Genomic DNA, 72,089 nt, shown 5'->3' with positions numbered 1-72,089 from the left:
TGAAGTGACTTTTGGAGTAAGACATAAAATTACATATTTGAAATTTTAGTTATGTAATTATTGTGATTAAACTTTGTTGACCTATATGAAACCACTGTGAAGAAAATCTATAAAACCATTATGTTTCCTTTGAAATCAACCGTACATAAACATCGGTATATAAAAAGAAACATTCAATTCCTCTTTATTTTATATATATATATATATATAAAAAGACATAACCAATTATTTTTTTTAACTAACATGCACTAAATTTGTCTTAAGATATTGTTATCAATATTATCATCACAATAAACGAAAAATCATATATGTATCATAGATCTGAGCCTAACAAATTTACGTTGTCTATTTAAGACAAATCTACTCATCCCAGTGCTTGCGTTTTAAGAGCTAATTATTTTCCAAGATAGAACATAACACATTTCTTCTAAGAGTAGCACCCTGTGTAGAAGATCAACGAACGAAACTTTGTGGATCTACAGAACATCAAGATTGTGGACAATGGAGAAAAATTCTTTTTGAAGAAGACAAAAGATTATATATAAAAGATATTCTCTTCAACGAAATAAAAAATGACCTTATTTATAGACTTATTCATCATCATTCGAAAAGTCATGTCTTTTTCTATAATTTAATTATTAGTACTTTTCATGAAATGATACATTCACTCATTTCATGAAGAGACACAAATAATTAACAATGTATTCCAACCACAAATAGTTTTTATATACATAAATGAGGTGACACGAGCTCTATTTTTTAAAATAATTTTGCATCTAACGCAATTTCTCTCATTTTTATGGATTTTGGAGGTAAGATATAGTGCATAACATTGAAGCTCAGTCATTTGACTTTTTCTTATACTCTGAATGCTTAAAAATGAAATTCTTCCCTGTATTATTAGTATTTTTTTTACCTCAAATGTCTCATATTATAAAACAAAAAGTGATTTAAATTTATTAATTTGGTTGAAATGGTAGCTTTATATATTTTATTAAATCATGAGTTGTTATATTATAAGTTATTGGTATTCAAATTTTAATAAATTAATGTCCATGCTCACCAATTAACTTTAATTTTTTAAGAAGTTTAAAGATATTGGAGCAAACATGACTGAATTATTGATAAAATAATTGATAATTCTTCAAATTGAACAATTAAAGCATAAATAATTCATATTAATTATAATAACCAAAATAATAGGATGTTTTAGAATTGCAACATAGATTTTTCAAGTCAACACTAATTAAGTAAATATTTAACTGCTAATCATGGGAAGACTTTTGTTCAATTACTTTTTATATTGATTTTTTAAAAAACTAATTAGGCACTTTATCCAATACACTACACACTAATAATATAATTAGAGAAAAATAAATTAATAAAGAATCCTATGTTACAAAATTGTCCTTTTTTTCTTGTATAATAATATAATATCAAAACCTTATTAACAAAACTTCGGATTTAAACAATTAGATATTAATATTAGGTTGAATATAAAATAGTATTAATTAATTTATAAACACATTTTATGGTAAATAATTGTATAAAAATATAACATTTACAAATATAGCAAAATAAATCATCATCCATCTACGATAAACCGTGAAACTATTATCTATATTTATCTAATAAACATAAATAGCACTTTTATCTTTTGTTATATTTGTAAATATTTTCAATGGTTATGTTAGTTAAATTCATGCATGTTACTAAAAAGAATGTTTCAAATATAACAAAATCAATCACAATATTTATAAAGTATAGTATAAATTTAAAATATATTAATAGTAGACATTAAAATATAAGATTTTAAAAGTTTGTTATATTTTATAAATGTTCTAACGTATCTAAAGGTTTAGTAACTGAAATCGGTATAAATGGAGCAAATTGGAAGTTAATGGTGCGATTATAATTCATAGGTTGGTACAATTTTCTCCAAATTTTATTTGGAAAGCTTTTTAAAAAAAGTATAGTTTTGAATGGTGGAAGTTATGTTAAGAAGAAATAATTAAGAAATTGCAACGATGAAAGAAGCAGAAGGTAGAGGGTTGGGTCTTGGAAGCCATGTTTGATAAGAAATTTGGAGTGCAATAATCCTACCATCTCCATTTTCGAGCGACCTAACTTTCATTTTACCATAATTTTCAATGATTGGCATTAACTGTGACGACTCAAAGAAAGTATATCTTTCCCAAACTGTTATTACTCAAAAAATCATATGAACAAAAGGCCAAAAGGGGATTCATCACTCAACACCCTCTAAAGAGTATATTATTTATATATATAAACGCCCAGAACAGCAGAACTACCAAATTCTATGTAATACAATAAATGCATTAAACAACGACTCTTAGAAAGTTCCAAATTCCAAATTCGTGTTGGGATTCAACTCGAAAAAAATAAGTTGAAAGAGGATCTCTCGACGCTACATTTGACATCTCTCGATGCCTTATTTAAGCATAAGGAGATGTCAAGGATCTTTCAACTCTACATTTCGTGCGTCGGGAGATCCTCTATTTTTTCAAAAAAATACTACAACCTAGAAGAAACCCAGAATTGAAAATAAATGGAAAATTAAAAGAAAATGGATAGAAAAATAGCAAAAGTTAGAGGAAACCCAAAAACAGTAACACACATGTTTAATATTTTTTCTCAACCTCAAACCATATATATATATATATAAATAAAGACTTACCAGCGAGGGGTGGGCGAAGGCGACGGTAGAAGGGCAGTAGTGGACGATGACACGGAGAAAAACATACAAGAGAAGGCCTTGAAAATCACAAAGCATATGTATTTAGTATTTTTTTTCTCAAATTTAAACCAAAACAAAGAAAAAAAATTAAAAAAACAAACACTAACTGGCGAGAGATGGATGACAGCTCACAAGCGTCGATCGTAAGCAACGGGCGGTGTACGACTAGCGGCGGTGGACCTTCTTCTTCCTCTTTTGGCCTTCAAACCCTTCATTCGTCTCCCTCATTTTCGATCTCCCTTTTCCTCATTTCTGACTAACACAGATCTGAAAATGGTATTTAAAGGGGAATGTCCGACGCATGATTAAACACGTCGAAAATATGTTGGGCATTCCCAACGTCATTATGCATGGTGTCAAGAGAAGTTAAATATAAATATATTTTTAAAAAATATAAAAAATTTCTGATGTCATGCATAACGATGTCGGAAAAAGTTAAATATAAATATATTTAAAAAATTATAAACTTTTCCCGACGCCATGCATAATAGCGTTGGGAGAGAAGTTAAATATATTTTTTAAAAAATTATAAACTTCTCCCGACGCTATGTATAACGGTGTTGGAAGATGTTTTGTATTTTTTTTTATTAAATTACTTTATACCAACGTCGGGATTGCCAACCTTTCTCTTATAACTAATTTAAGTTTTTAGGGAATACTTGTTTATATCATTTTCATGCTCATCTTTTGTGTCTCATTTTTACTATTCACGTCAGACAAATATTACAACATTTTGGTTTAAATCCTATTTTGATCCTTAAACTTTGTATTTTGTCCTCTTTCGGAACATATACTTTAACTGAAATCTCTCCAAACTTTATTCCATTTCTCTCCAAAACTTAAACCTCTCACATGATCTCTTCCAAACTCTCAACTTTTATTTATTACTTCGAATCACAAAATATGTCAAACCCTTAAAAAATGCATATGAATTGAGAAAAGTGGGGTATAAGCTAGGATGACAATGCGCCATAATCACGAGCAAAGTTTAGACACCAAAATATGAATTAAACTAAGTATTAAAGAAATAAAAATAAAATTTTGCAATATAGTTTCAATTTTATTCAGACTCATACAAAATTTCTCAAATCCCAATCAATCTTAGGTTGAGAATCGATATAATTTAGAAAAGGAAAATACTTATTAAAAAACTTCTAACATTCATCCATATTTGTAAGAAATTAATACATAAATTATCTTTTATTATATAATATATAAGGACACTTGCATAAATGACAAAACAAGTTATAATAATTAAATCCATAACACACATATTTTATTATTTGTGAAAATGACAAAATCAAAGTCCAACCAACACATCTGTAAAATTTCACAAATGCTTCATTACTAATATACATTTGATACACATTGTACACGTCTGATACATTTGATACACCTAATACCTCTTGATACACATGATACATTTGATGGATATACTTGATCACCTATACTCCTTAATACACTCGATACTTTTTTATACACAACTGAAATACTTTGATATACATAATACTCTTCGTTTCACTTGATTATTCTTGATACACTTGATACCCCTTAGACCTTGATACACTTGATTAGTTTGATAGACTTAAAACTTCATTTATAAGTTTGATACATTTGATACATTGCTAATAAACTTGTTATTCTTCATTGGCACATTCAACAAATTTGATACGTTTGATGTACATGATATGTTTGATACGCCTGATGCATACATTTAGTATTCTTCAGTTATACATTTGATTGATTAAATATATTTGATATGCTTGAAGTTCTACTTATACACTTGATATACTATTATGATATATATACATTTGCTAATATATATACATTTGCAAACTTTACTGATATGCATTAACAATGGAGGCTCTTGCAAAAATAGCAAAAAGCAAAAATAGCAAAAAAAAAAATATATATGATAATAGGGCAAATGTTAGTACATTTTCTAACCTTATGATTACCGTCTAATAGTTGTATTTTGTCATATTGCGAATATGACAAAATTAGTTATATTATTCATACACTTAATAATATTATAATTAAGTACATAAAATTTTACACATCGAGTAGGAAAAAACCACAAATGAAGGTGAAGGTAAATGACTCTATTGTATTATCTATATTCTAAAATCATGATTAAGACCTAAAATCAACATTAAGACATGAAAAATAAATTATTTTTATAATTAAGGTCTTAAAAAGTTAAGAATAAATAAATAATAATAAAAGTGAGAGAATAAATAAATAAATAAATAATTGGAAAAGAGAAAAAAATAAAGAAAAATAAATTGAAGATTAGTTTGAGAAGATAAATGAGTTATTAAGAATAACAACAAATTTGAAGAGTAATTTTATAAGTGAATTTTGCTCCAAAATTCCAAAACGGTGGATTATATTTGCTATATTCTCAAAACAATTTTTCTAATATATATTATAAGTTAATGTCCTAATAAAAATAAACTTAATTTAATTTGATCATTATTGTTATTTATGATTTTGAGGATTAGCTGAAAAGTTAATTATTAGAAGGGCAGCGCAGTTTTTTCATTTTATATAAACATCAAACTCACACATTACAAACGCATTCGGAAATTCACTAACCCCATCAAAAAAAAAAAAGAAAAAAAAAAACCAAAGAAAAAACCCATCTCTTAACCGGCGTCAGCCACTACGTCGTCGACTTCATATCTACAACGCCATTTCCGGCCAGAATGAATCCGACCCGATGGGCGCAGAAAAGGTAAAAAGGAAAAAAGAAACGGATTCTGAGTGTACTCATCGAAACTAAAAATCCATTTCTCAATGCTCGAAAATGGAGAAAGGCCCCAGGGGTACAGGGACCTGATCGAGAAAGTATTTGGAATTAATGGCGGCAGCGGAAGAATCGGGAGATGGCGGTGAAGGAACAGAGAATTTGTCGATCTTGAAGGAGGAAGAGGAAACTAAGGCTTCTCTTTGGTCTTCTTCGTTAATGGTGTCTAAAACTCTGGGGCTTCTTCGCCTCATGACAGAGACGAATTGAGGTGGGCAAGCTTCGCTGATAAACCTGGCCAATCGAGAAGTGGCTGCCATCTTTATGAAATTTAGGGTTTCGAATGTTGAATGAAGAGGATTACGAAGAAGGCGATACGATATCTGTTTTTGTGGAAGAGGATTTTTGGTTGTGGAGATGAAAGCACGACGATGGCATTTTATAGAGAGAGCGCATGGCTATGGTGCTTCCACGTCTTCTTTCTCAACGGTCAGGATTGATTAAGGATCTCGCAAAAGCTATTGCTTTTATTGGGTTTTATTTTAAATAAAATGCAAAACTAACAAATGTGGGAAATATTGAAATAGCCTCAATTTAAATTGGTAAAATTAAAAAGGGGAAGTGTTGTAAATAGTAAAAATATGGAATACATCTACAAAATATAACCATTTTTGTCGAAATAGATATCCATCAACTTCTATTAGTCGATTAAAGTCACTTATATATTAATAGTAGTCTATTAGTGAATTACCTGAAATTATAAATTTGATTCTTATAAATTAAAAAAAATCAGAAATTAGAATTTAGTTACTATATTTTTAGTATCTTCAAAAATAGGTGTAATAACACGATATTAAAATTTTAAAATTTAAAATTTAGTCTTTTATGTTTTAATAAAATTTTATATGAAAATAGTTAGAGTCACTAATTGTGAGTCACTAATTGTCATTTTGAAGTCCACGTACTGAATTGTCCTCATCGTTCAAAATCAATTTCAACGATATGAAAATTGCATCGAAAAAAGAAAAAGTAAAAATCAAACGAGGACTTAACAACTAACAAACTCATCATCATAATTAAAGTTTCAACTAATCATGAAAATAAAAGTTTCCATTATAAGCTTAATGCACTTCTTGATTATTAATAAAAAAGACATGATATTGAAGTTAAATCGTCGTAAACAACTAAGCAAAAATGATACCCGTTCGATACACAACCTCTACCATAGCATCAACCACATTTTTAGATTTGCTAGCTATGACAAAATTTTAACTATAACAAAATTTGTATATATACCTCGTGTATTTATCTACTCAAGTAAGAGTATATTTAACAAAATTTTAAAATATTTTATTCATTTAATTTTTACAATAATTGAAGGGAAAGTAGACTTACGTGTAATGTAATATTGTTTACTCCACAAGTTTTTGTAGTTATTTTCATTATTTCTGGGTAATTTTCATGTAAATTCTAATGTTTCTTGTTTTTTTCTTTGTTCCATTTTTTTTATATTGATTTTGATTTTCTTTTTGTTCTCACTCCATAAATATATATAGATTTCATCTAGTAGTTGGATTAAGATTTGGGTTCTTTTTTTATAAAAAAATATAACAAAACGACGAAATATTTACACCATATAGAACAATTTCGAAAACGAGAAAATCTTGTACACCTACGATAAAAAAATACCCCACCCATGCCGCCTAACATATTTGGTAAACAAACGGTCGTTTAGATTTGAATATTTTTTCTTACACCGATTATAAAGTTAGGGCAAAATCTAAACATTTTTTTAAAGGTACACAATCATTTAGATTTAATATTTTAAAATTTGGGTAGCCAAATCTCAACCATATTTTTCAAATAATTTTTAGTACACAATTGTTTATATTTGGTACAACATGGTTTAGATTTGATTGTTTAATTTTGACAACTCAAATCTAAACGATGTTTTTAAAGATTCTTTAGTACACGATCATTTAGATTGAACTAATTTTTTTATATGCGATCATTTATATTTGTTGGAGATTTTAAGAGTCTTACATTTGAAAAACCAAAAAAACTCACACTACATATAATATAGATGGGCTACTCCTCTCTTGCTCATACTATCAAATTTAATAAGGTTTGACTATCAAATATTCCAACGGTTTTTCTTCACGATCCTAAATTAGTTTATTATATTTATAAAAATTAACCATATTTCTTTTTAAACTTTTTAATAGAAAAACATATATAATATTATATAATAGTTAGTTGAGTTAAATTCATATTAGTTTCTTTTCCGAGAGTTCTTTCCAACGTCAACAAACTTCAATCAACTCTCGAGTTACAATACATAAACAAAATAGGGTTTGAGCCATCATATATATATATATATATGGCATTAAATGAGACAAATTATGATGCTTTAATGAAGGAAGAAAAGTATTGAGAATAAATTTAGGTTATAAAGTATTATTAGATTATATTAGGATATGCATGGGTGGGCTGAAATTGCTTAGTTAGTCCAAGTCAAAGTAGAGACTAGAAAACTCCTTTTGAGTTTTAACCCCATGTGCCGCCCCTACCATCTTTGCTTTTAGTATTAATTGCATCTAAAATGACACTGCCCAATGTGTGTTTTGACCTACAAACAAAAATCCCCTTTTCAATTTTTGCTTTTTCTTTCTCTCATCCAATTTTCCACTCTACTTCTGCACAGTTTCTCTTTCTATCTAAGGACCTTTCATAAGTGACGAATAATTAACTAATCCATTGAACCAACAGCCATTATATTGATAATAAGTGTCTTATCTACTAAACTACGTTTAAATTTACTTGTGTATTAATTCAAAACATACACCTACTTGTTGGTCGGAGCAATAAAATCGTACATAGATTTTTCTTTAAAAAAAGAAAAATTTGAAAAATCAAAAAGTACAAGGACAAAGGGAGAGGGCCCATTAGAGTTACATGAATAATAGATAATCCACGTGAATGATTGCATTAGAGCAACCCTCCAACACACATCTTTTTGTCATATAAATCTCTACAATCTTTTTGCCCTTCAATCCAGGGCATTAACCTTTCAACATCCCTTCTTCCAAACAAACACTTTTCCTTATAAGTGCAAATTCTAATTAATGCAAACTTTTACACTCTTTACGTTTTTTTAGATTCTTCTCTTTGTTTCTTTCATGATTGACGGCCAATCTTGTCTAAAACGCGTTAGAAAATACTAACATGATTCGTGAAAGATCAAACATTGAATTAAACCAAGTTGGTGTGCAAATGGTACATGTTGGATTGGATTTAAGTTGGTTTGTATTTAAATGAGTTAGAATCTAATTAATGGATGCACATATGCATGCAGTGTGCATATTGTTGTTCTTGTCTATTGCTGAAAAGGTAAATCATAATTGATACAGTTGGATAAATTGTTATTATTCAAGCAATTGATATATTATATTCTATTATGAATATGATGCTATCTATCACTCATCAAAACGTCATGTATGTGATTAAAAAATTAGGCAATCATGTATGTGATTAAAAAATTAGGCAAATTGCTATTGTTGAAGCAATAACTGATATTTTGAAATGATATTACTGCCCACTTCTTAGTAGCATGCATATATAATTATTGATGATTAAAGACAACGAACATAACTTAATGAATAAGATATATCAAGTACCATTTCAAAAGGTGTTGATGGTTTAAAATTTTTCACTTCAATGTACAATTACTAGACTTTAGAAAATTAGTTATTTTAATACACTCTAGTTATTGCATCATTAACATTTTATTGAATAAGGCTTCTTGAGTAGGCCACAAACCCTAAAAACAATGCACATTATTATTCTTAAAGATGCAACCAATTAAAGTCTTATACAAAGGTTTCATATCATTGAAAAAATATGTAGAGGTTCATTGTTCCCCTACAAGAATAGATATTGAAAGTACATCAGCTATGGAATGATGAATAAATTAGTTGTGAGCCTCAACAATATATAGTCAAAGCACGAAGATCTATGTTTGAGCTTAATTGGTTGACGTTGTGCTCCGAAAGAAGATTTGACATATGGCGGTTAAGTCAAATGAGATGAATGATAGATGATATTGTTTGAGAGAAGTTTCTCAATAGTACTTTTTATTGGAGGAAATGATTGTTAAGAGAATTTGACCAAAGAATCGATCATAGATATATGTGTAAGTCAAAATTTAAAATCACGAGAATTTATGTGTAGTGTAGAGAATATATATCATACCAATACAAAGAGGCTTATAGTGCAACAAGCTGTAGAGGTATTGACGATTTCAACTTTCAAACTCGGGAGAAATATTGCATACTAATTATCATCAAGCTACACTTTCAACATGCAAACCCATAGTTTAAAATGGAGGTCGTATAATACTATTGCTTTTTCTTTTAATTTTTTAAGATATGTTCGTGCCCATATTTAGATAGGGAAAAAACACTTCTAACCTTTATACGTGGCATCAACAACGGTAAGTTTGTTTAAAGGGGAGAAGAATGTGACACATATTAAAAGAAACTAAAAAAATAAAAAATTATACGTTGACGTGGTGCACATTTTGATATTTAAGTTAGAGAGTGAAAACATTATAGAAGCTAGAAGAGTTTGAGAATGAGATTATTCAAATTATCTCATACGAAACAATACTGATGTATTCTTAGAGGTGGTTTATTTTTATTTTAAGTCGATTATATAGCATTCGGTCTAGTATTAGCATCATCCACAAGAATAATATAGATTGTTGGTGGAGGTTAATACAATAACTATTGCAAGGGAAAATACGAAAGCTCTATTATCATGATATTGCTTTCAATGTCTTAAAAAACTTTAGCAAATTAATTCACATTATTCTTTATTCCATACGGTCAAAACTTGGACGTCAGGGAGGGAAAAAATTCCACCATCCTGACTGAAAATTCTTCATCAATATATTGATTATTCTTAGAAAAAATTACGAACGTACAAATTCTCTAACATATACAAGAAGCTAGAAAGCACACTTAATTACCTTGCTCACCAAGTACATATTATTTAAAACGATAGGTCATTCACAAGACACATTTGAATCTCTAATCAATACAAATGGAAATGTTTGAAACCCGTGGAGGAACAAAGACAGAGAGGACAATTGGAGAGAAAATGCACATTGCTATTGGCCCCTCCTCTCATATACACACAAAAAAGAAAAAAAGGTATAATATTTCTCCTGAAGAGTAACATATGAATGGAAATTGAGTGATGAAGTTTGAAATGAAAGATAAAAGAGAATGAAATAGAGAGGAAAGAAATAATTATTAGAGGAAGAAAACATGGGTTGTTTTGTTGGGTATGCGTCATTGAGAACAATGGGTGTGACGGCCAAAGCGTTACGTCTGTCAACACATCAACCACTTATAAAAGTTCATATTGTAAATTTATCCCTAACATCAACATCCCATTTGCCGTATTAACTATGCCATTCTAATTAATGCTTAAAGTTTTTCCATCCAATTCAATCCCCTCTTTTATCCACTTTCTATTTTCTTCTTTTTTTCTCCTTAATTTGTTTCTATTATCTTTTAAATGATAATATATATATATATATATATATATATATATATGTTAAATAATAAAAATGCTGTGCATGAGAGTCTTTGTTGTGTCGGTAAGCCCTCCAAGTGGCACAATTCTACACTCTTCTAATATTTGTTTTCTATAGAAAAAATTACTAAAATTTATTTGAAAATTTTCTAAATGTTGTTTTGGATAGTTTGTCAAATAGTTTTAATTCTTTTGTAAGAGAATGAAATTGATTTGATCTTGTTAGATTCTTTTTCTTTTAATAAAAATTTTACCTTAGCCTAACCGACCACTTTCAATGAAATTCATCAAAAATTCAAACTTAATTTAGTGCTATCATATTAACGATTTTAAAAATGTTTGTCACTCAAATGTGAGGTTTTTTTTTTTAAAATTGTCGATCTTTGTTTATTGGTTATTATTTTTTTGTCTACCAATCATCGTCTTTTATCCGCTCCGATTGTTATCCTCTCTATCCATCAATTAGAGGTGCAAGAAAAAAAATTGAAAAAAACCACTAAAATCGATAAAATCGATTTTTCTAATTGTTGAATTGGAACTAGTAAATTTTGAGAATTTCAATTTAAAAATTAAAGAAACAAAAACCAAATATTTATTAAAAAACACGTGCATATGCATATAAAATCTTGCATGTCTTTAGTTTATTAAAAAAAGTTTAAAATAGAGTGATTTTTTAGCATGTAATTACCAATAAATCGTTATTTATTGTTGTGTCCATAAAATATATAAAATAGTATTCAGTACAAAGGTGAATGGAAGCTACAAATTTCGCAATTATTCACTCAATACTCAATTGTATGTCAAATGACTCATACATAGTTTAACTATATAATTAAATACTAGGAAACTTAATTAGATCGACACTAATTAGTAGTTATTATGACATTTCTCGAAGTCGAAGGTTGGATCTTCCATTCTATTACTACGTAACAACACACATTTTAACTTATACTAGCTAGTTTAATACATCTATTTATGGAGTAATTATTTGGTAATGTTTTTATTTATATTATTTGAAATTGAATGAAAATGTGATGTGAAATACTAAAAGAATTTAAAGTATTTTGGGGAAAATGCCAAAACCGTAAAATTGGCAATAGGGCTCCCAAATATTCCTGCCATAACCTTCCTTTTCCGTACAACAAAGACAGCTGAGTTTTTCTAAATTTTGATCATTACAATCTTAATTAAGAGAGTGCTCAAATTCTTTCAATTCTTTCATAAAATATTTCTAAATCTCTAGATTATTGAATAAAATCACATTTATATTTATTTATAACATTCCAAGTTTGAATTTGGATGGATGGTAATTAGTAGGTTATTTGTGATTCTCTTAACGTATTTTGGTTTCAAGAAAATTTAACATGAACGAACTATTAGATTATAGAGTTGTTGAAAGTCCAAGCTATTGTTGGAATGTTCAAGAGTTTGATTTCTATCAATTAAATTGCCATTGAGTCCAATGTGGAAAATATGGTGGTTTTGATATACTATTTAGAGGATGTTAATTATCGTGGAAAAGATGTGATTGACGAGATTAAAAAATTGGCAAGTCTATTGAACCCGTCACACATTTGATCTATATATTGTCACAGGGATGGAAATGATGTTGTAGTTGGTTTTGAAAACTCTTTTGTGTTGAATTCAATATTCCATTTTGGAAGATAATGAGAACATATGGGATTATAGGTTTTCCTTCCCTTGAGTGGTTAATGTATTAGATGAGGATTTATTTGTTCTGATTTTGAAAGGATTTTGAACATTTAACCTGAAAAGCAAGTTGTTATTTAGTCTATATCCACCAATATATGGAAAACTTAGCCATAGTTACAATCTCAAACGTCAATGACTTTTATCTCTTACTCTTTACTATTGAACTGACCCTACTATAAATTTGGTTTTACTTGACACATGCAAATTTTGATTTCTTGATGCTCATGGAAAATGATCATTAAAAAAAAATGTTTTTTTTGGGTACAATGTTTATCTTGACGGACATTTACGTCAAGAAAAGTCTCCTCATTTTGTTAAAGAAATACGAAAAAAACATTAAAAAAAAGTGAATTCTTGATTTTCTTGATGGGAAAAGTTCTCGTAGTTTTGTTATGATCCACAAACGCCAACAAAACTATTTTTCGATGGACAATAAATATTAAGGATAATATATTAGTTATCTGTTAAGTTAGTTAGGTTTTTTTATGGACGAGGCCCATCAATGAGTGAATTTTCTTGATTTGCAATGACTATCATAAAAAAAGTTAATATAATTGTTTTGGATATGTTAAGGAGTTTAAAGTTTTCTTGATGGGTATATGGTTTTTTTATGGACAAAGACCAAAAAAATGATATCTTGATCAACATTGCCTATCAAACTTTTTTTTTTATATAATTTTGGGTTTAGGATAAGATCATGGGCAAGACCCATAAAAAAATTGCTATCTTGATGGAATTGCCCATAAAAGAAAAAAAAACTATTTTCCACAAAGCATGAAATTCGGACCCTCGTTAACGGGTTTGAAAAACATAATATTCATCAATAATATTCTTAAATCATTACTATTTTTTTTTTCAATTATTACTTTCTATTCATCAATAATACAATATTACTATTTAAAAAGTTAGATTGAAATAAGTGACTTATCAAAATTAAATTAGTTATTATGTTCAACTTTAATGAGTTGAATTGAAGGTTTGTAATTTATGGTTTTAAAAATTTATAAAAGTTGATCAACATTAGTTTAGCTCAACTAGCACATGTATGTACCTGTGAGACAAAAGGTCAAATTCGAAAAGAAAAAAGAATAAGAAAACGATAGGCATGGACAAGACTTTTTATTTTAATTAATTATTTTTTTATTTTGTTTTTATTTATTGTTCAATATTGTTCTTGGTTCTCTCGTTTTGCAAGAAACAAAATGTAGAATAAATTATCAAAATTAAGAAATTACAATTTATAATAAACCGAGTATGATATATATGCTCAAAATGTACAAATAATATGTTCAAAACGTTTAAAAACAATTACATTAAAGTAAAAAAACAAAGCCTACACCTATCTTCTAGATATCCAGTAGTTGCGAACGCCATATAAAAATTGCAAAACCTACAAATAACATAAAAGTACAGTTAAGAATATCTTAGATGTAAAATCAAACAAATTAAATGTTGAAAAGTACTTACCCCAAGTGTTCACAGCCATCTATGTTGCTGACTAATATCCTCGATCATTCTTCCTCATCTCTTCCATTTTTCGCATTGTTTCTTCCATTTGTCTATCCTTAGTTTTTATTCTTTAATCATGCAATTAGCATTTTCAAGGTTGTTCTTTAGTTGGCTAACTTCCGCAATGTGTGATTGGTGGTTGTAAGAGGAGGAAGAAGCGAAAACAGAAGTCTTCTTGGACTTGAGTTTGGGGCCCCAACCAAAACCTTTTGAGTAGCTCGGTCGTCTACCGAAAACAGTCTCGCACATCTCGTCCTCAGATAGTGGTTGAGAACCCTCTGGAATGAGCTAGGACTGAAGTTCCAATATTTGATTCTGCACAATATACAAGTTGGGGCTAGGAGAGATCATCATAATTCAAATAAAAAGTTTGTGAACTTACAGTGTGTTTTCTGCTATCGATGAAACGAACTCGCCAGTCCTACTGGCGTGCATCTCTCAAAATAAGTACTTGACACGGTTTATTGGACGATCATGATCTTCAATGAGCTCGACTTATCACTGAAGAAACGACTTGGATCTGCTCCTGTGGTTGTAAGGCTGCTTTGCTCTAGCAGCCTTACAAGCACTTGATTGCTCCTACAATCAGACAAAGTGTAAAACATTATATCCAAACAAAAATTAAATGAATTACTGTTAATTGATTATAAGGTAGACGATATAAATCATCTGAAACTGTTAAGTTCATGTAATGGTCACAAAGAAAGTGTCAATCTAGCATGCGATTGGCCAATCTGTGTGATGGGCTTCCATGTGCTTCTTCAAGGTCGTTGTACATCTTGAAGTGTCGATGGTTGTCTCCCCTGAATTTTTTCCACACACAGAGCATTCGATGCTTAACAAACCGGTTAAGTGCTGGATCTTGGAGATCGAACACGAACTATTGCTACAAAAAAAATGTACTTGAGAATTGTTCTTCTACATATGTAGGTTCAACATATATATATATGTGTGTGTTGAAAAATTTACAAACTTACCCCTAGGCCGCCCTTGACGAACTCTTGTGGTACATCAGCCCACTTCAGGGCCTGAAGCGAAAATGTGTCTCATGACAACACATCGATTGTGCCGCTGAAACAAGGGGCATGTAGCGAGATAGGTTTGTCCCCTCTTGGGGGATTGAAATGGGGGATCCTCCCATTCTACTGTATGTACCTCTTCAATTTAATATTTTCGGAGTGTTGTCGCCTCCTCGAAACAGGAGTGAAGAGGGTTGAGACGACTCTACAAAAAAGCACACTATTAAATCGGACAGTAACCATGACTACAAGTGTTTAATGTAATCATCGTAACCAAAAAATTTAGGGACGAAAATTCTAAACAATCGAGTATAGCTCACAACTTGCTTGGTTTAGTAACTGATCCTGAAATACGACGTTTGTTTTATCTTCTTCTAAATCTACCCTACTGATAAACGACATTTCATTCTTCAAACATTCCTCCATCTCTTCTTCGTGTTTAATGCCAGCTTGTAAATCATGCATGATACTCAAAATGAGTTACTAGTTCCTTTATCAAAGTGATTATTACTTCTACTTGTTCCTTCATCAAGTCTTTGCATACATTTGTGCAAGTTCACGAACTCTCCATGATACACTCAGTCTATATATGAGGAGGCTATTTCAGTGGTTAATATAGATGTCGCTCCACACCTTCTAATGAGTCCCAATTTGAATTCACAAATCTCTTGCATTGACACCTTATTTGTTCGTAATTATTGACGTGATATTTTTCAACCTCTAAAAATTGAGAAACTCTTTCTCTGTAATCAATTGAAAACCTCTCCAAAGCGTAATAAAACATCTCCAAAGCTTGTTACATTTGAGAACCCCTTCCAAAACAATGTACTTACCTCTCCTTAGGTGTGAGCTTCCATTATTTTTATGAATAAGCTCTCCCAAACTTAGAATACGAGATTCTCTCACTGCACACATATTTGGGTTCCTCCAAGTGGGAGGTGGCTTCAACTTCACTCACATTGATCTACAATATTCATAGACACACACTTATTATCTACTAGTACAGGAAAACGTGCCTACAAATTTACAATACACACTTTAACAAATAAGGAAAAAACCAAATTGTACATTAAACGAAACAGAATGGTTGACGTACTATAAGACACGTTCTTCAAGTTTTAGTTGTAATAAAATCAGTAACTAGAGTAACACTTATAAAATAGTAAAGTTTAAAAATGTGATTATTAAACGAGAGAGAGAAAGATAAAAGAAAGATCCTAATTTCGAAGGGATCAGACTCTATATATATAACTCCAAAGTAGTGTTAGCCAAAAACTCATAGGTAGCCCAAAATAAGAAAAGCCATAGGATGAGTTTAAGGCTCATATATCCCATCGCACAGGAAATGGCCAACAACAACACCACCACCCTAACTCCTTCCTCCCAACCATCCACACCGCTAACCCGATTTTCAGCGATTGCGCCGCCGCGCTTCAGCTGCGCTTCGAGACCCCATATTCAAATTACTCTGTACACCATTTATGAAGAAGAAACTGAGGTCAAAATTTGCCAGGCTCCTTCTTCCTCTTTCTCCTCGGCTCTCTCTTGCTTTCGTCCACTTCGATCAGTGAAATGTTCTTGATTGAAGCTTTTTATTGTTCATACCCATCTCTCTGTTTCTTTGCCTTTAATCTTACTTTTAACACTACTCTGTTCCTTCTAATTTTGTTAAGTTCAATTTCTTCGCCATCGTTGTGATGATTCTCCCTCCTCTGGTTTTGTTATTGGATCACAATATGGTTTTTGGAAGCTAATTTCAAATTGTTACTTGTTTTTATTTTCTTCTTTCTACGTTGCTTTCTTTTTTATTTGACAAGTTAGGGTATCTTTTTACATAAAGTACAAATGTTTATGCATATATATATATATATATACATGTACATGTGTGCATGTATATATGTATTTATAATCTAGCCTTAAAAGTTATTTAAAGTGGTAAGATTATCATTGCAAAAATGATAACATATAGGGTAGGGGAATCCAGCCTCTAAATCGATCTCTATCTTCAACTCTACAAATTTATATTGATTTTTACTATAAATATTCAAACTCTTCAACCAAATTTGGACCATAAACTGAATGTTATTAACTTTTTCTATCGGTTCAAACTATACTAAATCATCCACTTACAGTTGTATCAAAAAGCATTGTTTGAACCTTAAACTCACCCATTTCTATATAATAAAATCTTAGTTAATGCACGAATTATCTATATTACTATTTGAATAAAAAACTTTTTTGGATAAATCCCAAATTGTTACGTTATTTACCAAATTAATGAAGAAAATACCAATAATTAAATTTGAAACTAATTAAAAATTGATATGTGTCCCAAATTGAGAGTGAAGATATAAATTGGCTAATTCTGATGATGTCACATGTTTTCGTTATGACTATTCGATCAAATTAATTATTTTAGTTCAATTAAATATTATTTACTTGAATTAATGTTCAATTGAGACAAAAAGTAAGTTTAATTTAGGGATTTTTTTAAAAATATAACAAACCGATAAAATATTTATATGGTATAAAGCAATTCTGAAAAGAAAAAAAGGTCATTGGCCCACAACGAAAAATATACAAAAAATGTCACGATCAATATGTGATTAATCGATCACATTCGCACAAGTAATCTTCTTCTAAATGATTGTGTACTGCAGACATGATACACGATTCTGTAGTTCATTTCTTAATGTTGAGAAAAAAGACTTTAAATTTAACGATCGTGTTGACCATGCTAAACGATTGTGTTGATCATGAAAAATGATCGTGTTGATTATGGTAATCGATTGTGTAGTCCAATGTAAGTAATCGTTAAAAATGTTCAATTTTAACGATCATGTAGATGATGCTAAATGAACGTGTTAACTATGGTAAGTAATCGTGTTTAGATCATATCAACACAATCGTGTAGTTCTTTTTAAACAATGAAAACTGACTTCAAATTTAAACGATTGTGTTGACAATGATAAACGATCATCTAGATCCGGTCAAAATGATATTTAAACGGTCTTGATATTCTCAAATATGAGGAAGGTGAAGTAGCTTAAAAGAATCTTGTCAAAAATGATGAATATAAAATAGGAGATTTAAACAGAAGAATAAATCGTTTAAAGATATAAGAAAGAAAATCTAGAAGAAGAGATGAAGAAATCTGAAAGAGAAAATGAATCATTTGCAAAGAAGAAGATGAAAGAGAAGCGATGAATCATTCAAAAGGGGAAATATGGAAATTATGAAAATATATTACCAGCTTCATGGGCTTTTGTTTTTTATAACACGGATCGTAAATATTTTTTGGGTTTTGTTACATTTATGTAAATTATTCTTTAATTTAGTCCAAATACTAAATATGACTAAAATTCACATGATTCAACCCATGGGTTTGGTCCATTGACCAACTAAACCCAAACTTATAAAACTTGCCAGATAATTCTATAAATAGAGGAGTTCTCTTAATTTGTGGGAAACATAAAGATTTTACTCTAAAAGATCTAGAGAGAATTCTCCTATGAATCAAAAGATTTGCTAACTCCAGAAGCTGACCACCCCTAAAGATTGAAGTTCCTTTGAAGTTACAAAGATACAAACTATCTTCTAAGACTCCAACTTCAAGAATAATACGTGCTTCACTTTAAGAACATCACGTGCTCTGTTTCCTTAAATCAAGTGTAAACATCCAACTGAAAGAGAATATAATTAGAGGATCAAATACGAGAGGTCAAACTGCATCACATCATAATCAACATCAACACAAGTTTAACTCCATGAAACATGTTTATTCGAAAACCTCGTGTGAACAATAACTTTGAAATAATTTTAAATATAATTAAAATGAACCAAAATATAACAAAATTTTATATTTATCGATGATAATCATTGAACGAATTTAAATTTTGCTAGCTTATAAGTTTGTTCAAAACTCCCCAATTAAAAAAAAAAATGATGTCATTTTTATTTGGAATAATCTTTATACAGCACACATCCTTATCATTAAATGCATACATGAGGGTATATTAAATGAATCGTTGTTAAGATTGTTTCAAATTACAAAAACTAATTAAAGGCTCAAAGTTAGCGGTGTAATTTGATAAAATTGAAAGTAACGATGAATAAACTTTGTAAGGGCAAATTCCACACCCTAAATATAAATAATACACACACTATGGATATATTATTTCCAATTGTTTGTGTAAATACAAGATTTGTTTTTGTATAATCCTCAACTTTTTCTCCCCATACTTGGTTTCATTTCGAGTTTCAATTTGCTTTAACCTCAGCTCATCTAATTCCTCATACATGACCTGCAATTAAAAACCATAATTAAACTCAACAATAATAATAAATTTCCCTTTTCACAGAATTCAAATCCAAACTTTCTTTTTTCTTTTTACATTAACTTTCTGTTGGATATCCTTTTTGGTTCCCAAAGAGCTCCAAAGCTTTCCACCAACAGCAGCATTGGCCACAGCCTTCTCTTTCACCATTTCAAGCCTTTTCATCTCTTTATTAATCCCTTCAAAATCTGTTGTGTATAAATACAAATGGGAATTCTCAATTTCCTCATTCTTCTTCTTAATCTGTAATTTTGATTGTACCAAGAAAATTATAATTAATACTATTAAACCATTTGAAAAGAAAAATTAGGACAAAATGTTTGAAGGCATTGATGATTTTAAATGATCTGTACAGGAACATCAAGTTCTTCAACTGTTGTTGATCTAATTTCCTTCTTCCTGCTTGAACTGATCTCCCTTAATAACTTCTTCTCACTGGCTATATTTTTGCTTCCATGTTGCATTAGGAACTTCAATTTCTGTTTATAACATTAGTATAAGTTAGTATTAATTCTAGTTCACAATATATTAGTATATTAGTATATTAGTTCTAAACCCTAAACCCTGGTAGAGCTCTGAAAGTTTTGCTGAAGTAGGGTGCCTCGCCAGCAGATTGCCGAGGCGGTCAACGAAACGTAGTCATAGCCTAGTTCCAAGCATGGCGGAAGTGAGATGGAGGACTAGTGAAACCATGTTAGTAGTTTTAGATTAGGTTAAAATATCATTTGAATTCTTAAACTTTATAGAGTTTGTTCAATTTTAGTCGGAATACTTTCCAATGTCTAAGTCTCTAAATTTTAAATCTAGTTCTTAGTTTGTTTTTTTATGTATTATTAAATCTGAAAATTGTGTTACAAAATAAATATATTAGAGAAATTAATTCAATTAAGTTACCTTGTTATCAAATTCTCCAACTGATAAGCATGAAGTTGATTTGGGTTTGATGACCCTATAGGCATTATTTGCAAAAGAGAGTTTGTCTAGAGATGGATGAAGCTTATTTAATTCTTCCACCTTCAATTTCACTTCCCTTTTGATTGTTTCTTCTTGGAATTTTAAATTGCTTACGCTCCATTTCATTTCCTTTTCTTTCAACTGCACAAATTAGGAAAAAAATAAAATAAAATACATCTGTTTGAATTGTTTTTTTTTTAATATTCTCTCGACGTTCATTTTGGTTCCTATTATAAAAATAACTAAAATAATAGATGTTTGATGTACCTAAAGTGAACAGAAGATAGAAGTATACAAAATAAAGTCGGAATTAATTAGTGGTAGAATGTTGTGTAGTAGTCCAAAATGATATGGGAAGCAAAGGATAATGTTGAAGATAAAGTTAATTACATGTGTAACAAAATGAGAAAGAGAAGGTGAAAGAGAAGAGAAAATTACAGTTAAAAAGCATATATATATATATACCATTTTTTCAGAAAGGATGTGGGAAATCCGATCATAATAATAAGCCTGATTTTCTGCCATATATAATGTTTTCAACTTAGCTTCAACTTGAACTTGAACTTGAACTTGAACAACAACTCAATTGTCCCTTAGCAATATGTATACGTCGTTAATGGCGGATTTTGCAGAAGAACTAGAATGCCAAGAACTTCAAGAAATTATTATTATGTATATCAAATGAAATCAAAATATATGTATCCTAAAAGAAAATAGGGTCAACTTTGGGGTAATAATTGATTATGATGCCATGCAGACGTCTCTACTGAGAAAGAGTTATTAAGGTTTGATCTTTCAATGAAAATTCAGCATTTCAAACTAAAATATATTCAAACAAAGCTAAGCGTAGGCCGCTTCCCTTGAAAGTCAGACTTAGAATTACACTCAACTTTTCCCTTTCTTCTTTTTTTTCATTTTTTCTTGAAAAGATAACACTCCTCAACTTTTAATTCCATGATGTGTCATTATACTTTAATGGTTGAATAATATACTTCTTTTCATAAAAAAGGTTTGAAATAAACTTTGAAGAGTGTTTGTCAAACCTATCCATTTTTTTAAAATAACTTATTTTAAAATTAAATACTTAACAACTTCAAATCAAAATACCATGAACTAAAGTTATTTTTAGAAAAAGATACAAAATGAGTCTGTATGTGCATCCCGACATCCTCATTAGATGGGTATATCCTTTAGTACAACTATCATCTTTTGTCAAATAATATTCAATAATAGTAGAAATAGTGAAAAATATAGCATTTAGATTTAAAATAATTAAATATATAACAATCTTTTAAAAATATAATAAAATCTATCCAAGTTTATCAATGATAAAACAGATTGCAAATATTATTCTATCTCATAAGAGCAACATGGTCTATCACTAATAAACTTTGCTACATGATCATCATTGATAAACTTTAACAAATTTTGTTATATTTACAATTTTTTAAAAGGTTGTTATATATACTTAATTATTATTTCTAAAATTGTTATAATTATAATTATCGCACGAAAGTATATACAAGATGAGGTCAAAAAAAGAGGCTAAGAAAAGTAGGAAAAAAAAAAAACAAAGACCATCAAAATAAGAAAGAACTAATGTTGATAGCAATGGTGGAAATTAATCTTTGAGAAGGGGTGTCTACTGTTCAATATCCAATGAGTTTGCAAATGTCTGATAGCTTATTTATTGCTGAATATTCTGCTATTTCTTTCTAGCTAAACAGTTCTCATTAAAGCCACTGAGATATTGAAGATGATGATATTCCTCCCGTTTGTTTGCTAGAGAGCAAATGTTCTGACATAAAGAGTTCATGTTGTTGGTATTGCAATGTCATTCTGTCTGTTGCCCCATAAAATCTTTTAATGGTGCAGTAAAGGAACAGTTGTTCCATTTCGTCATTGTGTACATCTTATAAAACGGGCACCAGTTTGAATTGAGGTAAGAGTTCGGAAGATTCCTTCATAGAATATCCATAGTGTCTAAAACCCACAACAAAATCAAACGTTCAATTAGCGCTGGAACTCCAATATTATTTTCTAGCCCTAATTAACTTTAGTTCCTCTAGAAAAATTATCGTTCTAGCTATGTGAATCAAGTCCTCGTGAAAAACTCCAATATTACTTTCCCTAGTTAAAAGTAGACAGATATAATTAATTGCTTTTCCTTTTGATGATGGAGGTCCCGACCGCCCCATATGGAAGCACAATGACAACAACTCTTTTCCCATCTCCTCTGATAAGACGTCTGTCTCTCCATGGTCAATCCGAATGATGAAACCCAGGTTTGAGGCCCATATATACAACAACTTATGGAAGTAAAAAATTCTGCAAATTCTTCATTTGGACTCTTATGCAAGAGTGCATCAACAACATTACAAACTAGAAAGTAATCATGTGAGCAGAGAGGTTTGATTCTTTTTTTGTTTTCTTGTTGAGATTCAATTTCAAAATCTTCTAGTAAATTTTATCATTTTTCATACATAAAAAAAGAGAGCTTATACAGTATATTTAATAGGAAAACGCCCATAGAAATTGATAGAGAAAGAAGTAAAAATTAAGTAATAACTTGTTTAATATATATATATATATATATGTATGTATATGTAGGTATATATGTGAAAAAAGTTATAAAATTACTTGAAAACATATATGAATTATAGGAATGGATGATAGAAAAATTTATTGGTAGAAAGCTTAAAATAGAACAAGAAAAGGAAAGTAAACTAAAATCAAAATCTAACAAGTCAAATTATTTCCAGGGGCAACGTTGAGTTGATTACAATATTGATTATAAAACTGAATTCGTCGTTGAACAGTGGCGGTGTTAGCGCCGTCGCATTCGAGGGCACCATTGATGGCACGAATGGTGGCGCCGAAGCCCTGGTTGATGACCGGCCTCACGAAGTTCATCCAATACCACAAGGCCGTCTTGAATGACACCACCGGGTTGGTGGCAACAATTTCCGGGTTGTTGAGGCCATCAAATCCGATGTTCTCCCCTGCAGGGCCATAGTTGAAGTTCCAAGATAGTTGAATTGGTCCTCTACCGAAATACCCTTTGCTTGGGTTGCATGGATACTGAGTGTTTTCCTCATCGCAATAGTCTCTTGTTGCTCCATCTATTTCTTCTATGAAGCATAAATCTGTTGTACAATATAAATCAAGTTACCAACTTTATGCAATATACCGGTATCTAATTACTTTGTCTTTAACCAATTCGACATTTTTATAAATTAAAATTTTCGATTTATTTTGAATTTGAATGGGTAGGATTTTATTAAAAATTTTGATTCCATTTTCTTTTAATTTTTTTAACAATAAAACAAAAACAAAAGAGAAGTAGTTCTGATAAACTTAATATTAAAAAAACTAACCAATTTTTTTAAAATTCAAGAAGTTAATAGTTATGAACATATACGAAAAACAACAACAACAACCAAAAAAGAAGAGAAAAGAATTTGGAAAAACTTACGTCCAGTCTCGTGAGTAACATGAGCAAAGAAGGCAGCGATTTCTCTTTTAGAATCCTCAACCGATCCAATTCTTCCAAATCTATCAAACGACTGGAGAGCTTCTAAGAAAGTAGCTCTGCTGTAGAATCCCCGTCCGGCGCAACCCGCGTCCGCCTCGTTAATTATGCCGTTGAAGAACTCCTCCGTCACAAATTCTGCCACATTCACATCGTTCACACTTGGAGTAAGTGGGGGAATGTTGCAAGGCCCTTCTCTGCATCCGGTCCCACAGAAATCCTCGCCGTTCCCGCAGAATCCGAACCTACTGCAGCACAGCCCCGCCGCGCATCCACAGTTCTGTGCTGCAGCTCCGGCGATGATTCCGATCAGAGCTAGGGCCGTTAGGAGCAGTGTTTTTTGCATGGCTACACCTACACCACGTCCTTCCATTTTCTGTTTGATTAGTTTGTTGTTTTAGGAGATCAAGGGGAGAGATGAGGGTATTTATAAGGATGGAAAATTAAATTTGGTGTGTGTGGGAAGGTTTTTTTTCTTATGTAAACTTAATTTTTAAGGACTTTGACTTGGATCAGATTGGATTTGGTTTGGTTTGTGTGTGTGTTTGGAGTCAACTTTATATTTTGGTCATCTTTGTTGTCTCAATTATTGGAGTAGTCAACACGTATTTGAGTTATATATATATATATGCACTTAAGTTCATATCATGCTCCATCCATAAAAGATTCATTTTGGAGATATATAATTTTGTGAAGCATTCATTTTTCAACATATTTTTGGCCTTTATTCTTCTTCAAATAATATTTATTCTTTCTATATTACTATTTTATGGACTAAATATATATATACGTCTATATATATATATGTTTACTCTATTATGTTTAGGATTAGTCGTCTCATTAGAAAAGTTTGCTTGAATGCTGTGAGTTTAGGATTTGTCTAAGCCTCAATCTTCATGTATTTATAGCATAAATTATTGTGTGCTTGTTGCTGAGATTTTTGGTTCGATAGCTAGTACTTGGGAAGAGTTCGATAACTATATTGTATTTAGGGAAGCCTACGTATATAGTGAATGTGAAGGGGATCTCATCATTTGTAGGGGGAGTCTAAACATTTTGTATTTAGATAATCTCATACAAAGATTGAAGAAGCATATCATGGAAGTGAATGGAGCTCAAACTTAGGGAGAGCCTAATTAGGTTGAAACATTTGAAGAGCAAGCTATTACGGGAGTCCGTAAATATGAAGTTTGTCATATAACTACTTTCATTGTAATTGTTAAACTCTTTATATAGTGAATTTTCATTCCACGACACACTACTCCCAAACGTAGGTGTGATTTTACATCAAACTGAATTATTCTTAGTTTATGATATTATTATTTTTCTGCTTGCTTCCACAACTACCCCTCTTGTCAGATATTTTTTTACCACAATATGGGTTGACATCGTGTTCGTTGTCGGATCCAACAAGATTAAGAACAATTTCTTTTGTAAAAAAATTATTTGCTTAATTTTTTATTGAGCAACCACTTAGTAAATATGTAAACAGGTTGGGTTGAGAGTATTTTGGGACCAACCTGAATTTTCGGGTTGGTTGGGGTTAGCAACCTCAATAACCCAAGAAGCATTTCCAACCCAAACCAACCTTATAAATATGGGTTGAATTCGGTTGGGTTATCATGTTGGTATATATAATTTTTTTTCCATTTCTATAAATATTTATTTGTTAAATTTCAAAAACGTTGTGACATCAATGTATCCATATAAATCCACACATTCAAAAAAAAAAAAAAATCCATAAAGTACAACATTAATAATAATATTTAACAAAAAGTTTTAAAACATAAGGGAAGAGTCAAATATAAACTAAAATAAAAAAATAAAAAAATATTTCAAGTATCTTGTTATTAAAAAATATTAAAAGTATATATAATATCGTTAGTTTTGATTGCATTTGGTTGAACCGAATTTTTCAAATCTCAACTCAAGACCCGACCCAATCCAACCCAAAATTTAAAATAATTCAACTAGATTAGATAGTCTGAATTATTCGGGCTATCAAATTATTCTTACACACATACTACCTAGACGACATAACGACATGGGTAGAAGTAGAAGTAGCACACGTAAATTTTTTTCTTAATAATAAAAGTGGAGATTCAAACTAGTAATTAGTCCTTTAACACACCTCTAAATTATTCATTTAACACACTTTAAATTTAGATTAATTTGATTTGTGTACGCATTAAAAAGTCAAAATATCATTTGACATTTAATTTATAATTAGCATCATATATAAAATACATTTATCAAAGTACTACGAGTTTTATATATGGATTTTTATCTAAACTCTAATTTCCAATTTCTTTTGGAAACGTGTTTAGTTTTTGTTCACATGAATAACAAATGAGTCGACAAATTTTTTCATCCATCAATAGATAATTAATTTCATGACAAATCAAAGCCCCCGAAGGTAAAGTCAAAGTGATAATTATTAAACAATCAAAAAATTCTTCAATTATAATATGGGTTCTCATTTGAAAAAGAATGGACACCCAAAAATGACTTTTCTAGATCAATATGGAAAAAAATGATGGTTGGTTATGAAATGATGATGTTAGTATTTGGACATTAAAGAAATAAACTTTTTTTTCTCTTAAATATATTATCATATATAAAATTAATTTAGAAGATCATCTCTAGATGCTTCAATAACTTCCATTTTGCAATATAACTATTGTATTTAAATTTTTTATCTATAATATATATAAACTTAAATAAGTGTGGGCAATTTTTACTGATTAGTTCAATTCTTCCTAATTCATTTACTAATTTTATCAGAAAATGTGGTTGTAAAAGCCTACATTAACTTATACATTTTAATTTTAATCTAATAAAGTTATGCACAAAAATCATTGATAAATTTACATAAATATAACATAAGTGTTAAATAATATTTACGATATGTGTAACAAAATAATAAAAAAAAGTTCACGTTGTTCGATTATTTTTTCATAAACTCTATGTATACCCTTGCGATTTATATCTTTTTTATGATTTATTAATCTCAGGTCATCTCGGGTGCAACTAAGACCCAAAATCCATTAATAACGAAAGGAAGAATTCTTTCATCCCTAGTAGCATCTTGGAGCATTGTATACTTGAGATCGAATGAATTAAAGGCAAAATTCTTTCATTTTCGAGCATCTTGTTGCAAGTAAGGCTCGAGATATCGTGTATCATGATCTAAAGATCGTTTAAATTTGAAAGTCATTGTTTAAAATGAAGTACACGATTGTGTAAATCTACACTTATGTCCTTCATCTCGGGTTATCTCAATGCATTGTATGTATGAGATCGTGTGTCAATATCTACACGACGCATGTGTGGTCGATTTTTCGCATGTTGATTTAGGTAACTTTGACATTTTACATTGAAGTCAGTTTTTTCCGTTTTCAAAATTATTCTATTTTTAGTAGTTTGTTATTAAAAAAACCCAAAATAAATTGAGCAAATGCAGAAATTAACTACAAATTATTGTGGTAAAAATTCATATATATATATAAGAGGAGGTGGAAATTAAAAAAGACTTTAATGCCATTTTTCTCTCTCTAATAACTAATCAATTGCTTAACATCCATCTGTTTCATAACTTAAAATAACAAATAACTTATTTAAACAATATTTGAAGGGAGATTTTATTTGAAGGTAAGATAGAAAATGATTTTATTTTCCAAAAAATGTATGCAAATAATGTAGTTTTGGAAGGTGGGGTTGACTTGGCTTGCATGCCTTGAAGACATGCACCCATTAATATCACACGAAGAATTAGTAAGTCAGTTTCCACTTTTTCTTCCACAAATTCAAAGTTATTGTTTGAAAAGTTCCACTCTTCTATTCTTGGAAATTTGTGGTTTGATTCGGCCAACTTTACAAATTTCATTGGGAAGAATCAATAATAAAAATCCATAAAATAATAATCTATGAAAAAAAATACACAAACCAACCCCAAACTGGGAGTTTTATTGTAATAAACCCTTAAACTTCATGTAAACTTGGGGTTAAATTTACATCAGTATATATAGTAACAGATAATGCATGAGGGGACGTAGATGTTTCTGTAATCAACCAACTGCAGTAACTCACTGAGATAAAATAAGAAATGGAAATCTTCCCATTCGTATAGTCGTTACGGTAAAATTTGATTTCCATTTTCTATAATCTTTATGGTAAAATTTGGCAAGTATGATAGTAGTTTTTCAACCATTCAAAGGGTTATATTGTTGTTGATGTAATATTTTGTTACTATGATTTGGATTGATGGATAACTATTTGATTTGCATTACAACCCTCCGTCTCCTAATGTCCTAAATTCTCCTAGTTGTAAGATAACATTTTAGGATGATTTGAACATTTAAAAAGAAGAAATCATTTGGTAGAGATGAATAATTACAATGACGAGTTCCGACCAAAACCTTTTGTTTGCTTTTTTTATTTTTTTATTTTGTTATATTTTATGAAAGATTTGAATATTTAGTATTTCTCTTGTCACTCATCATTGTAAAAAAAATCTCATTTTAAATCATATACATGGGATTGCATTTTCGCTAGTGTCACATGTTACAACATATCAAATCATATACATGTTAAAATCCAATTAATTTGTCAAACTAACATCCAAATAAAGATATTAACATGATGAAAATTTTCTTTCATTACCTTATGCACATATCTAAGTAACTACTAATTAAATAACATAGATGAGAGTATTGAATAATTGATATCCAGAAAAAATAATTCGAAAATTAATTTCACTTATTAAACCCAACCAATTAATTTCACTTATTAAACCCAACAATTCGGTTGAAAAAACAAGACTATATCAACCTAACTCTTTCAAAAACAATAATTTTCTTCAAATGTTATAAAATTACGTCCATGTTTAACTTTTATAACACAAGAGAATGTAATTAGGTGGTTGTTGGCAAAATATATATATATATATACATACTATGAAGTATTGACGAAGCTACACCAGAGTCATTTTTTCATATAATATTTTTTTACAAATGAAAAAATTTATGGAAGAAACTAAAATTCTCGTAGTGTATTTATTAATAAGATAAATGTGGTTGTGATAAAGACATCATCTTTATAAGATATAAAAGAATGAGATAGCAAAGTGGTATTGACGAATTAACTTAGTGATACTTATACCTATCATCCACACCCCTATGTTGTTGGAGTGCGAGTGTATATATCTATATTTTTTTACTCAACCATCTAGATCAATGAATTTACCTATTAAATAAATTAAAGAAGATACATATTTTTTATTAATTTTTTGTCATATTTTTTTAACTTACATATTAAATAAAAAAAATGTATTTTCTCTTTTTACCAACAAGTTAAATAAAAAGATAAAAGAGTAAAGTTATAAGTATATTTTAAAGCTTTTAAATATTTTATTTTCCAAAAAATAATTTACGCATCATCAAATATAACTAATATTCTAAAGTTAATTGAGGAACCATTTAGAAGTATTTAACAAACGTGAGAACCAAAATGTTTATTTTGAGACTTTAGGGACCAAATAGATATGAAATTCAAATTTAAGAGATGAAAGGTACATTTTACTCTTAATCTAAATTTATATTAATGTATGATACAGATGTTGGAATATAGAAAGTTGTAAAATTTTAGTATATTGAGTAAATATTTTGATCCTTATTTGAAGAAGTGAATCTACAACAACTAAGTTTGGTTAATTTAAAGTTAGTGTTGAAAGAAGGAAGGGAATTGGTGAAATTGAGCATAGTTGTGAGTTAGCCCAATTATTACTCTCTCATAACCTAAAAAGCCCATTTCTCTATCAGTCCATTGCCACCTACCGATGCTCATTATCCCTTCTTCCTTCTCCGCAACAACCTCCACCGCCACACCCCCATTCCACCGTCATTCACTCGCCGACACGCACCACTACCCACCACATTCCCTCATCTTCCGCCCAGGTTATCTCTCTCTCTCTCTCTCTCTCTCTCTCAGTCTCAGTCTCTGGTTTCTAAGCCTTTTCTTTTCCTTTCTATTCTCTTTTCTTTCATCGATTCGACCAATTCGATAACTGGGTACTTTTGGAATGATCAACTGATTAAAATTACACTTGTATAGCCTCTACTTAAGCTTTTGAATTTAGGGTAGATATTACAAAAATATGGCTCTATGCGATTATGAATAGCTATTTTATCTGGTTATGTCTGGTAATTGTTATGATTCATACATGATATGAGAACTTGGATGTCAGGGTGCTGGAGTGTGGCATATGACCATAGGGTGTTTATCAAAGGATGAGCAGCATGCAGATAACTGCTACACAGAATTCTATTTGTGCCAATAAATCAATATGCCTTGTTTCTAAGTCAATATATCCATCATTCCATGCTAATCAGTCACGACGTGCTGTTGTAAATCTAAGTGCCAATGCATCTTATTTCAAGCAGGGTCTACCAGTTTTGAAGTATGAACATCGGAGGGTTGGATTAAAATATCAGCATACACCAATTGTTTCCTTATACGGTAGCAAGGGAAAGGGCAGTGATGATGGGGTGAGAGCATTTCTTAATTGTTCGTTTGTGATCATTAGATTGTCTATTCGGCTCTATTCTTCTATATGTTTCTTTCTGATATAACTATTAGTAAATTTTATTTTCTGATGCTTTGCTCTACCTATAATACTCTGCTTGGGTTTCTTCTTTCTTCTTTCTTCTTTCTTCTTTTTCCTTTCCTTTTTTATTTTAAATTGTTATCTTTGACGTGTTAAAAGGGAAAAAAAGTTCATAATATGGTTTCTAATGTTCTCCGAATGATTGAAGGATTGGTGGAACTACGCTTCTCTGAGACTTCAGATTGTGTAACATGCTTCTTGAATTTCTCGTGTGTCATTTTCTGTTCCACTAAGCAACGGTGGATGGTCATGAAGTACATTTTAATTGCTGGAATTTTTCAAACTTGAGGAATTTAGAATGGCACTGTTAGTTCTGTTTTCCCACGAGTGTTGAATATTCATCAATATGCTTACTTTGCAAAAGTCAGCCATTGTAATCTTTTTTTTCATAAACCATTAAGGTTACTCCTTATGAAGATTGGAACATTTAACAAGAACATGTGTTTGGTTTGATATCAAGTGTCAACCATCTTTTTCACTCTTTATTTCATGAATGTTCCTCATGCTAGGAATTATTGTTGTTCATTCACTTTTCCAGAAAGTGAGCAAGTTTGTTTTCCCCCCCTAATTTCCTTTTTTGGTTCAAGTTGCTTGATATTCAATACACAATGGTAGGAGGATTTGGAGCGTTTATTCATTTAACCACTATTATGTTCATGTCCCTATTTTTGAATTTCAAATGTGCAAATGATAACCTTGGAGTTTGACGAGTTTCTATTTGTTTAAGAGGTATCTGTTAATCTAGATATAGTAATAGTACTTTGTTTCTAGCAGGGTTCTCCATGGAAAGGTTTGGACAAAGTTGTTGAAAGTTTTAAGGGACGATCAGTAGAAGATGTCTTGCGACAACAAATTGAAAAGAAAGAGTTCTATGATGGTGGAGATGGTGGCAAAAGACCTCCAGGTGGCGGCGGCGGCAGTGGTGGTGGCGACAGCGGTGATGGTGGCGAGGATAGCTCTAGTGGATCTGAGGATTATAGTCTCACAGGAATTATGGATGAAATACTGCAAGTCATTCTGGCGACCCTCGGCTTAGTTTTCGTAGTAATATACTCATTTAACATTTTCTATTGGAAATGGCATTTCAATCAGTCTTAAAAAGTTACAACTAACCAAACAGAAAGTAGAGGAATTCACTGGTAAAAAAAGTCTCGAGTTAGCTTAATAGTACATATTTCGATGTAGGGCCTGATAACAAGGAGATTTCCTAGACTTGATATTTATAGTTAACTACTAGATCTACTGTTTTGACTCCATAAAGCCTTTGATGAAGAAAATAACTGGCCTTCATATATTCAGGACTAGTAAAGTTAAACTCTAGATGTGAGCCAACAAAGTCAACCTTCACGAAATTGGATGGTAATGCTGTAAAAACCGCAACCTTTTCTCCTTTTGCTCTCTCTGTTGTCAAGTTAAGAGAAAACACAATATTCATAACTCAGAAAGCTGGAAAGGAATAAGAGTATGTACCATGAAAATCATGTTTATTTGAATACATATCTTGACATTGAATATGTACTAAATGAGGAAATTTTTTAAACATGATTGTTGGTTGTGTACTTGGGACAAGTTAATTAGTTACAAAGCTTGGCTTATGTTTTCTTGTTTGTGGTGGGCAGTACATTTATATACTCAGTGGGGAAGAGCTATCGCGATTAGCGAAGGATTACATAAAGTATCTATTTGGAGGAAGCAAGAGTGTGCGTTTGAAGCGAGCGATGTACAACTGGGGAAAGTTTTACCAAAGCCTCATGAAAAAGAAGAAATATGATCAATATTGGCTGGAGAAAGCTATTCTTAGCACTCCAACATGGTGGGATAATCCTGATAAGTATATGCCTAAGAAGGCACAGAATCAGAAACAGAATGTTGCATCAGATGATTATGATGAAACCGATTACCTAGACTCTGATTATGGTGAAATTGATTTCTAAAGTCTGATTATGGTGAAATCGATTAAGTAAAGTCTGATGATGAGGAATTCTGAATCCTTCTGCTTTTCTGTAAACCAACCTGATGTGTCTTTTTCTGCTGTCAATTTTTGTTTTCTGAGATGCTAAATTTGATATGTTATGTTGTAGGATCTTGGTGGACTGATGTACATAACATGAGATTTTGTCACTTTTTATAATGTTCTTAGTTATGTGATCTCAAAGTCTTTCTGGTGATTGGAAGCGACTTAGTCCCAATGACCATAAATCTTAGAGGCATGGGCAAGTAGTAGAGTTTGTATAGTCAAGCATGAAATTAATTTTTTTAATTGTGGAGCTCACAAATTCCTTGGCCCAAAGAGGAGCTCTCAACTCCATTATCTTCCCTAACAACTTTGAAATCTAGCATATCAGTTTAAAGAAAAATACAAGTTCAATGGCAAAGTTGTTTTTTCTAAAATGAAAATACTAATTATGTTATTCAAAACGATGATATAGTTTGATCACTAGAATTTGCAAAAAAAAAATTTAGTTTCGCAACTTCAAATTTTTTTTTAGTTTCGCAACTTTTGAAGTAGACATTGAGTACTTGAAATTAGTTTCTTTCTATTTAGTTTCTGAAATTAGTTTCTATTTAGTTTTTGAAGTTTTTTGAAATTAGTTTCTATTTAGTTTTTGAAGTTACAAAAGATGTACTCTAGTACTTAGAGATATAAAAAATGGTTATAATGGTTATAAATGATCCCTCAAATTCATTTGGTTGATGAAAAAAATGGTATGTTGAGGTGACAAATTTAGAGTAATTTTGTAATTATACTATTTTATTTATTTTTTTTTTTTGTTACTTTTTTTCCTCCTTTCTTGAATCATCATCAAAAAGAAAATAATACTGATAGAATTGCAACTTCCAGAAATGGCTCTGCTCTTTCAAGAATTCCTTCCTTCTTACATCACCTTCCCTCTTGCTCCATTCATATCCAAATTCCACTCCCAATTTCTTCCCCTTTGTTTTCGTTTTTGTTCTTTTCGTAATCTTCCACTCATAGAAGCTTTGCAATTTGACTTTCTAATTAATGATGTGGTTAGAACCTTTGACCTCCTGAACGAAAATGTTTGGAGAAGAGGAAGATGAAGAGAGGGAGAAAGAAAGTTATAGAAAAAGTTTTATAAAATAAAGTTTAAAAATAAGTCAAGTAATATAAAATATAATAATAAAAGTTATCCACTCGTTCGACCATTCAACATGCTGAGTAGTCATTTAGAATTATTTTAAACTTCGAGGGATCAAATAGGCACCAACTTTTCTTAAAAACAAAAGCGTTTGTAGATCTAATATAAAATTAATTTTATTTTATACATAAAAGTTTGAGTGAAAAACTAATACAATTTTTCCTTAAAAAAACACCCATAAATTAATAATGGTATCAAATAAACTATGATTATCCAAAATTTGTAATTTTATCACTTCAACCCACAAATTTATATAAACAATTAAACTTAAACTCCCAATTAAGACTTTCTTCGAAAGTTCTAATCAATTTTAGTTATCCAACCTTCGAAGAAGTTTAGACCTGTGTAATAAATAGTGTAAATCAGAGGCTAATTTGATCAACTTATAAATAGGCAAAATTTCAAATGTAATACTAATAAATGGTTAATCAATGAACTTGAAACATCTATATATTTGGTACTATACTAAAAGTTTGAAAGGTTACATTAATATACTTACAGTTAAATTTTTAGTACGAAAGAAACATTGGCAGATTGAAAAGATATAAACTGCACATATACAATGTTTATCTTATCATCACCAATTAGTCACAGCTGAATGAAATAAAAAGTAACCTTTAGAGAGTAAAACAAAGGTCACGTTAATCTAAAATATGAAACCTAGTCGAATAGGTTTGTTTACTGTTCTTTTACCTTTGTTTCGTCATTGTAGTGAAGCCTGGCTCGTGTATCACAAACAATATCAACTTTGTGATTGCACCTTAAAAGGACGGTCAAGTTGTTTTATAGCTTCAAGGAAGAGAGAATGTAAAACTTACAGACAATTCCACAGTAAAATCACATGTATAATTTAAATCTTTTTAAGGGAAAAAAAGGCTAAACAAATGACAAGATCGAATATTTTTCAGTTCCTGAAGCTCCAAAATCCTACCTCCCCTTTCCTCTGCGTTTTGCTAGAAATATGGGGGAAGCATAACACTCATCAAGTTAAAGGAATGAAAAACAAGGGTAACGAAGAGAAAGAAGTTACAATGATTTGAGCCACCTACAGAAGCAAAAAAGAGCCCTGCTTTTATACTTTCCTGGGTTTTTTCTTCAGACCCTTCTCGGCCTCTGCTGCCTTCTTCTTGTCCTTTCTCTCTCTCTTTTTAAGAGCAGTCATGTGGGCTTTAAGAATGGTTGAATACGAAGCTTGAAATCTCAGATGATCTTTTGCACCAACCTAGCCAGTTCAGCAGAAGTTGTTACAAATGTTTCAGATTCAAGAAAGTTAAAACAGATAATAAGATCTGAAGAATGTGAAAGGGATATATGCTGATTGAAGTCCTACAAAAGGGGTTTGGTTCTTCTGTTTGCTAAAAACAATGAACTGAGTAAAAGATAATTCAAAGCTCAAGCAGAAGAAAAAACTAATTCATAAAGCAGTGAGTGACGATGAAAAGGGGGTAGAATCCATATATTACTTCACCATCACTCCTGTGTTGCATTGAGTTGTAATACAAAATTAAAGTAGAACATAAATAGAGTAAAAAGAAACGATGTATAAACACAGCACTCTTCAATTCAGTGAGACTTGCTTCAGCCCGAGTAAATTTAGAGTTTACTACAAAAACTTGAATTCTTATGCGAAGTTTTCAATTCAGAAAAGATAGAAAAGGGAAGGGGAAACAAGCTTAAAAGATGAGTCAATACTTACGGAAGTTGAAATTGTCTTCTTCCCATCTGTAGCACGGATGAGGCACCTATACTCAATAGGTTGACCAGCAGTGGTCATTTTATTTCTCTGCACCTTGGACTTCAATGATGCTACATCAATCAGAGACAATAGAGTTTGAACCTAATCAGACTCCTAAAAATTACCACAAAAATATATGAAATTAATTTTAAAAATACACTGATATGCACATACATCGCTTTAGAGTAACCCACACTGAACCCTTCTCGGTACTACGCTCAAACATGCTGGTAAGTTCATTGAGAAAAGGGTCTAGCTGCAGTAGAACCTAAACCAAAAGAATAAGAACTTAACGAGGTCATAATCAAGCCACAATATTTTGTTGTTGAATGAAACATAGAATGCTAATGATGCCTACATCTCAGAATTTGGATGGAAAAAGTCCACAATTCAAGCGATTTTCATTATGGTTCAAATATCAGTGAAACAAATAATGCTATTATGCACATCTTGCTATTCAGACAAATAAATTCCATAAGTAAAGACAATTCAACTTTGGTCCAAACATCATCAAGACAATGACTAAACTTGATATAGCAACCATGCTTACTGTTTTTTCTATTGCTCTTTAGCAGATAATATGTAGTTGTCACTTTTCCATTTAATTAGTGATGGTGTGCTAGTCATTTTAAGCAACATGCTGCAAATCCTAAAGGCTTTTTTTTTTTTCAGATTCAAATAGTATACATGCATACATCTTCAATAAATTTGAAATCTTCCACTAATCCTCAAAGTGACATGGAAGCACCACAATCGTCGTCTGCACACATTACATCCAAGTAGAAACAGGACGTTGCAATAACATTCCACAATGTAGTGAATTTTAGGCAACTATACACAATTCCAATAGTCTATCTTGGGCCAAAACTCACATTGTAACACTGAAAATCTGACATCTTTTACCGCAGTTGACAAAAAACAGATACTTTCATCAAAGAAAAATCAATCATAAAATATCTAGCCAGGAAGTAAGAGACAGTCTCTAATAATCCTATGAAATGTGATTAATTTAGCACCGTTATTTACTTAATTTTGAATTAAAAGGAGTGAAAATACATAATCTGTTCTTCATTTGAGCGTTTTCTGTTTATGATCTTTTTCGGAGGTTGCATTGTCATGGTTCTGTAATTTCAATTTATTGTTGTTGATCTTTTCTGCCCTATAGTTTAGTTTTCCTTTCTTTCCTTTTTGTCTTCTTCTTTTGAGTAAAGAATATGTGGGAGTGGGAATCCAAACCTCTGATTTCTTGTCAAGGTTATAATACCTTAACCAGTTAAAGGACAATAATGCTACAGCAAGCTATAACATGGGTGAATTAACATAAGAAATACTATCAGGCACCACTTGTTTAGAGACACAGAGATGCCTTTGTGACGTCTCCTTGTAAAGAAATAACACTATACCGTAAAAGTGGACTAATTATAAAAATCTGTGTGCATCTACGTACTATTTGTAAGGCACTTTACTTGTGTCACATTTTTTACTCAGTAAGATCAGAAAATTTACAAAAGGTCTATACTTGTCATTGAAAATTCTGTTGTTTCTTTCCTTCCAAATGTGCAATAAGTTAGCTCTAGTGGCAGGTTTCATTTAAGTCAAATGCAGCAGCAAGGTTTTGGAACCCTGAAATGGAAACCTTTTAAATTTGGTTTGCCTAATGAGAGCAGAGAAGCTAAGTAAGCCTAGAAAATGTTGGAGTACGTAGCAGCAAAAAGACAATGACTGTATGCCTTGGTGAGCGTATACAAACAGTGGGATCACTTCCCGTTTGAAGAAATAATTTGTATGGTTAGTGATCAACAAACCCAATAGCTTTTCAATTCAATGAAAGATAATTTTATCAAACAAAGTTACAAAGAAAACATTGGGGAACTGTTAGATACCTAGATTTAGATAGGGCTAAGGGTAGATAGTTATATAGACAGGTAGATGGTTATAAATAGTGAAAGAAAGGAAGGGCAGAGGGTTAGGGTTCTATTGAAGTGTTCTTGAGTTTCCTTTTATTACTTTGTATTAAATAAAAGGGAACCTATTAGGCCATTACAATGGGAATAAGAAACACCCCAACACCAGGACTTTAGCTCAATACAGATTCAAATTCAACAACAGGAAAGTTAAGTCTACATATAAAGCCTCTAGTGAGAGAGATCCTAAATTCTTTCTCTTGGACCATTGGCAGAGAAAATTAATAGGGGCATGAGGAAGTGTCAAAAGAAAAAACTTTTTATGCCTAATGCAAAATATGCAGAACTCCAAACAAGCACAGGTGAACCAAGCAATTCCCAGAGAACTACAGGGTGGTACATCTAGCCCAATTGGAACTTATAACAAACAATAGGATACAATTTGAATACCAAACAATTTAGACATTTATATAGTTTAGCTACTCGAAGACTTATCAAAGTACCACGCCACATAAGAATACGAATTGGCCAAATAAACCCAAGGGCGAGTGCAATGCTCAAGGGGCCAAATGATGTGACATAGCACTTGAACCTTCTATCTTAGTTTACCCAATACCATCTGCCGTTAGATACATATTATTTTATTATTCTCCACCCTTAAGGATTAAATACATTGAAAGAAAGTTTGTTACAAACCTAACTCCCATTGAAGAATCTGGTCTTGGCAAATTCGAGAAATTCCTTTTGTCAAAATTGAATGAGAGAACTGAATTTCGTTAAACAGAACTGAATTCACACCGAGACTATCAGCCAATGAAGACCCAATAACGTAACCAATCAGACATTATATTATAATTAAGATCAGAAACACTGCTAGGCTCGATTGTATCCGCTAAAATAGAAAGAACCCATTGAAAAGTAGACGTCACCCAACCGAAAAGTGGCGGTGGAACTGAAGAAAAGGTGCAATGCAGAACATGCAATTTGGATTTGATGCATATGCAGAACACTAAAAGATAGACCCATAATTGCAATAATCAACAAGCAAAATCCTAAAAAAGGCATGTAAATACATATCCAAACGGAAGTAAAAACAAGTTGGCTGTCTAAGAATCATCAAAACTAACACCGACACAAAAACTCTCAGTTGATTAGGTTAAATTCTGACATGAAGATGAATAATTAAAATGCAGATTAGGAGAGCGTATCGTGAAAATACGTAAGAATTCAATCAAGACATGAGTAAGACGAAGAGAACAGGAAATTACCATGGCAATGGATGTGGAGCGGATCTTGAAAAGTACGAGGAAGTGATCCGATCGACGTCCGCTGAACGGAGAAGAAAATGAGCGACGGCGAAAGGGAAAACGATTATACTTTCTTTTTGCTAACAAAATTGGACTTCCTAGTCGCCAGGCTAAGGGTGTAAATCTGTTCGGTTCAACCGAACCGTTAATTTGGTTCTCGGTAAGTAAACCACCGAACCATCAACAATAAATCGACTTGGTTCGATACATAACATAGATATTGAAGTTGGTTTGAATTTTGAGGGTTGAGTTATGTTGAACATCTTATCTCGGTTTTGAATGGTCAATTTGTCCAAATCGAAAATTCAGATTTATCAAATAAAAAACTTTCAAACTCCTTCCAAACGAACACAATTACACTCTTAATAAATTTTTTAGTCGATGACCTTTTGAAACTTAAAAACACATTCTTAACACCTCCACGAATCAAAAATACTTTTCTATATTTCTTTTCTTTTTAAAAGATAATATTGATATTTAATACTTAAAATTTAAATGTTAAATTTTTTATTCTTCTTGGATATTTTAATAAATGTTCAGATCAAACATATTTAAAACGAAAAATTATTTTAAAGAATAAAGCTTCCAAAAGTAATTAATTAGACACATATTGTAGTTTATTACTTTTACTTATTTTGTTATATTTGAAAATAACTTTACATTTTTCTATTGTTTCTATTTCATTCGTAGAATGGTTGAGAACGATGATTTTTATTATTAGATAAATCGAAGCATCCCAAAGAGAATGAAGATTAAAAATTTTCTTTCTTTCAAAAGGTAACACTGAACTTTACATAACGAAGATTTGAAAATTAAAAAATCTACATGTGATGAAAATTTATATTTTATTATAAATAATATTAATATAAGTAGATGCTATTAGTGTGCTTAGCGGCCATAGTCACATGTCAACCCATTAGTGTGCTTAGTGTCCACCATGTGTCAAACATAGTCTTTTAGAGGTCATATAATCTACCTCCTACCTGCCAAGTTAACTATAAATAGAAGGTTTTGATGGATTTGTAAAGACCACTTGATATGGACGAGTTTCTAAATTAACGAGAGATAATGAAGAAATTTGAGTGATTTTTAATTTTCTAATTTCTATCTTTGTTGTTTATATATATATATTTATATTATACTATTATACTAATTTCTAATTTCTATCTAATTTCTATCTTCCATAACGAGAGATATGTTGTTTATTTTTTTCTAACAAATCTAGCTAAGTTTAATCTCGGTGGTCAGCTAAGTTTAATCTTGATGGTTATGAAGATGCAAGTTATACGACCTAACTAATAAAAAGTTAGATCTTAAATAGTTTTTGCCATGAAGTTTTTTAAGATACACCACAATCGACATAATACATACGTTATTTCTATATTTTCTTCTTTTATGGTCTGTCTCTCCATTTTATAACATATGTATTATAATTAATTAAATCATTTTTTAATAGAAAGGAGAATAGAACTGGGTCAGGAGAAATTGTGTGGGATATTAGGCATATTTAAATAATACGTCTAATTAAAATGTGAGCTATTATATGTGAATTAATAATTTATCACGTTGAGTTATTTTATGAAATTAAACCTATTATGTGATCTAATTAATTAAGGCCCTAGATTCCTAATTGAGCATGAATTAAATGGGTAGAAGCTTGTTCCTAGACTGATTATGATTTAAAGAGAATCCTAATTGAACTAGTATATAAAAAGGGTTAGGGCTATGATCCCCAATATACCAAAATAATAAGCAATCGGTCTTTCTTGTATCTTATCAAGAAAAAGGGCATTCAGAGTTTTGGTTGAGGAAGACAATAGTCATTTTATAGTCATTAGACAAGATCTATTTTATAGTCATTAGACAAGATCCATTTTACAACCATCATCAATGGAATATTATATGTAACTTATTCTTGATAATTTAACATGGACGATCTTGGGTTAATCTATTATATAGATTTAAAGTATTTATACCAACAAGTGGTATCATAGCATTAATTTCATGTTGAATTGTTGGAATATGTGTATTTTGTATTGGTTTTTAATTCAATATTTGATTAATCATATTGTGGTTTCAAAGTTTAATCTTTCTTGATTCAAGATTTGTTTAAATATATTATGGTTTTAAGGTTTAATATTTCTTGATTAATCATATCGTAGTTTTAAAGTTTAATGGTTTTAGATTCAAGATTTGATTAATCAGGTTGTGAATTCATGTTTAATTTGATCAAGATTAATTGATTATCCTCTCGATTAAACTTGCAAGTGATATTTTTTTTGGGATATTCATATGATTATGTTACATTAATTATATTTTTAATGTACCCAATTATTAGGTGAATTTTGGTAAATATTATTTGGAGTTCTTCCTCTTATTTTTTACAATAATAAAATTATTGTTATTGTGTCTTATATTTTAGATTGAATTGGTCAAAATAACATATTACCAAAGTAGCCTTATCTAAATTAGTTTAATTTTAAAATATAGAATGTGCATATTCATTCATTTAATTATACGAATACTTATCGGTCCAAAGAAAGATAATTATTTGGCCAAATTATGAGAATGCGTGTGATAATGAGTATGTGACAATTATAAGAATTACTCATATGAAAAATAGTCGGTCTAAAGAAAGACGATTTTTTTTACAAAGTTTACTGTCAATCCTTTGATTACTACATTGAGAGTACCATTTACAGTTGATGTCTCTACCTCTCTACCGGAAAGGTTGGACATCAATGTTGTGCTAGGGTATCTTGTATAAGGGGCTCACATTATATGAAATTATTTTGTAATATTTTATTTATGACATCATTAATTGTGAGTATATCATTTATTTGTTTGTTCTTTATTTAGTTGGTCTTGCTGGAATATATGGAAATCTAAATTCAAGCCCTAAGTTGAATGGATCGAATTTCAAGATTTAGAAGGAAAGTCTAGAGATACTTCTCGGTGTATGGATCTGGACCTTGCATTAAGAACCAATAACCTACTTCTACTTAGGAACAACTGAATACATCTAATATTGAGATGTGTAAACGGTCAAATCACATGTGTCTAATGATTATTAGGCACTCCATTCCATAGTCTTTTCGAGGTTCTATTACTAAAAGTGAAAATGCCAAAAAGTTGCTTGTCAAAATTGAAAAATATTTTGCTAAAAATGAAAAAGGGAGAAGCAAGTTGTCATTTAACTACTTTAACTTCCATGAGGTATAAGGACAATGGAAACATAAGGGAATACATTATGGAAATGTCTAATCTCACTGGTAAATTAAAGGCAATTTACACGTATATTTGGTACTTATCTATCTTTCTGCACAATTCACTCAGCTTAAGATAAGTTATAATACTCAGAAGGATAAATTGAGTATTAACGAGCTTATCTCACAATATGTGCAAGAAGAAGATAAGATTAAGAGAGAAAGGATAGAAAGTGCTCACTTGTCAACTAACTTTCATGGTAAGAAGAAAAGAAAACCTATAGATGTTGTAGAAGGGACATCTCAACAGAATAAGAAACAAGCTACGGAGAATCTTTGTTTCTTCTGCAAAAAGAAAGGTCATCTAAAGAAAGATTGTCCCATGTATGCCAAATGGTGTAAAGAAGGGTAAACTTCTTATTTTGATTTGTTCTGAAGTTAATTTAGCTTCTGTACCTATAGATACTCGGTAGGTAGGTTCTGTATTTCTATTCAAATAAGTATATCCATGCAGGGTTGTCTGTGGATCCGTCTGCCAAATGATGCTGAAAGATTCATCTATGTGGATGATGGCAAAGCAATTACAATTGAAGTTATTGGCAATTTTTTATTACTTTTAAAAACTTGTTGTTTTTGGATTTGAATGAGATTTTTATTGTACCATCATTTTGACGAAACTTAGTTTCTATTTCCAATTTGGAAATTTTTATTTTTCTTGTTCTTTTGGAAATAATAAAGTTAGTCTTTTTCAAAACTCCAAGTTTATTGGTACTAGTTCTTTAATTGATAACCTATACATGCTTGATTCTTATGTTTCATGTAACAAGGTTCTCTCGTCTAAATCATGTGGTACAAAGTGTAAATTAGATGAGAGTTCTACTATGATGTGACACAAACATTTATGTTACATCTCTAAACAAATAATTCAGAGACTTATGTCAAATAGAATTCTTGACTTCTTTGATTTAAGTAAATATGAAGTTTGTGTGAAATACATTAAGGAAAAACAGACAAATTAAACATAAGAAAATTAGGTGCCAACAGGTGTTCAGACGTCTTAGAACTAATACATACAAACATTTGTAGTCCATTTCCTATGATTTCTTGGAATGGACAACAATACTTTATTACGTTCATAGACGATTATTCAAGATACGAGTACCTATATTTAATCAAGAGAATTTTTTCAATCTTTGGACGTTTTCAAGTCTTTTAAAGCTAAGGTTAAACTTCAACTAATTGGAAAGAAAATTAAAGCTGTTAAATTTGAACGTGGTGGTGAATACTACGACAAATATGATAGATCAGGTGAACGGACCCTTTACCAAATACCTAAGAACGTGAAAACGCAATATACTTTAGTAGGGAAATCCAGCATGAATGGTGTGGCGAAAAGACAAAATATAACAATTAAAGATATAGTAAGAAGTATGATTAGGATTTAATGGGAATCCTAATTGAACTAGCCTAAGAGAGATAGGGTTATGGTACTTGATATACCAAAACAATAAGCAGGATTCATTTTGATTGAGGAAGAAACAAAAGAAACAAATAGCCACAATTAGACAGAGCCATTTTACCGTCATCATCCTCAATAGAAGTTGGTATGTAACTTACTATTGATAATTTAACATTTCTTGTGTTAATTTAAAGTATTTATCTCAACGTAGGATCCTAGCCATGGTAATTGGTGTTTTCAAAATCCATGCATAGAGATGGGGGATGGAGATGTGGTATCTACAGAGGCTTTTAGCTCTTCTTAAATCAGTCGATTAAATTTGGTTGCTGAAAGGGAAGTAAACAATGGTTAGCTGGACTCTGACTTCCAAATTCTAGTTGGAGTCATCAAATGCAAATACATATACTGGAGTTTTTAATTCTAAGTTGTTTTGGGAGAGATTGATGATTTAATACTGATACAATCAGAGTCTAACTTCATTCCTCGTTCTACTTTATTCGTATGCTCATTTTTTGCTGGGTTGAGCTTTGTCCATTTTTTAGGCACCAATATTTTATCGTGAAGTATCCATTATCCATCTTCAACAAAGGAAAAGTTCAATTCCCTTTCTTTAAATCCTACTCTTTATTTCCACTGTACCGTATCATTTCCTTTGGTAAATTTGTTATAATTAACATAAATATAATGTAAAAGAATAAGTTTGTTTGTTTATTTGAAAGTGATGCAATATCTTTTTTGTTCTTATAATTTTCTGAAAACAAAAACAAATCCATATTTTCTCAATACTTTTATCATAATTAAGATAAAATCAAAACTACATATTCGGAGGATAATCATATTTTAAATCTTGGTAAGAACTAACGACTTTTTTTCTCTTTGTCCTTAGAATAGAGAGATTTTTATACCGATAATCAAAATTCTTATACATCAGTTAATCAAGAACTTAGCGATTTGAATTTATATTCCCAATATTAATTTTTTTCCTAATTGCTCCGTCCACGACCACTACCACGACGGGTTAATGTAAATTTAGGATCGAAACAACCTTACACAGATCTATAATATATTAATTCTGATGTTGAACAAATCCCAAATAATTAAACTAAAAAGAAGAAGGGAACGATTGGAGTAAAGACAGGAAATCCCAAATTCGAATTATTACAATGAACAATTACAGTGTTTGTCTAAAAAGCAAAAAATAAGAGAGAAAAGAGACAAGAAGAGGAAGGAAGCAAAAAATGGTCTTAGGAACAACAACAACAACATCCATATTATCATTATTATTCCTCTCTGAAGAACTATTAGAATTAGATCCTTCTTCAAAAATAGTCTCTAATCTCCGCCGATAATCCCACCCCCTCGATTTCCCCTTGGACACATAAATCGCCGGTGCAACCTCCCCTTTCATTTTCATCATCTTCAACAAAATTCTTCCCCGATTTCGACCTCCTGCTGCTGCTGCTGCTGGCTCTTATTGGGCGTACACAGGTTGTCTTACAATTTCTTTTTGTTGAGAGGGAAGAGGGATTTGTGGGTTTAAATACCGGAATTTCTTAATGAAGAGGTTGGAGAAATTTTAGGAATGGAGTTGAATTTTGATTGGTCATAGTTTCGCCACCTCACTCTTTGACTTGGTCCGTGTGAGCGTGGGGTTTTGTTTCTAGAACCTTACCAGCGTGGCGTCAACTGCTGAGATATTACTTCATCTCTCGCCGCGTGGCTTTCACAAAACCGTTCGATGGCTGACATGTGGGATATAGACGGTTGATTGTTTCGTCACGGTGGGGAATTGATTACGTGTTCAAATATAGTAACATTTTCTTTTTCTGTTTTTCCATTTTGAGAATTACTTTTGGTCAAAACATATCTTTTCTTTTAAAGATTTTATTTTTAAAATAGTAATTTAATAATTGATACAAATTATCTCTTTGTCTCTTCTCTACCGTAATAATATGATCTGTGTAGGAATAATCTTTACGCCATCTCTTGTCTTTATATCTTTTTTATGAATTTCTATGTTACCATCTGGGGTGAAAGTGTTCATGAGTAGATTTAAGAGTATATAATTGATACTGATGAAATACAATGTGTTAGTTTAGAGGAAGCGGTTATAAATATTGAATGAATAGGGATACGTTTTACTTCTTCCAATATATATGTGAGATGCACGTGTAAAAAACGAAATAAATACTACTTGAATTTATTAGATATCTAAATTTATACCATCTTCTATTAATAAAAATAGTAGTTAATATTATCAAACAACTTAGCATTTTGTGTAACTTCTAATGGGATATATACGTTACATAAATAAGTTTTAATTTATAAAAATGGAGTTTAATTAAAGGTGGGTATAATTATACATATATTTACAAAATTTAAGAATTAAATTCAAACAATGATTGATTTAAAGTTTTAATATTGAGACAACATAAAGATGATAAAAATAAGTATTTAAAAAGAAAAAAAAATAGGAACATAAAATATCTTTGGACATTTTAGTGCTTTAACCCTAGATAGGTCATACACCATAAATCTATAAATCTATAGTTGGTTTGAACTTTGAACACTATCTCTAAACCTTTTATCTTTTCCTTTATTAATATACCTAATTAACCATTATTCCACTAAGCTATTAGGTAGTTTCTATTTTTTTGAAAAGCAAAATCTACCGTGGTTTCTTAATTCACGTGTTTTAGTAATTATATTTTGATTTAACCTTTCACATCATTCTAATTAACCGTATAACACTTATTTTATTGTTATAAGTAGTGAAATTATATAATAGTAAAATATTATAATAAAAAAAATATTGTATTTACTATATTTAATTGTAGGTTATAAATAATTGTATAATATCTTATTATACTTGATGTGTTCCAACAATAGAGTGAACTAGGATAACTCACTTCATCAATTTCTAGTTGGTATTCTAAATAATTATATAAAATAAATAAATGTAATATCTATATATTAAATTTAAGTAAGTTGATTAGTCAAGAAACATGAGTAAGTTTGACTTCGATCTTGATCGACATTAAAAAAATTACTTTAGTATTAAACAATACCGACACTATAATTTTTAATTTGTTTCTCATATCTTATACCAACAATTTTGGTTCTTACCAAATGATTTGAGGGTTGGCAAATAATTATCTCTCTCTTTATCAATGACGTAGTGGACGTGGACGAAATTAATTATATATATATATATACAGATTTGTATATTATCTTGAGTGTCATATTTTTCATATTGAACTATTTTAAAAAAGCAATTTTCATATTAGTTACAATTGGGATGGCCCTTGACACGTCATAGGTTGATTGAAAAGCATTTAGCTGAGTTTGGACAGTTCTCATAGCAGGTTGGCATCCTTTGCTTTTCCTTTCTTTAATTGATTGCTAGAAACTTAGGGTAGAGGCGACATGGTCTTAATTATTATATGGTTCTCCTAAAGGAGTGATATTAATATGTTGAAAGCTGAGGCCACTCCAAAAGGTTTACATAAGAAGTGAAGGGGGTTGAACAAACCCTCTGCTGGAAGATGCACATTTCTCATCTCATTAGTGAATGAATTTCCTTTCATTTGAAATAATTTAAGCTTGACCAATTCACAACAAGATGTTAAGATGTTAGGTTTTAGTTGTGTTGTTGATTATTATTAGTCTAAAAAAAATCATAGCTAATTGGCACACAAAATATATAATGAGTATGTTTGGCAGTGGCACACAAAATTTGGTGGATCCTTTTTTGAAGATTAATAAATTTTCAATATTAATTTGAGAGACAATAATTCCTAAAGGCGAGCTACATGCCACATGGCATACTAATTCTTTTCCATCATTAATTATTTATTGAGGGAAAAAGATGGGAACTTCTTCCATTTCCATCAATTATAGTTAGGTCAATTTATTTTTCCTAAAATCCAAATTGTATATGATATTATTCTTTTTAGGAAAATTGGAATATCTTACGAATGTTATTGTAACACTCACTTTTGGGTTTTGAGTATAAAAAATATCAACCATGAGTTTTATTATAAAATTATGATAATACTTCTTTTTTTAGAAAAAAAATAGCAATATCAAGGTTTTCCTGTTTTCTTCTTCTTCTTGTAATTTAAGTATTTTGTGTTTACTATCTTTATGAACATTAAACAATATAGGTATTTGATTTACTTGACATTTAAAGAAAAATTAAAAACATAAAATTGGATGGTTAGCATCATATTAGATACAAATTTTAATTTTATATCTAATAAATTAGATAATCATAAAAGTGTTGAATATCACAAAATTAAGAGGTTAATTAAGATTTGGGTGAACATTCTTTATAGATTTATTGAATGCAAATTAAACTTTTTAGAATCAGTGTTTTTTTTTTCTCCAATATTTGGTTTTTGAAAACTAAACTTATTTCTCCTTTAATATCTTAGTTTGTTTGGAGAATTAATCAAATTTCAAAAGTAAAAGTTTTTAATTACTATTTTTTTTTAGAAAAAGTTGACTTTGATTTTTAAAATTTTTGGTAACAAAAATATAATATATTTGTGTTTATAAGATTATCTTTTTAAAACTAAAAATAAAATATCAAATAATTACCAAAAAGAGATCTTATAATAGATATAGTTAAAGAATAATTAACAAAAAAATGTAGAAAAGTTTCCCTACATATATACTATCAACTTAACAGATAAGACGTTAAAATTTTAATTGTATGAGATTTAGATTTTGAAAGTATTTTGTTAAACTAAACCACTTTTTGTCAAAGTTTGAAAACTTAGACAAGAGAAAATATTATGAAGCTCAAGTGATTTCTCACTATAATAATGATCAAATTTCAAAATTGAATATATGTAAATCAAAGTCTCAATCGGTTAAAGGGAGAAAAGTATGTAAACTTGTATGAGGAAGAGTTGTACGTTATTTGACCTGATATTTTAGAATAAAGGTTTATATTACTTTTCATAACTTTCTATTTAGAATTAATTTTATCATTTTTTCCACTGTTCTTTCATCTATCTTTATAAAATTCCTTCAGCAAGAACAACATTGATATACTGTATTCTGCACCACCACGACAATGATAACGTAATTAACAAGTGACAATCAATAGTAATTAGCTTTAACGTTATTTTTTTACAACAAAATGATCAAGTATAGAAAATAAAATAAAAAAGTGAGCAAGAACGATATATCAAAAGCAAACAACAGAGTAGACTTTAACACAACTGCAACAAAAAAATTTGTTTGAAAGTAAGTTTTGAAAAATATTGGTCAAATTTTTCTTTTTCTCATAAAAGTATAGATACAACGTTATCGGTCATATTCTTCTATTTTGAATGAGGGTGAAATTATCCAACATTATCTCTTTCTTGAATTTGAAAAGCCAAACTAAGAGTCATAAAAAACTTTTCGTTGTCTTCTTTTTATTATTTCTCTTTTTTATTTGATAACGTGTGAGAACTAGATTTTTATGTGTAAACCCTCAACCTTAAAATCCCTAAAATCTTTTAAAAGTTCTTGTAGTAGTCTTAGCGACATTAAAAGTGTTAGTTGATAAGTGAAATTATTGAGGTGTTATGGTTTAAGTGACATAATTGGTGTGTCGTTGTAGTCTAAATTAAGAAAGGTTAAAGGAAACTTGAGTCAAGTGTTTGTGTTACGACCAAACAAAGAAAGGTTAGTAAGGTGGAAAAGAGGCTAATTAAGTATCAAACAAGGCATTTTAAGGCAAGACTAAGGGGACAAGGTAGTCAAAATAACCACTAAAGACATGAAGTAGGCGATCATGAGCGAGCTCAATGTTTTGAAGATGGACTAGGTGGCCAACCATGCCATGAAAACCTCTAAGACAAAGCTATACGACCATGGAAGGTTATTAGGCGTTTAGGGAGTATGCTACGTACACGTTTAGAGGCAAAGCTAAGAACCTCTAAACCTATGATGCATGTAGCCAAGGGCGTGTGACAAAGCAAAGTATGCTAGGTGAGACAAGCCACTCATCCAAGAAAGGTCTTACGTGTTTGAAGAGGTTCTAGGCTTTATGAGCAAGAGGTGGAAGTGAAATACAGGTGTCATAACATGCAAGTATCTAGGTTTTACAAGCAGGAGATGTGGAGAGAAAACAATGCAAGTGGGAGGTGTAAAAAAATTGTCATGCAAGGTTAACAATAAATAGGTAACTTCAAGTGGTCAGAGTTTTCATTTTTCTAGTGAAATTTACTCAAAGCAGCCTAAAAATAATCGCGAGTGAGTCTATTTGTTGAGGTGGGAGTGTTGGACTAAAAAGAGTTGAGGAAGGAGTTCATCTTTGGAGCTAAAGCACCAATAGTCATTTTTCAGGCAAGTTTGAACAATGTTGAGTTCTTGAAGGGTACACAACGCATTACTTAGAATCTTAAATTGAAATTTTGAAGTAAGATACATACTTTAAGACCATTCTAAAAAAATTTGTAGAAGGAAGTTTTCTCATTTAAAATACGAATTTTGAGTATTGATCACCTCCAAAATTGAGTTTAGGTTCTAACGAAAAAAAATCTAGATAGAGTTGAAGGTTGACTGAGTGACTGAGAAAATGAGGCGAGCTAGACTTGCAAGATAGGCAAAAGAGGTTAGTATGAGCTTTGGAGCATGCGAGTAACATGGTTAGCGCACAACCAGGTTAGTATGAACTTTGGAGTATGAGCTTTAGAGCATGCGAGTAACACGTGCCTAGGTCATGCAGCATGTTCTGCTGTGCGAGGATGCATGTAATGCATAAGGGACATACGACAAGCCTAGATGTGAGGTTAGTGCGTGGCCAAGCTACTTAGAGTCCTACAGACAAGTGTGCACATTGTTGCCCATGCTTTGTGCACGAGCTATGACAAATGACATTTTTTAGCCCTTTTTTTTTTTTGATATTTTTGTCATTTTGGAGGTAAGGGGGTTAATTTAGGCTTAAATGACATTCTGTCAAAACAAGAAGATATAGTGCAAATTTACGAGCCAAGGACTTAGCTACCATCTGTGAGTGATAAAAATTATTTCCAAACTAATTTCTTAACTTGATTTGGTAAGTTGTTTCTATATTTGAACAAGTTATGTTTACATAATTGAGTTTCCAAGCATGAACTTAGATTTTAGAAAGAAACCAAGTTTCCGGTTGAATGATTTCTTTGAATGTTTGTGATTTCGAAGTAATGTTAATTAGTGTTTTAGAAAGAAATTTACAAGCATGAATTTGATAAATGAGTTTTCACGATGCATGTTTTGACGAGCTATTTTCTAGCATGTGTTTATTTAAACACGAGATTTGAAAGCTATGTTTCAAAAATAGTTAGTTCTGAATTGTGCTACTGATGCAAGAGATTTAAACTATTAGTTTTAAGAAGTTCAAAGCATGAATAGATTTTATAACCATGTTCATTCTATACATTGTGTCATATGTGGTCATTCCACAAAGTACCATGAGTATATACCTTTGCTAACCACTTAGCCATCTACCATCGTGTTCAAGGCTTCAAGTAGGATAGTATTGATTTTACCCTGCTATCTTGATCGAGTTTATCAAGCATGGTAGTATTGAGTTATCAAGCTAACGTGTCTAACTTTACTTCAGGATATAGAAGAAATAGAGGATCATTTTATTAAGTAAGATAGCTTTATTAGAGTTTCTCTTTAAACGTTTTGTTTAGCCTTTAAAGTTGATGAATGTTTTATTAAATCTTCTAAAACATTGTTCTAAGCTAGATGTTTTCAAATAGTCCCTCATTGGACTTTTTTGCCCACTTTCAAAAGTTTCACTTTTCAGGAAGAGATCGTGAACCTCAAGAGTTTGATTTCCAGCCGATAGTTTGTTGTGTCTGTCTTGTTGTTTACTTGGACATCTAGTGCTTAGTAGTTACTAACTGAGTCTGTATATTGTAAATATGTCTACATGTGAAAATGTTGAACATGTCTTAGTGACATACTTGTCAAGTTGCTTTTGTCTTAGGATTTCATAGAGTTAGTTTAGTTGTTAATAACATTTTTTTTTAGTATGTAAAAGGGAACTTAATACTAGTGACATGTTAATACTATAAATGTGTTGTCGTGTATAATAACGACCCACTAAATAAATTTTGGAGATAAGTAATGCTCATGCGAAAAATTAGTTTTTCAGTTAAGACAAGGTCAGCAGATGTCATCGAGTAACTAGGGACGAGATTTGTTGGCTTCACACCACTTTCTAGGTCGACAGTAGGTAGTCGGAAGGGGATGTGAAATTACGACACCAACACGAAACAAATGTAGATGACAAAAGTGAGAAAGTGAGGTAGACCATGATAAGAGTAGAGTGATAAGAGTGAGAAAGTAGACTACAACATAAACAATCCAAAAAAAAAAAAGAAAAAAAAGGTTTACTTTTAGAAAATACTGTTGTACTTTGAAATGTTGCAATATTATTCTAAAACTATCATAAATATTTTATAAATACCCTTTCTGGTAGAAATTAACCAGAATTTGGACAAACATTGATATATGAAATGGTGTGGTAGGTTTAGAATGAAAATTTAAATCTTTACGTGGTTTGAGCACATGTTATCAACACATAATTATAAATCCGAAAACAAGATGCAACTTTATTAGTCATAACATTTAAAAGTGTAGGGTATTTAAAAAGAAACACCTAAGTAAAGCTTATTTGTTAATAAATTATAATTTAGCCAAAAAAAGAAAGAAAAAAAACTGAAAGATTTGTTTTGAAAAGCATTGGAAATTTGACCAATAAAGGTTTCCGTACAAAAATTCTTTTATTTTGAATGGGTGCGAAGTTCTCGAACATCGACTCTTGGTTGAGTTTGAAAAGCCAAACTCCGAGTCCAAAAATGTGCCGCTCATTTCGTCCGACATGCTTCACCTTCATCGATCAAAGCCCATTATTCATAGTCCCATTTTCCTCAACTTTCCCGCCACCCAATCAAGACTGCTCAACACGCTTTCCCTCCTTTTCAGTCGATGCAACTCCATTCAACACCTCCAGCAAATTCATGCCAGGTTCATCCTCCACGGCTTCCACCAAAACCCAACTCTCTCTTCCAAACTTATCGATTGCTATGCCAATCTTGGACTCCTCAATCACTCTCTCCAAGTTTTCTGCTCTGTAATCGACCCCAATTTGACTCTTTTCAACGCCATACTGAGAAATTTGACAAGATATGGAGAATCCGAGCGGACCCTGTTGGTGTATCAACAAATGGTCGCCAAATCTATGCACCCAGATGAAGAAACTTACCCTTTTGTTTTGCGATCATGTTCTTCTTTTTCAAATGTTGGATTTGGGAGGACGATTCATGGGTATTTGGTTAAGCTGGGTTTTGATTTGTTTGATGTTGTAGCGACTGCTCTGGCTGAGATGTATGAGGAATGCATTGAATTTGAGAATGCTCATCAACTGTTTGATAAAAGATCTGTGAAGGATTTGGGATGGCCGAGTTCCTTGACTACGGAGGGTCCTCAAAATGATAACGGGGAGGGAATTTTTCGGGTTTTTGGAAGAATGATAGCAGAACAATTAGTACCAGACTCATTCACATTCTTCAATCTCTTGAGGTTCATTGCAGGTTTGAACTCAATTCAACTTGCAAAGATTGTTCATTGTATTGCAATTGTGAGCAAATTGAGTGGAGATTTGTTAGTAAATACTGCTGTGTTGTCTCTTTACTCTAAGTTGCGTAGCTTAGTAGATGCTAGAAAGTTATTTGACAAAATGCCAGAGAAAGATCGTGTTGTATGGAATATAATGATAGCAGCTTATGCTCGGGAAGGTAAACCGACGGAATGCCTTGAGCTCTTCAAGTCCATGGCACGATCAGGGATTAGATCTGATCTATTTACTGCACTGCCTGTTATCTCTTCGATTGCACAGTTGAAATGTGTTGATTGGGGGAAACAAACCCATGCCCATATATTGAGGAATGGTTCCGATAGTCAAGTTTCAGTTCATAATTCTCTCATTGACATGTACTGCGAATGTAAAATTTTAGATTCAGCTTGTAAGATCTTCAACTGGATGACAGACAAGTCTGTAATTTCATGGAGTGCTATGATCAAGGGGTATGTAAAAAATGGTCAGTCCCTCACTGCATTGTCTCTCTTCTCCAAGATGAAATCTGATGGGATTCAAGCTGATTTTGTTATAATGATCAATATCTTGCCTGCATTTGTTCACATTGGAGCACTTGAAAATGTCAAATATTTACATGGGTACTCAATGAAGCTAGGCCTGACTTCCCTTCCATCACTTAACACAGCCCTTCTGATAACCTATGCAAAATGTGGGTCCATAGAGATGGCTCAAAGACTATTTGAGGAAGAGAAAATTGATGATAAAGATTTGATAATGTGGAACTCCATGATCAGTGCCCATGCCAATCATGGAGACTGGTCCCAGTGTTTTAAGCTATACAATCGAATGAAGTGCTCAAATTCAAAGCCAGACCAAGTAACATTCTTGGGACTACTAACAGCTTGTGTCAATTCTGGTCTTGTCGAAAAGGGGAAAGAATTTTTCAAGGAGATGACTGAAAGTTATGGGTGCCAACCAAGCCAAGAGCATTATGCTTGTATGGTTAACCTCTTGGGGAGAGCTGGGCTTATCAGTGAAGCTGGAGAACTTGTAAAAAACATGCCTATCAAACCCGATGCTCGAGTTTGGGGTCCATTGTTGAGTGCTTGTAAGATGCATCCTGGGTCCAAGCTTGCAGAGTTTGCGGCCGAGAAGCTCATTAACATGGAGCCCAGAAATGCAGGGAATTACATACTGCTTTCGAACATATATGCTGCTGCAGGTAAATGGGATGGAGTGGCAAAAATGAGAAGTTTCTTAAGGAATAAAGGGCTGAAGAAAATCCCTGGTTGTAGTTGGCTGGAGATAAATGGCCATGTAACTGAGTTTCGTGTTGCTGATCAAACTCATCCTAGAGCAGGAGATATATATACCATCCTAGGAAACCTTGAACTTGAAATCAAAGAGGTTAGAGAAAAAAGTCCAGATACATTGGTAAATCCTCTTCTATAACACTTGCATCCATTTTCTTAATGATATATCTCTTAACGTGACAAGTTTTACTCAATTCTTTTATTTACATATTCTTCGCACATTACATTGTTTAGTTACATGCCTTATTCTAATCTAACGAAGTATATTAATGTAAATGATCTCATTCTTCTAATCTAACGAAATATATTAAATGATCTCATTTCATCAGTATCAATATTGTTATTTAGTTTCGAGTAGTTGTTGAGTATTCATTCAAATTACAATTATATAGAAGATTCGTTGTTATGTCACTATTTATTTTATCTTAAACTATATTATTACAAAGGTACATAGTAAATGTTTCCATTTCTTATTTTTCTTACAAAACTACACTTCTATTAAGCTTCTCAATCTGCATTTATTATGATACATTAATTTATCTAACATGTCCGTTTAAGGTAATTGAATATATCATTAATGATATGAGCAATATATAATAGAAGCTGCTATAGGATATAAGGTATGATTGCTTTAAGCTTTAAGGGAAGCATACTTAATTTTGAAGTTTCTATAACTGAGCTAGTTTCTATAACTGAGCTACCAAAAAATGAAATACACTTTGTTGGTATATGGAGTAGCTATTAGTTCTTTTAAGCATTTTTTAACCATGCTTTTATATTCTCATATTCTCTCTCATTCTTAAGTGATCTCGGTACATTTATGTATCCTCCTAAACTTGGACGCTACATTTCAATTGCAGTGTTGGAATGTCTTGAATTCGTTATGTGATGTTGCGAGCAAAAGTATGAGGGTCTTGCTAACCTAGTGGTGTTGTTTCTTTTTAGAAAAAAAAATCTATCTTATAATATTATCCCATTGTCTCATGGAAGTAGCCAACGCACTGTTAGTGAACCACGTGCATCTAGGTGTTTATCTCCGTACGTTTTTGTATTTCTCAATTGTTAATTACCAAACACATAAAATATTTAAAGTTAAGCGTATTTAGCTTGAAATATTTTTTATGTTGAGTGACCTTTTGAGAATTTTTTTAAAAAGTATGATTGACAACAAAAACACGTTGAAAGAATTTTTGTTAGTTAACGAGGGTAGTTGTCAACTTTAGAAGCAACTCAAGACAAGCAAGCATGACTTGTCATGTTGAGGAGAGGCAAGGGAATGTTGAGGCCATAAGGAGCATAATCTAGATTTTGATTCCTAGGATTTGGGCTTTATGAATGGTATTAAAGCAAAATTTCCTTCAGCAAGACGTGATTTGGGGAGGAACAAAGGTGAAAGTTATTGGTTGAGCATGTAATGCTCGAGATCATATTCAAATGAGAGGGATAAAAAAGATATGAAAGCATGATTAAGTTTAAAAGAATTTCATAACTACTACTATACCAATATAATGGACGTTCCTTTTTAGTGGCTCAACTGTAGATGTAAGAGGTATTGATCATAAAACATGTTAGAGGTTTGGTTATGGATGGTTTAATTATCTCTTTTCGTCATCCATTCACTGTTGGCAATTTGAGCAATGAGATTCCATGCAAATCTGTTTGCTCCGATAAATTTGTGGTGCTCTCATTGTGGATTACATGTGGTAGTTGGAGGAGAAGTTTAAACTTTGTTTTGAGTATTTTCAAAATGGATTGAATTAAGAAAAAAAATGTATTTAAAAAATGTTTAAACATTTTTTTCTAAAAATTGTTTAAAATACACTTAAAACTCTATTTTGATTGTCTTTCAAACACTTTAGTTTTTTTAAAAAAAATGACTTATTTTCTAAATTAATCACTCGTAGAGTGTAATCCAAACACATCATAAATCATGAGAATGATTAACTGTTTTTTTAGATTTGTATAATTTGGTTTGATTGAACGTGACAATTGAGGCTACACATTGAGCTTTAGGTGGCAATTTGTCCTTTCTTCTCGTATCTTGGATGCTCTAATCGCAATATTTTTATCCCAAATGTCTCGGTGGGATCATTTGCAAACACAATTTATTCTTCCCCATCAAAAAGTTTATCAATTTCACCTAGCTTTTTTATTCGATCTTTACATTCCTTTTCAAGTGAGTTCTTGTTTTGAACCCATACAATTTTCACCTAATTGATTTGGACTATGAAATCAAATATTAAATCATGGGATAGTTGCAAATTTAGCAATTAAATTCAAATTAATTAAGTATGTAACACAATTTTAAAAATTTTGCAAATATAGCAAAATTTGTCAAATTCTATCAATGATAGATCATGTTACAAATATTGGTCTATCAATGATAGACCATATGAAGTCTATCAACGATACAAGTCTATCAGTGATAGTTTTGTTATATTTGTAATTTTTTTAAAATGTTGTTATATCCTTAATTATTATTGCTAAAATAGTCATTCATTGCAATTTCCCATAAATCATAATAGGGTGGAAATCCATTTAATTTTAAAATTTAAATCTAAAATGATTTATAAGTATTTACTTATAAGGTAGATAAATAAAATTTTAATTTTAAAAATTACATTTAAGATAGAAAATTGTGGGATTTAAACAACCAATTACTTAAAAAGAATGAGTCTTTTAAAAAATAAAACAATGTGGTAAAATATTTAAGGTCGATAAGAATAATGACAAAATAGGAGGATCGCTTTGGATAATAAATGATAAAAATATTTTTAAATTGAGAAAATAGCAAAACAAGAAAAAATTAAAAAAAAATAGTCGGAGCATTGTCTTAAATGCCCCTATCTAACTAAAACACTTGAATCATAAATATACTAATGGAATAAACTCCAAATACAATGTAATTAAAAAAAACCATCACCATCACCATCAACTCTCCACCCATTGTCTACAACAATTTCACATCACATTCAAGCAATGTAGGCACTGAAGGCATCAAATCTCCACTTTGAAACCAAGCAATTTTTTAATTTATGTTCATTGCTTCCTTGAAAAGCATTCTTCCGAAAAACATCCCTCCACTGAAAAACATCCCTCCACTGAAAAGCATCCCTCCCTCGAAAAGTATCCCTATCATTCCTCCACCAAAAAGCATTCTTCTGCTCCACATTTATTCCATTCTTCCTCTCCAGAATCTCCCATCAATTGAAGAAAGCATTCGGCGAACGGTTGAAGAGCTAGTTCTTGTTTGTTTAAAAGCTATGTCTTATTCCTATGCCTCATTTTCTTCTTCTCCATGGTCATATGTTCCTCCAAAATGGAACCTAAAATAAAATATTCACATAATTGCAAAAATATCATTGAACATAGTTACAATTCTAAAATTCAAATTCAAATTAAAAATATATATTATGTATTTCTTAATAAATTATTTAAAATATAAAAATGTTGTATTTATGTTTGACATTATTTTAGGGAAAAGATCTAAAATTCAAATTCAAAATGTTATTAAAAATATATATTATCTATTATTTAATAAATTGTTTAAAGTATAATAAAACTGGAAATCTTGTATATATATTTGTCATTATTAGAGGAGTTGCTGCAATCTTGTCCAGTAACAAAATAGCTGATTTAGTTAAGATTTATCAAATTTGAATGTTGTTTGCAAAATACACTGTTTTTGTACTATTTCTAATATCTTGTCTCATTTTTTGAGCTATTCAAATACACTATATTTAGAATATATAGATTATTTTATGCGCAAGCGAATGATACTATATCTTGATGACAAAAAAATTTACCTTTTTATGTGTGTCTCAAATCTGTTATCATTCATACTTGACATATACTATGTTTAGAAAATCTTAATTCTATTGGTTATTATAAAGTTTTGTTAGTTAAACAACCGTGATTAAGATTTAATGACATTATTTAGGACGTCGTTCTTATTGTTGGTTTTATAACAAATTCATCTTAATGTTAAGTTTTTTGGATTGAAAAAATATATGATTATATGAGCAAATAAATATTAATATTTGAAGAATAGTTTATCACATTATTTAAATGCATAAATTACAATGTAATTGTGTCAGCAACATGTGCTATAAAGTCTGTCAAATATTGTGGAACTAATATGAAAATGATAATATTGTCATGTAGTATGTACAAATACATTGTAACTCTATAGAAAATCAAGGCAATCAAACATGGTCAATTTAACCAATAAATCGATTTGTTAAATTAAGAAAAATAATTAAACAATAAAACAAATGGAACAAATTAAATATATTCAAACAAATAGAAGGTATTCTTGAATTTTTTAAATCCATGGAGTTGAAGATGAATAGAAAGTTTGAAGAACTAGGAAACAAATTGTATAGAATTTTTTAAGAAATCAAGAGTAAGCAACCTAGTTCTTCGAATGCACAAGAGACTAACGAATATATGGTAAGCATGTGATATAAATTGAAATTTTCTTTTCTGATTATGTGTATTTGGAATGCAGGGAACAAAAAACTTTGAGAAGCACCTTGACATAGTAAAAGAGGACAAAGAAGAAGAGAAGAAACAAAAAGATTAAGATGACAAACTAAACTTGGAATCAAGCAATCCAAAAGTGCTTAGGAAGAAAGATGACGATCTTGACGATGAAGAAAAGGAAAACACGACTAGAAATAGGAACCAAACTTTCGGAGGGCCAGATGGTGGACAAACTAAATTAAGCACATAAAAAACAATACCTACCACCCAAGGACAAGAGGGAGATGGCTCACAGTACAAGGAAAAGAAAAGAACCGAATATAGACAACCTATTCATAATGTTTAGAATACATCTTAGTAACTAACATGTGTACATAATTGTAATAAGGCACAGGGGATACTCGGGAAGAAATCAACAGGTTGATAAGGTCAATCGACGAGAAAGTTTTATATAATGACATGAAGAAAAAAGAAGAAAATCGAATGAAAATGGTATAATATTGTATAGTTGGCATATGTTTGTTATAATGAATGACTATTAAATCTTAAGAATTGAGAATCTCAATTACATGGTATTTGTAACCTTGACTACGTGAAATAGATTAGAGCATATATATTTTCCATATTATATAATATAATATTAACACATGATAAATTAGATCATAAAATAAGATAGAAGGAAGTTATGATATTATTTTAAATAAACTAGCTGACACATATTTGAAACTAAAAACAAAATATAGAAATAAAATTGTACATATATTTGGTATATGATTGGTATGTACATATGGTGTAGTGAAATGGAAGTAGGCGATGTTGAAGTTTGAACTAATATTCGCAGCATAGTGTCAAACTCAATATTTAAACTGAAGTTATAAATTTGTGAAGATTATTAATGTTGATTGTGATTGGAGGCAACCATCGGTCGGCATGTATTCCAAGGGTTGAAGACATGAAACCTGAAAATATATCAGGTAATACAAACGTATATACGTTTGTTAATAACAAAAGAATCAATCTACTTCTTATAGAACATATATACCATGGAATATATTTTGAACATAAGCAAAATACTACTTTCGTTTATAGAAACATCAAACAAACTAAATATAAAAAATAATAATAATAAACCTTGTTAATACATATTATATAAAAAATAGTAATACATCTAATTAAAAATATATTATGTTAATCATGAAAATACAATTTTAAATATAAGAAAAATATTGATATATAATAGAAAATAAATAGGTAAATGAGCATAAAACCAATACAATGTAAAACAAGATACTCATCTATCTCTCTAAAATAAAAATGAAAATGACAAATAGAAGGGTGTGAACTGATGTGCCAAAACGTTAAAGGTGTTGCGTTTAACACTACAAGTACGTTATAGTGAGAAGAAACTCACTAGCAGAAGAAAATGGTAGGTGATCTATTATCACAAGAAGTCGATAATGAAAGGGAATGGAAAGGCAAGGAAGCGAAAAAAATACGACAGAATATGATTGATAACGAATAAAAAGAACGTAATGAAATATATTCCATATTTAGTTTTAAGTAATATTAAATGAAATTAAACAAATATATACTGTATATATAAAAAAGCTCCTATATGGAAAAACTTTTTATTCTTATTTTGGCCTTCCTTTATAACCATTTTGAAATTAATTTGATGGATAGTTTTGTCATTTTTAAAATAAAACAAAATATTGCTAATTAATATATATGATTTCTAATTGTTAATTGAAGAGGAAAGAATATGAAATGGGATCTTTTATAAAAGTAATGTAAAATTTGAAACATATATCAAAAATAGATTGAGTGCAAAACTATTTTTAAAAAATAAGTGAATTGAGGTGAAGTCGTGTACCGGGTACACGACTTTCTGGTACACGACTTTCATGCAGTGGACTCCACATCTTCTATTTTTTCTTATTTTTATATATACACTACACTAGACCCCACATTTTTTTATTTTCTCATTATTTATATACGTGAGTTCCACACATTTCACTTTTTCTCATTATTTATATATACATACACATATATAATATAATATATATATTAAACATTTACATTCTAAAAATATATTTCTTTATTAAATTAATTTATTTTTTCTTTTTTATATATATATATTTAAATATGAAATTTTCAAGTGTTAATCTCGATATTGAAATTAGTTTGTCTCCCATATCAAACATGGAAGAACTAGAAGAGTCAAGCAATTTTAATATGTTGAAATTTGATTTTGTTGAATTTCAAGCAATTTCATTACTAGTTGACAAAAAAGCATTAATAGGCTTGTAAATTGATTTTTTAATTTGTTAGTTGATTTTGTTTTTCTCATTTATTTATTTGTTTAGTTTAATACAATTTCATGAATAGATTTTGTAGGAATTGTCTTTTTTTGTGTGATCCATTACAACTCAAACAACATAAGTTTGACAAAAAGAGATATTTAGCCTATAGATGAGAGGTAATGTAAATAGATATTTCATTTATTTTGATTTAAGTTCTTGTTATTCACATTTAGCTATTTTTTCATATATATATTCAAACAATTTTTCATTGTAATTTGAAGTTGTTCTACGATGAAGTTAACATTATGGAGTGATTTGGCAGAAAATGAAAGTTCAGAAATGGAAAAATATGCTAGCAATAATCTTACAATTGTGGTAACCAATGTTAAAGTTAAGATCTACAAAGATATATATCAGGATTAAATATAAAATTATAATATCTCTCTACTTGGAAATCATATAATATGTTAATAAATTAAATGTATATTCTTAATGCTTTTTAAAAAAATAGGGAAAGTGAGTTTGTCAACAGCTATATCGAGTATTATCCTTATGGATCTGAAACTTCCCGATACAAAGGAGCTATATATTGTTCTTTCATGTCCAAACATATCACGCAGGAGAGAAAATTTAGTTGATTATAGAAAGTTGTCTATTATAAATTCTTCAAGAAGAATGCAAGAACCTAAAGTGGTTAGCATAAAAAATATAATTGAATGAGTGAGTGAGGCTATATATTGTTCTTTCATAGCATCAATTATTACTATATCTAATAAAGAAAAATCATGGTTTGAAAAATGTAAAACATGCTTTCAGAGACTGTATCCAAATGATAACGATGCAACAACTTATAACGATGCAACAACTTTTTGTAGCAATTGCAGTAAAGATTGAACCTTCATTAGAAAATATATGCTCAAAATGTTAGTTTCTGATGGAGAAATGAATGCGCACATAACTACTTTTGAGGCATCGAAAATATTAGTAGGATGTGACGTCTCTAAATATGCTAAAGAAATGCTTCATGTAAATATCTATACAATCTACAATTATATCTTTTATTTTATGAATGCGTATTTTTTAGATAATCCTAATACTGTCTAAAAAAATACAGATGAACAAGGAGCAATCAAATACATACATAAAGTTGACTCTAACTAAAGGCAAAAAAAAAAAAAAAATACAAATTTCTCATTCAATTGGACAAAAGAAATGAAATGGATAGAGCAAGAAGGTATTTTACTGCCCACGAGATCAATACAACTGAAAAAGAAGAAGATTGCCCTACAACACAAAATACCCAATTCATTGAAAAATAAGAAAACAAACATCCCCATACAACACAAAACAAAATTTCATAAAAACATTTTTTTAAGTTGTAAGTTTCAAAACATTTATTATTTTTATGAATTGAAAAATTGATGTAGAACATCCACTTCTTGATGTTTCTTGAGTTTTATCCTAGAGGAGGGGTCTGAATTACCATTTTTATAATTTAGGATTAGTTATTTGAATTACCAATTTTGTTTCTTGAGTTAATTATAAATAAACCAACTCAATCTCAAGTTAAACTAACTCAACCCCAATTTAGTTTAACAACTCTGGTAATCTCTAGCCTATAAAAAGTTCTCATTTCCATTAATAAATCATAAAAAAATACATTATACATAAAGATTTTTACTGCATCAATTGGTATCAGAGCGTGATCCTAGCTCACCTTTCCCTCAAAAAACTTGGATCCTATCACTCTTATCGATGGACGCAGAAGCCTTCTTCAACCAACGCTTGCAGTTGGTAGAAAAGCTGTTGAAGAACTTTGAAAAGGGCAGTCGGATATACAACATCATTAATAGAATTAACAAACCTTTTACCCGATTTCATGTCCAACCTTTAGAAGAAGCAATTCAGCCCCCAAGAACCCCAATTGCATCAAACCAAGAAAGACAAGAAAGACCAAGAAACCCTGCTGTAAACCAAGAACGACTAAGAAGTCAACCTATTCACATCCACAATAACTGATTGTATGGAAACAACGTACTTGGATATTTCTTAGACGATTTTGACTCTTCTGATAAAGACAACTTGTTGAACACTCATCAAGAACCTCAACAAAGGCTTGGACTTCGACCATACTTTCAAGAAGATCAAGAAATACGTATGAAAGTAGATCTCCCTACCTTCAATGGTCGAATGGACGTGGAGAAGTTTCTTAATTAGATCAAGAATGTAGAAAAAAATTTCGACTATGCCAATACACCCGAACACAAGAAGGTCTAATTAGTTGCTCTCAAACTTCAAGGTGGCGCAAGCACTTGGTAGGATCAGTTACAAAACAATAGACGATTATTTGGTAAACAATCAATAAGAAGTTGGCCAAAGATTAATGTTGCAAGATTTTAAATCAGTAAGTGATTATAATTCCACATTATTTAAAATTTGTTTAAAACTATTGTTATGCGGAGAAAAAATTATTGATGAAGATATGTTAGAGAAAACATTTTTCACATTTCATGTCTCGAATATGCTCCTGCAGCAACAATATCGAGAAGGGTGGTTTAAAAAAAAATTATGAACTCATATCATGTCTTCTTGTGGCTGAACAAAATAACAAGTTATTAATGAATAACTATGACTCTCAGCCAACTGAAACAACATCATTTCCTGAAGTGAATGTTGTATTTTCAAACAATAATGGTCGAGGTCGAGGTCGTGGTCGAGGTCATGACCGTGGTAAAGGAAAAAGTAATTATACCCTTCCGTAGTAATAATCATTTAGATTTCAAGACCACAAATGATGATCATAGAGAAAAAACTCCACAAAATAAGAAATTAAAAAGTGGTGAAAATCAATGCTTTCGTTGTGGTATGAATGATCATTAGACTCGTACTTGTCGTACATCCAAACACTTATCGACTTCTATCAAGCCTCATTGAAGTAAAAGGAAAGAATGTGGAAGTAAACTTTGTCTATCAAGATGATGTTTATGACCCTTCGAATATGACACGTTTGGATGTTCCTGATTTTTTTTAATCTCCTGAAGAGAAAATTGATGTTAATGAAGGAGTAGCAAATACTCCTTTAATTATGATAATGTCAAAAACTGATATTTACATTATGTTTGGGTGTTTTCTCTATTCAACATTTTCAATTTATTTAAATTATTTATATTTCAACGTTAGTTTTTTTTTTTTTTTTACCATGAGACTTATTATAATTTTTTTTAATGAAGTGTTATGGGCATTTATCATATTTTGGCCGACTCAAATGTGAATAATGAAAACTTATGTTTGACAGATAGTGCAACTACGCACACAATACTTAAAAGTAAAAAAGTATTTTTCTACATTGACAATGCTTGAAGCAAATGTCAATACAATATCAGGTTCTACAAACTTGATTGAAGGTTTTGGTAAACCAAACCTTATTTTGTCTAGAGAAACAAAATTTACAATTAATAATGTTTTATTCTCTAGTAAGTCAAAAAGAAACTTATTGAGTTTCAAAGATATACGTAAAAATGGTTATAATGTTGAAACTAGCAATAAAAATAATATAGAATATCTTTATATTACATTTATTGTTTAACATAAAAAGCGTATATTGGAAACACTGCCTGCCTTTTCTTCTTCATTATATTATACTCATATACAAGTAATTGAAACACATGCAACCATGAACCCAAAGTTCATAAATTTAGATATGTTTACTATTTGACATGATTGATTGAATCATCCGAGATCAATAATGATGAGAAGAATTATTGAAAATTCTCATAGGCATCCATTAAAGAACAAAAAATTTCTTCAATCTAATGAATTATCATGTGTTGCTTGCTCTAAAAAAAAATTATTATTAGGTCATCACTGTAACGACCCAACTTTTCTAAGTAAGTCGAAGTCATTAATTTCAAACAAAGACCTGAGTTTACACAAAATCTCAATTTCAAATAATTTCAAAGTCTCAAAGAAAGCAAAAATTTATATCTGGGCCCTGTGTAAAATAACCAACACTTTCAAGAAAGGTTTACAAATTCATGAATGCGCGCAGTTCAACTATAAAATTTTCTAAACAATCTCAAGTACTAAAATAAAACACGAGAAACAAAACATTAAGCGGAAGCAAATTAAAATATCCCTTATGGCAATCATGCTTCCTTCCTGCCCCTCGCCGGTTTGCTGCCTTTATTACCTTTGCCTGAAAATTGAACATAAGGAGAGTGAGTATAAAAATACCCAGTAAGAGACCCTCTACTAATCCCGTCAGGGGAAAATAAATTGTTAACATTCTATTGGGACACCCTGTACAGTCGCAGTCTTGTGATCCCGTAGGATGCACATTTCAGTCTAACGCCCCGAGGGACGTACATTTTAGTCTAGTGTTCTGCAGAAACATATATCAGTCTAATGCTTCCGAAGGGTGCAGAATAATTGGTGATCCCATGGGACACCTACAAGGCACACATCCCAATAAAAGCTAACAAATTTTCCCCTCAGTTCATTCTAAACATCTTAACAAAACATGACAACCATTATGATTCAATGATACTATTTAGGAAATCGTTATTTCCCTTTATGGAAGGAAAACTTTCATTGTTAAATGCATCATAACTATGGGGGAAAATAAAAAATAAAATTTTATGGAAATATCCTTAAATGAACCACTCTATGAAAGTTTTAATTTCAATTTATTATTACGTTAAATATACCATTTTATATCATGGGAAAATTAGAAAAATAAATAAATGAAACAATCTCTCAAATGCCCCTATCAATATGAAAAATACAATTGTTCACCTAAACCTAAAATACATTGTAATTGAAATAACATATGCTACACAAAAATTCTCCAAAAAATATAAAAATTAGAAAAGTTGTCATTAATTGAAAACTTCACATGTGCATCTTCCTCTTTCTCTTCTTCTTATTGAAAATTCGTAGGATTTTGATTCAATTTTCAAAAACACGGAAGAGAGGCATGGTTCAATCAGCTCTGACAAGAAAGCATGAAATTCGACGAAATTCTTTTGTGTCAAAACCTTTCAAACTTTTTCTTAGATTGAACAAGCAGTGATGATATTCGACAAGAATCACCCACTTTTTTTTCAATTCATCAAAGAATTCGCTACAACATTTGACGGAAACAAATGGGGACACAATAGACTTCTTCTTCAATTCTTCTCTCATTGTGTTTGTCTCTTGTCGGCACCCCCTCCCTCATTCTCCTTCTTTTCTTTTTATCTTATAAAATCTAAAAGAAGAAGATTCAAATAATTGCAAAGATGTCATTGAGACATAATTAAATTAAAAATTTTATTAAAAATTTAAATTTAAATTGTTATTAAAAATATATATTCAAATTTAAACTCAAATTTCTATTAAATTTTAAATTCAAATTTTTATTAAAAATATATATTATGTATTGTTTAATAAATTTTTTAAAATATAAAAAATTTGAAAATCTGGTAAAAATATTTGCTATTATTATAGGAGAAGTTGTTGCAATCTTGTCTAGCAATAAAATAGCAAATTTAGTTAAGATTTACCAAATTTGAATGGTGTTTGCAAAATACATTGTTTTCGTGCTATTTCTAATATCATGTCAAATACACTATATTTGAAATATATAGATTATCTTTGTTGGCTTTTTGGCCCTTAATCTCAAATTAATTTATTTTAATTATTCAATTAATTTATGTTTTGATGATAACAAATCTGACTTTTTTTATTGACAATTTTATTAATTTGAATAGACCATATCGTAGAGCTTGGAAAAATGATTCTAACGCCTCTTGAATCACCCAAATCGAAGTTCAAATGAAGAAAATATTGCTAAAAGAAGCTTAACGAAAAAATACCCGAGATGGTGACGTGGCGACCAAGCATTCAATTTGAACCAATTAGAGAAAGCCACTTGGAGCAATGAAGGAGTAACAAATGTGGCTTTTTGTTATGTTTTATTGGCTTTTATAAAGAAAATGAATTTAAAAGGAAAATGATTTTAATATTATTATTTTTTCTTGTGTCTAACGGCTAGTTTTTTTAAAAGAGGGTGAAGTTGCTTTATTGATTTCTTTTTAAACAAAGTATTTTGAAAAGACATATTATTATATTATTATTTGTATTGTGTCTAACGGCTAATTAAGTTTAAATCTCAACCATTCATTTTTCTTTTACTTATATCTAATGACCCAAATGATTTTGAATTTATCTTTCCTCTCTTTTTAAATACTTCACATTTACACAAGATCACAACATCTTTACAATCCTCAAGCAAAAAGCCAACATTGTTATTCTCTCTAAAGCTTCCAATTTTTATTCTTTTCATCTTATTCTTGAGAGCTTCTTATTGTATTGTGAGGATTAAATTTGTGAGCTTCAAATTGTATACTCACTCTTTTAGAGAGTTTTCTTTTGTGTGATTTAAAAATTTCAACATATTGTAACGGTTGGATCCTAACCCGTGGAAAGGATCGGGTTTGCTCTTGAACCCGAAAAAGGAGCAAGAATCGGTTCGGCTCAAATCCGTGGAAAGAGTCCAAAGAAGATTTTCAATCAAAATCCCAAGGGGTGCTTGGGAAAGTGGATGTAGGTTGAGTTTAACCGAACCACTATAAAATTACGGTGTCTTCTTCTCTAACTCTTTTCTAATTATTTTTTAATTTAATTTTAGTTACATATTCTTATTGGTTGAGTTTGATTGCATACTTCCATTCATATCTTTTTATCAATCTTGTTATTTAACAAAGTTTACAAAGTTCTTTATTTAAATTTTAGAAAACATCTAATTAGTTGATTTTACTTTTTATTTGTCAAAAAGTTTATTTAAACCCTATTCACCCCCCTCTAGGGTTGCCATACCGATCCAACAATTGGTATCAGAGCAAGGTTGCTCATCTTGAAATTTTAATTTCTTGATAAACTTTATTGTTAGAGCATTATGGCAAACCTATTGGCAAATGGTATTGTTGAAGGTCAATCTACTTCTAGACCTCCTTATTTTGATGGTTCAAATTATGCATATTGGAAAGCTAGAATGAAAATTTATTTGCAATCTATTGACTATAATTTGTGGTTAATTGTTGCTAAAGGTCCTTATGTACCCATGAAAAATGTTGATAATGTTGATACGCCTAAATTAGAAGAAGAGTATGATGAAAATGAAATGAAAAAGTGTTCATTTAATGCTAAGGCTATTAACTGTTTGTATTGTGCCTTGAGTAAAGATGAATTTAATAGAATATCCATGTGTTCTTCCGCTCAAGAAATTTGGAATACTCTTGAAATTACTCATGAAGGAACAAATCAAGTTAAAGAGTCTAAAATTAGCATGTTTGTTCATAATTATGAATTGTTTAAGATGGATGCTAATGAGACTATCACCGATATGTTTACTAGATTTACTAACATCATAAATGCTTTGAAGGGTCTTGGTAAAGTTTATACAACTTCCGAAAATGTTAGAAAAATTCTAAGGTCTCTACCTAAGACTTGGGAAGCTAAGGTAACGGCGATTCAAGAAGCAAAGGATCTCACCAAACTTCCACTAGAGGAGCTTATTGGCTCACTCATGACTCATGAGATCATCATGAAGGAGCACTTGGAGGATGAGTCCAAAAAGAAGAAGAGCATTGCATTAAAGACTATCTCCTTGGAAGTTGATCCCGAAGATGAGGATGGCCTTGATGAAGATGACATTGCTTATTTCTCACGTAAGTACAAAAATTTCATAAAAAGAAAGAAATATTTCAAGAAACACCTATCAACCCAAAAAGAGTCAAAAGGTGAGAAAAGCAAAAAGGATGAGGTGATTTGTTATGAATGCAAAAGATCGGGTCATATAAGAACGGATTGTCCTCTCCTCAAATCATCTAAGAAATCCAAGAAGAAGGCAATGAAGGCTACATGGGATGATAGTAGTGAAAGTGAAAGTGAAGTTGAAGAAATGGCAAATCTTGGTCTCATGGCTCATAGTGACAAAGATGATGAACATGATGATAAGGTAACTCTAGAACCTCTTTCTATTGATGAATTATTTGAAAATTTTGAAAGCATGCAAAATGACCTAGAAAAACTTAGTTCTAAGTATGTTGTGCTTAAGAAGAAATACAATGTTTTAATTAGTGAAAATAAGTCTTTACTTGATACAATTGCTTGCTTTAAAGAGAATGAAAATTTTGAGCAAATTGAAGAATTGAATGTCTCTAGTGATAAGCATGTTTGTATTGAGAAAGATGCTTTGCTTGATAAAGTTAGATTTCTTGAGCATGATAGTTGTGAAAAAGATAACTTGATTAAAGTGCTTAAAGAAAATGAACTAAGTGTTTTACAAGAACTTGATAAAGCTAAAGAAACTATTAAAAAGTTGACAATAGGTGCTCAAAGATTGGACAAAATTATTGAAGTAGGAAAATCTTATGGTGATAAGAGAGGTTTAGGCTATATTGATGAATCATCTACTCCTTCAAGTTCTAAAACTACATTCGTTAAAGCATCACCTATTGTGCCTAAGTTTAACATGTCTAATCATGTGTCTAATCATGTTAAATCTAGTTTTGTACCCATATGTCATAATTGTGGTGTTGAAGGTCACATTAGACCTAAATGCTTTAAATTGAAGTATGCTCAAAATACTTATTCAAGAAGAAATTTTTCGCAAAGAGCAAAGTTTTACATTGCTCCAAGGAAGAATTTCTCCAATAAAAGTAGAGTACATAAATTTGTTATGAAAAATAAATCTTTGCATAATGTTGTTTGTTTTTCTTGTGGCAAGTATGGACATAAAGCTTATTCTTGTTACCTATCTAGATCTAGTGCTTGTAATGTCTATGAAAAAATGAAATGGATCCCTAAATATGTAAATGCTAACATTCTAGGACCCAAACAAGTATGGGTACCAAAGGATCAAACTTGAAATTAGTTGTTTTTAGGTTTGTTTGAAAGCCTCCAAGAAAAACAAATGGTACTTGGATAGTGGTTGCTCAAGACACATGACGGGAGACCGATCCAAGCTTATCTCTTTCTCCAAAAAGAATGGAGGCATGGTAACCTTTGGTGACAACAAGAAAGGTAAAATAATTGGTAAGGGTAATATAGGAAATGATTCATCTACTTTGATTGAAAATGTTCATTTGGTTGATGGTTTAAAGCATGATTTGCTTAGTATTAGTCAATTGTGTGATAAAGGATTTAGAGTAATATTTGATAAAAGAAATTGCATAATTGAAAATGTTAGTGATAGAAAAGTTTTGTTTGTTGGAAATAGGGATGAAAATGTGTACACTCTTGATTTGAATGATTATCCTATTATTGATAAATGTCTTTCGGTTTTGCATAATGATTCTTGGTTATGGCATAGAAGACTAGGACATGCTAGCATGCACTTAATTTCAAATATTTCTAAAAATTGTTTGGTTAGAGGTCTTCCTAGTTTTAAATTTGAAAAAGACAAAGTTTGTGATGCTTGTCAAATGGGTAAGCAAACTAAGTCCTCTTTCAAATCTAAAAATGTGATCTCTACTACTAGACCCTTACAACTATTACACATGGACTTATTTGGCCCTTCTAGAATTGCTAGCTATGGAGGAAATTATTATGCTTTTGTGATAGTTGATGATTTTTCTAGATTTACTTGGGTTTTGATGATAAAACATAAGGATGATGCTTTGAAAAGTTTTATTAGTTTTGCAAAAAGAGTACAAAATGAAAAAGGATTTTTTATTTCCAAAATTAGGAGTGATCACGGAGGAGAATTTGATAATGATGCTTTTAAAGCTTTTTGTGAAGAAAATGGTTTTTCCCATAATTTTTCCTCTCCAAGAACTCCTCAACAAAATGGTGTAGTTGAAAGGAAAAATCGTACTTTGCAAGAATTTGCTAGATCAATGTTGAATGAGTATGGTTTACCTAAATATTTTTGGGCGGAAGCCGTTAACACCGCTTGCTATGTTTCAAATAGAGTTTTAGTTAGACCATCTTTAGATAAAACTCCTTATGAACTTTGGCATGGAAAAATTCCAAATATTGGGTATTTCAAAGTTTTCGGTTGTAAATGTTTTATTTTGAATAACAAAGAAAAACTTGGAAAATTTGATTCTAAGACGGATGTTGGTATTTTTCTAGGATATTCCTCTACTAGTAAAGCTTATAGAGTTTTCAATAAGAAAACTTTAGTTATTGAGGAATCTATTCATGTTGTATTTGATGAATCTTGGAATAATGTTTCTAATGAGTCTATTTGTAGTGATGATTTAGAAAAAGATTTTGGAGATTTACTTGTTAATGACAAAGGCAAAGAAATTGTTCCAAGTATGCAAGATGTGAACATCATAGAGAAGAAAGAAGAGGGTTCTTCATCCTTGCCTAAAGAGTGGAGATATGCTCTATCCCATCCCAAGGATCTAATTCTTGGCAATCCCGAACAAGGTGTCAAAACTCGTTCTTCTCTTAATTTATTTAGTAATCTTGCTTTTGTGTCTCAAATTGAACCTAGAAGTTTTAAAGATGCCGAATGTGATGAGTTTTGGATTTTAGCTATGCAAGAAGAATTAAATCAATTTGAAAGAAACAAAGTTTGGAAATTAGTCCCTAGGCCTTCTAATGCATCTATAATCGGAACTAAATGGGTTTTTAGAAATAAGATGGATGAAAATGGAAATATCATTAGAAATAAAGCTAGACTTGTAGCTCAAGGTTATTGTCAAGAAGAAGGTATAGATTATGAAGAAACTTTTGCACCGGTTGCTAGATTAGAAGCTATTAGAATGTTGCTTGCTTTTGCTTCTTATAAAA

General features: G+C 30.7%; 4 protein-coding genes across 4 annotated transcripts; 2 read left to right on the top strand and 2 right to left on the bottom strand.

Annotated features, from left to right (window-relative positions):
* Positions 1 to 23,268: 23,268 nt before the first annotated feature.
* On the bottom strand, positions 23,269 to 24,617 carry LOC101222574 (endochitinase EP3). Its single transcript, XM_004145179.2, has 2 exons — positions 24,116 to 24,617; positions 23,269 to 23,786 (listed from the first exon to the last, which is right to left on the bottom strand). The coding sequence occupies exons 1-2, from the start codon at positions 24,543 to 24,545 to the stop codon at positions 23,380 to 23,382; spliced, it is 837 nt and encodes a 278-aa protein (XP_004145227.1). The 5' UTR covers positions 24,546 to 24,617; the 3' UTR covers positions 23,269 to 23,379.
* A 5,266-nt stretch (positions 24,618 to 29,883) lies between these two features.
* Positions 29,884 to 33,004, top strand: LOC101222813 (the record flags this gene model as incomplete). The annotated part of the gene is made up of 4 exons (XM_031886677.1): positions 29,884 to 30,126; positions 30,613 to 30,717; positions 31,611 to 31,880; positions 32,456 to 33,004. Coding segments are annotated over 4 exons (933 nt in total), but the record flags the coding sequence as incomplete, so codon positions are not given.
* Positions 33,005 to 34,751: 1,747 nt separating this feature from the next.
* LOC101223050 (signal recognition particle 14 kDa protein) lies at positions 34,752 to 39,123 on the bottom strand. The gene is made up of 4 exons (XM_004145181.3): positions 38,905 to 39,123; positions 35,907 to 36,000; positions 35,694 to 35,803; positions 34,752 to 35,219 (listed from the first exon to the last, which is right to left on the bottom strand). Exons 1-4 carry the CDS (start codon positions 38,905 to 38,907, stop codon positions 35,070 to 35,072), a joined length of 357 nt encoding a protein of 118 aa, XP_004145229.1. The 5' UTR covers positions 38,908 to 39,123; the 3' UTR covers positions 34,752 to 35,069.
* Positions 39,124 to 52,828: 13,705 nt separating this feature from the next.
* Positions 52,829 to 54,652, top strand: LOC101219976 (pentatricopeptide repeat-containing protein At1g08070, chloroplastic). Its single transcript, XM_004145251.3, has one exon. The coding sequence runs from the start codon at positions 52,829 to 52,831 to the stop codon at positions 54,650 to 54,652; it is 1,824 nt and encodes a 607-aa protein (XP_004145299.2).
* Positions 54,653 to 72,089: the final 17,437 nt, after the last annotated feature.

Source organism: Cucumis sativus, chromosome 1 (assembly GCF_000004075.3).
Source record: "Cucumis sativus cultivar 9930 chromosome 1, Cucumber_9930_V3, whole genome shotgun sequence".
Lineage (NCBI taxonomy): Eukaryota > Viridiplantae > Streptophyta > Magnoliopsida > Cucurbitales > Cucurbitaceae > Cucumis > Cucumis sativus.
The sequence above is the reverse complement of the archived record's forward strand: the minus strand, read 5'-3'. Positions and strand labels throughout refer to the sequence as shown.

Coding starts and splice junctions, on each gene's coding strand:
- LOC101219976 (XM_004145251.3), top strand. CDS start 52,829: ATGGTCGCCAAATCTATGCACCCAGATGAAGAAACTTACCCTTTTGTT.
- LOC101223050 (XM_004145181.3), bottom strand. Junction 35,804..35,906: donor GTGGGTTACTCTAAAGCGAT/GTATGTGCATAT, acceptor TGATTGATGTAG/CATCATTGAAGTCCAAGGTG. Junction 35,220..35,693: donor AGAAGACAATTTCAACTTCC/GTAAGTATTGAC, acceptor TGAACTGGCTAG/GTTGGTGCAAAAGATCATCT.
- LOC101222574 (XM_004145179.2), bottom strand. CDS start 24,545: ATGGAAGGACGTGGTGTAGGTGTAGCCATGCAAAAAACACTGCTCCTA. Junction 23,787..24,115: donor TGTTACTCACGAGACTGGAC/GTAAGTTTTTCC, acceptor ATTGTACAACAG/ATTTATGCTTCATAGAAGAA.